The 70,037-nt window shown below is 49.0% G+C and overlaps 2 protein-coding genes across 2 annotated transcripts; one reads left to right on the top strand and one right to left on the bottom strand.

The window, feature by feature from the left end:
* Positions 1-11,498: 11,498 nt before the first annotated feature.
* Positions 11,499-12,587, bottom strand: FAM43A (family with sequence similarity 43 member A). Its single transcript, XM_054386100.1, has one exon. It carries the CDS (start codon positions 12,585-12,587, stop codon positions 11,499-11,501), a length of 1,089 nt encoding a protein of 362 aa, XP_054242075.1.
* A 9,233-nt stretch (positions 12,588-21,820) lies between these two features.
* On the top strand, positions 21,821-34,584 carry LSG1 (large 60S subunit nuclear export GTPase 1). Its single transcript, XM_054385961.1, has 14 exons — positions 21,821-21,901; positions 21,990-22,107; positions 22,438-22,558; positions 23,165-23,251; positions 24,039-24,125; positions 26,575-26,635; positions 27,338-27,514; positions 28,561-28,986; positions 29,307-29,408; positions 30,137-30,280; positions 30,590-30,713; positions 31,426-31,505; positions 32,138-32,311; positions 34,046-34,584. Exons 1-14 carry the CDS (start codon positions 21,821-21,823, stop codon positions 34,223-34,225), a joined length of 1,962 nt encoding a protein of 653 aa, XP_054241936.1. The 3' UTR covers positions 34,226-34,584.
* Positions 34,585-70,037: the final 35,453 nt, after the last annotated feature.

Consider the following 70,037-nt stretch of genomic DNA (forward strand, 5'->3'; position numbering starts at 1 on the left):
ACCTGTTGGCAGCGCTGGGTTGCTCCTGCTGAGCACCAGTGTTTTCCCAGCTGGAGGAGCTGCCAAAACTCAGTCCCCTGCCAGGCCCACGTCTACAAGGAGAAATGGAAACACTATCCTGGCAGCTCTGCATGCTGGGTTTGCTCACAGGGGCAGAGGCCCTGGGGAGACCAGTGTGCCTGCAGCTCATTGTGCTTTGCAGGACCAGAGATGTTTTTCCTCTGTCTCAGCAGAGGAACTGCTCACCTGGCCAGCCAAGAAAAGATCAATGCTCATCAGACATGGGTGCTGCAGGTCCTCAATCCAGGCCCTCGGTGACAGTGAGCTGAGGGGCAGCGCAGAAAGTTGCTGCAGAAAGTCAGCAACATCCATCAGCCTCCTAAGAGCATTGTCTAGCACCAAGTTATTTCTAGGCCAGAGTGGTTATTGGGAAGGCATTACAGGGCTGTGAGTACAGCATGTGTCTCAGCTGGAGATGCACTCATCAGCTTGGGAGCAGCACACACCAGATGTCCTTTGGGGGCTTGCTGGCTTTTCACTTCACTCTGCTTCAAAGCCCGGGCTCCTCGTGTGCTTTTTAGCAACGTTCCCACACTTCAGGTTTCTAGGCCAAGTGAGAGCTTTGATTCCATGCTGCACTCAGCAGCTCTGCGTGAAGGTAGCCTGTGGTTAAGTAAGGTGAGAGGCTGGAAGTGGTTCGATTTTGCAACAACAGCTGAGAACAAAGTACAGGCTTCACCATTTAAAACTGGGACGAAACAGAGCTGGAAGGTTTTTGTGGAGTTATTTTTTATATTTTGTTTTTCATTTTCCTTTTAACACCTAGTAGCTTTTTTTGAGTTGAATTTAATATATGATGTCCGTGGCCTTTACTTCATGCTGGGCTATTTCCATTTGCATCTGAATGTTGCCTCATGCAGGGAAGTGGCACCTGGGGAGGGAAGGAAGCAGTAGAAGGGAAGGAGAGGGACCTCAGTTCGGGCTTGCTTGCCTGGCCAAGGCTGATCCTGGTTTCTACTGACAGCTCCTCTCAGCGCTACCATTTTTTTTCTTCCTTTTCTGTCTTGCCCCTAGCACATCCAACTCACATCTGAGCCTGGAGTACACAGGAGTGACACCAAGAAAAACAGCTCATCCCAACTGATCGGGCCTGGTGGCTTTTATCCTCCTTCCATCCTGAGCTGACCTGAAGAACAGCTCTTCACCTTGCTAAAAAGTATTTTTGTGTTAAATGACTAAAAGTCATAATCACCATAATGGTTCTTATGGCAACCTAGCAGACTGAGCTCTTAAAAGCTCCTTTTGCTTAATGCACCTCTTGTAGGTGGGCTGTTACATTTGACTTACACCTGGGAACATGGGCAAGCCCTCCTCTCTGACCTGCCCCGTCCAAAAATGGGAGAGGAGGGCACCCAGGTAGGAAAGCAAGTGCAGTCACTGCCACCTCAGTCACCCATTCCTGCATTTCTTACGACTGCTACACAGTCCCTAACAGCCTTGGAGTCATTTCCCTGCTTACAGCCTGAATTTAAAATCACCCCACAGCCTCCTCCCGAAAACCTGCCGAGCTGAGGCTGCTGCAGCTCACGTTGTGCAATTTGCTGTTGCAAGACAAAGAAAACAAGTTCTCCTTTTTCACAATTACCAATCCACTTCACCCAGCAATTTCCCTGCCTCTGTGCTTTGGTTTCAGTGAACAGTGTTCCTCAGGGAGGGGAAGCCTAACTGCACCGAATGACTTGCTGCTGGCTCTGCCATTACAGACGATCCTCTGAAGTTGTTTAAGTGCCGTAAGTGCTGGCAGCAGCTCACTAGAGCCAAACAGGGATGAGGCTCACTGGGACTGCAGGCAGGCGCTGGCTGGGGGAGCCTGCACAGTGCCCTCTCAGGCACCAGCTCTGCAGCTTTTGGTTGCCTCTCCCCAGGGCCAAACCCTGTCTTGTCTCAGCATGGCTCTTGCTGAGGGCTCTGCTCTCATACAGGAAGGCTCTGGTCCTGATGACATGGCTGATGATGGGGGTGCCAGCACAACCACAGGTGCTTGGCAGGGCCTTGGCAGCAGCCAAGGAGGGGGAATGTCAATCCTGCCTCATGGCAGAGGGCAGGAAGGAGGCTGTCCCCATGGCACACAACCGTTATGGGGAACCACAAGTCTCTGTATGAAGCAACTGCCTGCAGCAGCTGCTAACAGCCTGGGGCATCCTCCCACTGTGCATGGTGCAGCAGGAGGAGCATAGATCCCCACTGAAGTGGGCACTGATGCCAGTACCAAGCCAGAGGACACTGGTTTCCTCCCTATCACCCCATAGCAGGAGCTGGCACCAGGGCTGTTCAGGTTAGTGGGTGCTCCAGGTGGGCTGCCCCTGCACCAAGAGCAGGCAGGCAGCCCACCCCCACTAGCTTCTAGGACCGACCCATGCTGGGATGTGGGGTCTGTGGCTCTGCTGCTGCCTTTTCCATGATTCAGGGCTGCCCCACTGGTGCTTCCCCAGGGATGAAGGGCAGGACTCCCCATATCAGCTCTTTTGCAGTGTGAGGGTAGCACTTTGTGCAGGTTGGGACCCTGGCTCTTGGCTCTCTGCAGCTCAGCTGCCAGCCCCTTGAAGCCTCAGTGGCTCTAAAGGGTCCATGGGATGCCTGGGCTCCCAGCTGGCTGCAGCTCTGCTCCAACCCCTCCAAGCTTCCTGCATTTGTTTCACTGGAACTGTTTGGGGGAAGCAGGGTGTTGTTATGTCTTCAGCTCAGCATCTATTTAGAGAAGGATAATACCATTGTGGGGGAGGACAATGAGCATATTAAATGCTTAAGATTCTGCCTCCAACTATTTTGACTAATTTTTTTTTTCTTTTTTAATGGGTAATTCCTTGGAAAACTACAGTAAGATCTGATGGGCCTGATGTGAGAGTAGAGCATGATTCAAGCCTGGCAAGATGAGCCCAGACTGATCCCTGCTTTAGAACTACTGCAGATTGCAGGTCTGCCCCTTTAGGGTTGGATCAGAGGAAGACCAGGTTACAAAAGAGAAGGGTTGGCCAGCACAGGAGCAGACCTCCCCAGGAGACCTCGGTGCAGAGGACAGCAGCCACTCTTTCCTGCCACTTTCCCGTGGCTATGTTTAGGTCCTGGACTTCTTAGGGAACCCAGATGAGCACCTGCAATGTCTTAATGTCATTGTCCCCCCAGAGCTGGCATTAGGAGACTTTTTTCTCTTACAGGATATAACTAATTGGTCCTGACATCAGGGAGAGTCGTGTTGGGTCCTGAAATAGCTTCCTGCACAGCATCACTCACAGAGGTGCCACAGGGAAGTGTTAAGTGTCCATGGAGCTGTTTCACAGATGCTAGGATGCTGCATGGCCATGGAGTGCACCTGAGCTCAAGTTATGTTTCAGATCCTGGAGTCTAAACTGAAGAGCAGAACTAATGAGCATCTATGGCCTGGCTGGTGGTCCCTAAGTCTGAGTTAGCCCAGAGGTACAGTAAAGACTCAGTCTTTCTCCCACAGGGCCTTTGCAATAGCCTGTATCTGCAGTGGTCCTTGCCCCTCTGCCTTCTCTCTGATGGAAGCCAGTGTCTGGCTTCCCTGGTGTCTCTTCAGTAGCAGCACTGAAAGCCAGGCAGAGGCAGTGGGTTCAGCTTACTTCAAAGCAGCAGCAATCAAAAGGTGTCTATAGGGTTGGGCTGGGAGTCCAACAAGGGAGAAGGCAGACCTTTCAGTGGCCTTTTCTAGCAATGCTTATGTACCTTCTGTCTGTCAGCTCCAGCAGATCCTGGTGGACCTTAGGGTCTCCTGCACAGCTGTATCATGCTTATGCTCTGCTTGCTTTGGCAGAGATTTTTTGAGCAAAGTCATGTTGGGGGGTAACTGCTGTACCAGTGTGGGGACTAACTGCTGTTCTGGTGCAGGAACTCTCCTCCTTGCTGTGCAGAGCCTTTGCACTACATGACACTCTATATAGCCTGGACATAGCCCAACAAAGTCAAATTAGATCAAAGCAGCACTAAATATAGGCAGCTCAGTTCTCATCCCACAACTGGCTGGAGCAGTGTGGCAGGTGGGAGGCAGGTCGGGACACAGTGTCACCTGCAGGAGCAGTGGCAGACTGCCCTCGGGGATCCCAAGCTCATAGACCTGCCCCAGCCCTGCACTGATCAGAGCTGGATGTGAGGAGGTAATGGTGATTCTGCGAGATGCAAGACATGGACACAGGGTTTTGTCTGAGCCAGAGCAGAGAAGGGCAGGGTCCTATGTGTTGTTCCTGCACTGGACACTCATCCAGGCAGGTCAGGCTACATCCCAGACAAAGGCAGATGGGGGGCCCTGGAAGGAATTCCTATGACCCTGGCTGCTGCTCCTGCTCTGTCTGCAGCTGCATGCTCCCCTTGCTCATCTGCCTCCTGGCTCCAGTGCCAATCACTGTCAAGGCCCTGCAAGTTGCCTTCTGTCTGGGCTCTCCTGGGAATCCCAGAGAAGGTGGTGAGCAGGGCACAGACCCCAGGATCTGCTCTTGCTGCTGAGAAGCCTCTGTTTGCTTCCAGCTAGGCAAAGGCAGTCAGCTGTGGGGTAAACATGGTCCATGCTCAGAATTCATCACTGCTAACATTCAGTTTAATGAGCTATTGCCAATGAATATTCTTGATGTTATCTGCCTGGGGCTAGCTCTCTGCTTGGGTCTCATCTCCTGGGCCACTGTGCACATGGATGGAGATACCCCAAGGGGTCAGCAACCACAGCATACATGGGCAGAGAAAGCCCAGGTCTCTCTGCTCAGAAACAAGTATTTCCAGACTATTCTCCTCTGCTTCCAGAAGATGTTTTTGCAGCCAAGTGAGCGGCTCTCAGACAATCCCATTGCTGATCCTGGAGCTTATGTAAAAATCCCTGTGCCAGGCAGAGAGAAAGAAGTCTTCCCAATGCCCAGAACACAGTGCTGGAGAAATACTGCATCCCCACCTGAAACCCCTGCTGACTGTCTCACTGTCCCTGCAGACATTTCAAGCAGCAGAATGAGAAGTTGGTGGTTGGGAAAGCAGGCAGCTGCATTCACATTTGGCTCTATTGTTTCATGATTATTAGCAGAGAGATAGAAAATGTAATTATGATAATTATGCTAAATTGCAATCTTCCTACAGGAGCTACTGCATTACTTAGATCAACTTTTCATCCTATTTCCCTTAACCATTCCCTGCCCAGAGGAGGAGGAGCCCTTACCCCTCTGGGCTGCCCACACTGTGTGCCAGCACAGGCAATCCTCACCGGCACTTGCTGAAACAGCAGCAAGTGGCAGCTCTTGCTCGGCATGAAACTCACATGAGAAAAGAGCTGTTTGAGAGACACTGTCCCAGAGGACTATGGAGCACTCATGGGCCATAAACCACAGCAAGAGAAGAGAGATGGAGAGGAGCATGCAGGGCTGGGAAAGGCAGTGCCAAGCTGCAGGCAGAGCTGGCTGGAAAGGGCAGAGCAATGCTGAGCAGATGCTCAACAGGAGGAATCTGCCAGGGCTAGATTCGGGCACTGCATCACCTGTCCCTTGGGGCTGAGGGTGTACCTGCCACTGTGATTTTTGGAGCTGGAATGAGCACAGAGCTCGGTGTAGCCAGACTTAAGAGCCATGGCACAGCCAGGCCAGCCTGCTGCAGAGCCTGGCTCTGTGCACAGACCCAGCAGTGGCAGCTTTGGCACTGTTGCTCTGCCAGCTCCCTCCAGGAACACTGTCAGCTCTAATTAATGTCACAGTTTAGCTTGCTCATGCATCTGAGCAGACTGAGTGCAACTTCACGGTGCCGTGGGAAGAGTGATGAATCCCATCCCAGAGCCTTTTGCTTGCATCCCCCAGGGTCTGCAGAGTGCCTGTGCCAGAGCAGCAGGGATTTCCAGATCTGGACATGACATCAAGCACATCACCCCTCTGTGCGAGGTGGCAGCAGGACCAGCTGCAGAAGACGGGATGCCCAGCTGCCCCTCAGTGCAGAGCAGGAGAGCATGGGAAGAACTTTATAGAAACAGCCTTTTGTTGGGGCCAGTTCTCCAGAAGATACCTCATCTCCTTTTCATGGAGCTGAGGACATGTTCTGGGTGTAGGGACAGATGATGTGTACTGTGATGTACCATCACTGGGTCTAAGGCACCTGGGACAGAGATGAAGGACAGTAGCACCAAAGCCTACATGCATGCAGCAAGCAGCCCCTGCCCCCAAGCACTCTTGGGGTATCCTGTCCCAGGCCTCGCCCAAGCTCCTGCCATCAGCAGGGCTCGGTTTAAGCCCACAGATGGGAACTGGTCTCTGGCTTACTGAGGCTGAGCATGCAGAGCATCTTCCTGCTTGGAAAAAAGCACTTTGCAGGCTTTCTCCCTCCTCTACCCCACTGCATCAGGATGGAGTGCAGGGACCAAGCCTGGATCCTGGAGGGTGCTGGACAAACTGGAGCCTGGAGCTCAGCTCCTTGCAGAGCTGCCATGTCAAGCTGAGGGCAGGACTGGGCCTGTGTCCTTCATTATATAACTGTTTCTCTGAGTGTTTTCCTAGCGCTGATTCCTCCTGCTGGGCAGAGACCCCACTGGCAAGGGGGAATGTCTTCTATTTTCCAACACATAGCTTCGATTTCAGGGCGGTTTTAGCAGCAGCCAGTTCCACCTCTCCCCAGCTCACGCACCTTGCAGAGCATTAAACAAAGATGCAGCCCCCTACAAACTACCAGCTAGCAAGAGGGAGGTGTCACCTTGCCTGGGGTGGATGATGGAGCTGCAGCGAGAAGCAGAACCCCAGGGACCAGGTCAGATCAGTTCATGCGGGGGCCTCGAAGAGCCCCACGAATGAACTGACCTGACCTGGCCTCTGGAACCCCATGCTGTCCATGCCCTGCCCTGGCTGCCTGCCCTCACATTCCTGTCCCCACACATCATCTCCCTCCAGCTGCTGGGGACAACAGCCCCTGCTGCTGACAGCGGCTGGGGTGAGGAGGGGGAGCTGCCTTCACGGCACGTGAGCTCTGTGGGAGCTGGGGATGCTGCTGGCTTTGGAAAAGCAGAGCTTTTCCCTCCCAGCTCTAGGAGAGGCAGGAGGTGAGGCACAGCCACCTGGCTCTTGAGCACTGCAGTTTTTTTCCATCACCAGTAGGACTCTGGCCACCACCACCTAAGAAAACCTGGGGCTGTGCAGTGCTGTCACACACACACACAATGGACGGACTGATGGTAGGAGGCCTGCCTTCTGCATCCATTGCAGGCTGAAATCTTGGGGGGGGGGCTTGTGTTCCCCACTAAGTAACAGTGGGGGGAGAGTGTGTTTGGTGTGGTAGCCAAGAACTGGGCAATGGGTCAGTTGTGGTGTCTTGGGTATGACTAGCAGCAGTGGGACAGGTCAGCTGCTCTTCTCCCACACACTGCCGAGGAGGAAATCCTGACGCCTTCCTGCTTCCCCAGGAGCGTTGCAGCGTGTGTGCTGAAGGTGAATCAGAACTGCCTCTGCTGCAGCTGTGCTTGGGGTACTGGCTGTTGCCTGTAGACCCCAAAAGGCACGAGGCTTTCTCCACTAACCTGGTGACATGCACCCAGACCTTGCACCTGTGAGTTCAGCAAGCAGTTCTCACAGCACTGCCCCTGGCCAGGCAAACTGGATATGCCCTCTCCAGGTGCATTTGCAGCTCACCAAACTGAAGGGCAAATAATTCTGGGTGCAAATCAGTACTGCAGTCTGGGCTAAAAGTCATTTTATGACCTTGCTCTCTCCACTTGACTACTGGCTGGTTGTAAATGATATTTTTTTTCCTCTTGTGGATGAGGAAGACCTAAGGACAGGAGAAAGGCATGCTAAGGACAGAGACAAACAAGAAGCTGCACGTGAGATCCTGCAAACACTTCCACATTTGTGTGATCCCCACTCGCTCTGTGCAGGAGCCAGTCTGTAGTTCACCAGCAAATACACAAAGTCAACAAACAGTGTTAGCAACAAGTGCTCTTTTCCCCTTAATCTCTTCACATTCAGCTTTGTTGCCGGGAATAATCACATGCTCTGTTTAGCTGTTAAATGCCCTGGAAATCTCAAGTGTCTGGTGCAGTACCTAAGCATCAGCTCCATGTGCTGGATTTGGACTAGCAGCTGAAGCCTTTGGAGCAGGATCATTGTCTTTCCTGGTGTTGTATCATGTGCTATGGGTATTTTCTGGCCAATCCATCACACGCAGTGCTGCATGAAGCTCAGTGTTCAGTTTTGTGGTACTGGAAACCCCCAAAGGCTGCCCAAGCCCAGGCAGGAGCATGACCTACCAAGCCCCCCCTGATATGTTGGTGAGCAGGGCGGTGATTCACACCAGTGGCAGGTAGCAATGCTGGACTGGTGCTCTTGCAAATATCTCTTTTCATGCTTCTCTCCACACAGTCCAAACCTACCAGCAGAGCTATCAGGCTGCCTTGGCAGGGCCATCCCTGGGAAAGCAGCAATGAAATGGGGCAGCTGCCTGGTGAGGAGCCGTGTTTCAGAAGCAGCACTACTCTTTGCTGATTCACCATCCCCAGCTGCAGAGCTGGGTTAGCACTGATGGATGGAGATCTATCAACAGGAGAATGTGTGTCTCTGATGACAGCCTGAGCAGGGGCTGGACCACACCCAGTAGGACACTGCACCCCATCTGAGGGGAGTAACTCTGGCACAGGGGCTGGCATCAGCCCTGGCACTGAGCAGAGACTACAGAACGGTTTATTCTCTACCAATAGTATCTGGAACAGCTTCACAGCAGTCAATAGAACCTGCATGTCCCACTGAGGCCTTCCCCAAAACTCTGTGCTTCCCCTCGTCAGCAAGCAGTAGGCTTTTCAGCTCAGCAAAGAGCTACTTGTTTCAAAGGAAAGTCATTAGCACCTCAGCCCTTTACTAGACTCTATTTCAGAGAAGCTCTCACTCTCTCCTCCTCTCATTTTCCGAGGGAGATGCTCCTTCAACCTTGCTGTGCAGAAAATACAATGACTTTTTTCTCCTCACATGCACTTGATCTCATTTGCAGGCCCGTGCATGCTGCCACAGGGAGGGCACAACAGTTAAGCACACATGAATAATCTTGCAGACATCTCTGTGAAATCTTTTTTCCAACGGCTCTAGGACCAAAATATCCCAGGCACAAAGAGACTTGGACCCTACACTTAAAACTAATGATCTGTACAAGCCTCTAAGGACACTGCGCAGCAGTCCTGCTAGTGGCTTCAAGGGAAATTCTTCAGGCCCCGGATGCTGCTCAGGGAATTGTACTTTCATCTCGGTATGTGATAAAAATGCCTTTCCTTACTGTTGCAGACATGATAGCTCTTTTGGAGAGGGGAAAGGCATCAACTGAGCTAACGCCATTAACTGCCTTTAAGCACACACATGGGATTGAAAGCAAACACTGCCTGGTCATTCAGCTGAGCTTAGCTCAAACCAGCCTGTGAACTCCTCGGCGTGCCCTGCTCTCGGGCTGCTCCACCCAGCTCTCAGGTGCCTTGTCACTGTCCTGCTCCAAGCACCACCTTCTTCCTCCATCCCTGGAGAGAGCTGACAGAGACAGAGAGCCCCGGGCATAGGCCTGGAGCACTCTTGATCTACAGGGCACTGCAGGTCCCCTGCTACAGGCAAGGCAGCCTCACAAACCCCGCTCTGGGGGAAGCACTACAGGATAAGCTTTCCCTGTTTCCTTTCCCCTCATCACCAGCCCCTTCCTTCCCTGGGACAGGCAAGGGGGGCTCTGCCAGAGAAAAAGCAGGAAGCCACACTTTTTCATTTGCAAGGTGTGTCTCAGCAGTGCCAGCCTGAGTGTGCTCAAATCCAGCAGTGGCCACTGTCACCTGTTGCATCTTGCTGCCCATCACAGGCTGAGTGTGACATGGACAAGGTGCCCATTCCAAGGGGGGCTCCCCCTCTTGCCATTATGCTGACACACGCAATCCACCCTGGTGTGCCTCCCTCCTCGGACTGACTCACACTGAGGCAATGAAAAAAGCTTCTTGCCAATGTGGTGGCAGATTTTGCAATCTGATTTAATAAGGTATTTACAAGTTTGGAGGCTGGGTCCTTGCACAAGGAGTGTGGCCAGCCCCAACAGCTGCTTGGGCTTTTCATTGACATTCCTGCAACTTACCTGATTGCAGCACAGGCACAGAGGAAAACATTTAGACATCAGAAATGCCAGATTAATTATCTCTTAATTGATACCTCCACTTGGGGACAAATCAAACCGGAACATCTCTAACTGCCCTGGGAGCCTGCCACTTACAAACAGATTTACAGCTAAAAATACCATAGCAGTCCCGTGGCTAATCAACTTCACTGCTTACCCTGGGTGGTTATGAAATTATCTTGGGCTAGTACTGTGAGGGACCAGTCACAGCAGCAGTGCCTGAACACAAACCCGGCAAAAGCTGCTCAGGGTTCCCAGCCTCATGAGCAAGCTGCACTGCCAGGGGCAGAGCCCCACGGCAGCCTCGGAGCTGCGCAGTCAGGGTTCCAGCACGTTCCTGCCCATCATTAGAGACTGCTGAGAGAGAAAACCTCCTCCCTGTGTATTATAAAAGACCTAAAGTGCCCAGTGCATTTCCCTGCAGTGTGAGATTTCCACCTGGCTCAGGAATTGCATTCAGTGCTTGCAAGGACTGTTGTGTGCCGTGCCTTCTTGCAGCTACAACACAGCCCAAGGGATCTCTTCCCGCTGCCTCCTGACAAGAACACAGACCAGCCAAACCGCCACAGCAACGCCAGCTTCTTTTAAATTACTGTCATCTTTATTTTCTTCACATATGTGCAAACAGAGGAGATCGCAATGGTGGTGTTCTTAAAAATAACAAAATGTATTTGCATACATTTCCCTATATACAGGTGAACAGCCACAAGTAGAGTCTTCTTTTGCACAGCAAAAGATCTAGAGCATTGAGACCAGGGACAGGACCGGGGCCCAAAAAAAAGGATCTAACTTTAAAATAATAATTAAAAAAAAACCCCAACAGTTCACCACAGTGCAAACCTCTCGGACACGACAGCACGATGGAGTGACTTTAATGGAGAAAACGGCGGGGTGGGGGGCCACTCGGATGTGAGATTTGTCTGTAAACAAGGCGCAACACCTCCCTCCCACCGCCCTCCCCGGGGAAAGCTATTCCAGGAATTTGGCAGATCTTCAAGGGCAGAGCCGGAGGTAAACAGCCCACGGCCGCCTCCCCTCCTCGGGCCACGGAAGGCTGGGGCCCGGCTCCGGCGACGGTCGGCACCGGGAGGGGCTTCCCGGGATGCTGCGGGACGTAGGGGCACCGCAGGGAACCCGGGCGGCCGGAGAGGCCCCGGTGCGCCGCCGGAGGGGTCGTGCTATCCCGAAAGGGTCCCGGGGCTTGCCAGAGGGGCCGTGCAACCTCGGCGGGGCCAGAGGGGGCTTGGTGCGTCCCGGCGGGGCTGTGCACTCCCGGAGGGGGCTCGGTGAACCCCGGCGGGGCCGTGCGCGCCCGGAAGGGACAGCGCAGCCCGGGCACAGCCGAGCGCTCAACCGGTCTCGGGGTCGCCGGGGGGCGGCTGCTCGGCGCCGTTGCAGGGCGGGGCGGCGCCGTCCGGGCCATTGCTCTCCAGGGAGGACTCGCTGCCCGTGCTCTCGCCGGAGAGCAGCCGGCGGACGCGGAGGTCGGCGCGCAGCGAGCGCAGGTCGTTGCCCAGGCTGAGCTCGCCCAGGTCGCGGAGGAGCTGTCCCAGCTCCGGGCTCTCACCGCGGCCGGCGCCGGCGCGCAGCAGCTCGCCCTCGGGTTCGCCCAGCGCCTCCAGAATGTCCTCGCAGTCGCAGTGCATGGCCCTCTCCTCTTGCTCCTCGCCCAGCAGGTCCTCTGTGATGGAGCCCAGCTTGGGCGCGCTGCGGCTCCGCTCCACCGGCGGCTTGTAGCAGCACTGCCCGTTGAGCAGCTTCCGCAGCGGCACCAGCGGGATGCTCTGCTCACCCACCAGCTGTTGCTGCTGGTGCCGCGCGTCGTCCCGCTTCTTCAGCCGGCGGAACTCGGCCAGTGCTGTGGCTGAGGTCTGATAGAGCAGCAGGGCCATGGCTTTCGCCTTCTCGGGCTTGGAGACCAGAACGGCGTGGCAGCGCAGCATCACCGCCTTGTGCTTCAGCTCGTGGCGGTAGATCCAGGCGAAGACGCGCGGCAGGCGCGGGTCGGCCACGCAGTAGGTGACCCGGTGCAGCAGGTAGAGGTGGCCAGGCCGGCGCAGCCCCTTGTCCTCGGCGTGGGCCATGCGGATGCCCTGCGCGCTGATGGTCAGCTTCATCTTGGTGCCTTGCCGGCCCGCCTCGCTCTTGCTCCAGATCTTGCAGACGGCTAGGTCGGTGCAGCCCTCGCCCTTGGACTGGATGGTGGTGGCGTTGCCCAGGTAGAGCACGGTGTACGTGGGGTCCTCGCTGGTGACGCGGAATTTCCGCCGCTTGGAGCGGAACATGCTGCCCACGCGGTGCAGGGCGCTCTCGGGGCAGGCGCGGGCCAGCGAGGTGAGCGCCGAGTAGTGCACACTGACCGCGTACCCCTTGGGCTTGCTCTGCCGCCGCGCCTCTCCCGCCACCAGCTCCACCTTGCTCCGCTTCCAGGGCAGCATCGCCCCGTGGAGCGGCGGCTAGGCGCCGCGCCGACGGCTCCGGGCGCGGGGGGACATGCCACGGCGGCGGCTGGGCTGCCCGCCCGCCTCACATCCTTGCGGGCGCCGGGCCGCCGCGGCCGTAGATATAGGCGGGCGCCGGCGCTCCGCGGGCGCGGAGAGGGAGGCCCCGCGCACCGAGGGCGGAGCGCCCGCTGCCCGCGGCCCGCCGAGCCGGCGGCGCGCTGCTCGCCGCCCGCCCGCCGCCGCCGCTCTGCGCCGCCCGCCGCGGCGCCCCGGCCCCAGCCCCGGCCACGGCCCCGCCGCGCCGTGGGGCGGGCAGGGGGCGGGCACGGGGCGGTTCCAGCCCGGCCGGGCGGCCCCTTCGCTGCAGCGGAGTGCTAGCACCGGTGGAGACGCTGGCTGCTGCCGCCCGGTGCGGGGGAGCGGGGTGCGACAGGGGCTCCGGCTTTCAGGGGTCTCGGGCAGAGCTGTGTCCACGACCAGGCGGGCGGGTGCGTCGGTGCCGCAGCGCCCTCCTGCAGTCTCCGGGAGGAGGGTGGGGAGAGCAGCCGGGGGCGAACTGTCAGCTCAAAGTCTCCACAACAGATACAGATCCCAAGTCCGCTGCGGGACCCCACGCTCTGGCGGTCCCCACGACCGGGAGGGCCCAAACCCCAGCGGCCTTCACGGCCAGGGCGTGCCGTGGAGGATCTTCTCCTTGGTTTGGTTAGTCCGGCTCCGAGAACCGAAGGGCTTGCAGCACATAAAGCTATTACGTGTGAGTAATGCTGTGCGCTTTATTTACACGCAGCAGCCGAGTAACGAGAAGCTGTCTTGAAATTTCTTGCTGTGGGTGCTCGAGTGCAGCCGCCGACGTAATGAGAAAGCTGGTGGCTGTGTCGTTGCCGTAGCTTCACATGTCATGTGTTACAGCCTCTGTCGGAGAGAACAGTGATGCCAGCGTTGCAGAGTATGGCACTGTCAGGATTTGGGTAAACGCTGAGCAAAAGCAGGAGCACTGACTTATGTGCATGTCTGCTTAAATTATTTGAGAATTTCCAGAGTCTGGCTCAACTGAAACAAACTTGTGTATTGTTATCGTTATTATTATTACACTATGCCATCTAGCAGAGGGCTTGGGAAGTACAAGTAACCACAGTGACCGGAATCGAGTTGTTAGAAGCACTTGCACGTTTGCTTGCATGTCAAAAACACACCCTCAGCCGAAGGCAGGGTCGGCAGCGCCTTCCTCCGAGACAGCTGAGCCACATCTGGTACCCGGCGACGCCTGATCACATCTGTGGTTTCCAAGGGCCGGCGGTGCGTGTGGAGCTGCAAGACGCTGCATTTCCTGTCTTCGGTGGCTGTAGTGCAGCAGTTTCACGGGGTTAGGAAGGCTGTTGCTGGCTCTCTGAATGTGTTAATGCTCTCGTTTTCCTTTGGGAAAACTGCAGCTGGGGAGCTGCCTGGGCTGAACACACTCCAGCCAGTGCACGTGAGCTGTTGCACAACTGGGGCAAGCTGTCTAGACCACTTAGCATAAAGCCCAGCACCCAATGGGGTGCCTATTTGGGCTTGGCACTGGGCTGAATCCAGCCTTTTGCCTCTTGGCTGGATGGTCAGACTCAATATCCAGATGGAAACCAGTGACAAGTGGTGTTCTTCAGGGGGTCAGTATTGGGACCAGCAGTGTTTAGCACTTTTGTCAGTGACACGGACAAGTGGGATTGAGTGCACCTGCAGCAAAGTTGCCAACAACACCAAGCTATGTGGTGTGGTCAACATGCTGGAGGGAAAGGATGCCATCCAGAGAGACCTTGACAGGCTTGAGAGTTGGGCCTATGCAAACCTCCTGAAGTTCAACAAGGCCAAGTCCTGCACATGGGTGGGGGCAATTCCAAGCACAAACACAGGCTGGGCAGAGAACAGATTGAGAGCAGCCTTCAGAGAAGCACTTTGAGGGTGTTGGTTGATAAGTTCAACATAACCCATCAAGGTGTGCTCACAGTTCACAAAGCCAACCACATGCTGGGCTGCATTAAAATAAGTGTGGCCAGCAGGTTAAGGAAGGTGATTCTCCCCCTTTGCTCTGGTGAGACCCCACCTGGAGCACTGCTTCTAGGTCTGGATTCCTCAGCACAAGAGAGTCATGGACTGCTTGCACAGGTCTGGAAGACAGCCATGAAAATGATCAGAGTGCTGGTGCACATCCCTTATCATGACAGACTGAGAGAGGTAGGGTTTTTCATCACGGTGAAGAGAAGGCTCTGGGGAGACCTTCTTGTGGCCTTCCAGTACCTAAAGAGGGCCTACAGGAAAGATCAGGAGGGACTTTTTGCAAGGATATGTAGTAATAGGGCACAGGGCTTTAAACTGAAAAAGCGTGGATTTAAATTAGACATAAGGAAGAAGTTTTTCACTATGAGGGCGGTGAGGCACTGGTACAGTTTGCCCAGAGAAGCTGTGAATGCCACCTCCCTGGCAGTGTTCAGGGCCAGGCTGGATTTGGCTTTGAACCACCTGGTCTTGTGGAAGCTGTCCCTACCTGTGGCAGGGGGGATTGAACTGGATGGTCTTTAAGGTCCCTTCCAACCCCCAAACCATTCAATAATTCTGTGGTTCTGTCAAAGTCCTTCTGGAACTTGGCAGGAGGGCTGGTAAGGGGCTAAGATCTGCCTTGGCCAGTGGTGCCCAGTAGCAGCCCCTCTCCCCCTATTCTGGACTGGTGACTCTGCAGGCAGGTGTTTGCTCTAGGTGGGATTGTGCAGGCAAGGAGCACCCTACACCTCCCTGCAGCACTGCCTCCAGAGGAAGGTTAGTGCTGGAGGGGTTGGCACTGGCACATGGACGCTTATGGCAATGACTTCCGCAGTGCTGTTTGCAGAGCCATGCCAGGCTCTGCCATCCTGATCAAAGTGACCATGGTCAGGAATTAAGACCTTAAATTTTCACAGCATGGCTCTCACAGGCTGCTAAGAACTGTGTCTTCCTGACAGTCCTTCGGCATAGCTGTCTGCAAATCCTAGTGGTGTGTTAAGGTGAGGAGGAGCTCTGACCCCCTTACCCTCCTCACCACATACCCATCCACCAATACTTTTGGATTGGCTCCTTGAGGTGGAGGTTTCCTTATTAGCCCCTCAGAGACCAGATATGGGAGTTCCAGATGGTGGCTGGGTAGTAGCAGCACCCCTGGCATAGCTGCCTCTGGGCCAGCTCGAAGGTGTCTTGTGGTTACAGCCCTTCTTGAGGATGGAAACTGTCTCAGCTCAATTCCTTGCCATGCTTGCTCACCAGTTGGTCTGCCAAAGACCACTGCAACCTTGCTTGCTGCATTAGTGGGCCTAGTTAGCTTCTAGACTTTTTCCTGGTATGTGGCAGCTGCTTCAATTCTAGGCAGCAATCGTCACACACCTTGGCAACAGAAGAGCACATTGCAAATCATGATGGAGTGTGATGACAATTCCCAAACCAAATGCTGACCTCTCCTAGTCCTCTGCTGGTCTGAGGAGCTGTACTGCAGTGTTTGGATGAAGTCTGACAGCAGGGAGCAGCCCAGTTAAGATTAGCACACCTGCCCTAGGCGTGGGGCTATTCCTGTGACATTGGATGTCCATATTTCACTGCCAAGAGGAGAAGCTGAGGCACAGTGAGAAGGAAGCTTGCCCTGTGGGGCCAGGGCATGCTGCATGAATCCCAGAGAGCACGAGACTCCCTCCCCACCTGCAAGGCTGGCAGCACCCATGCACACTGGGGGCTTATCTGAACAGCCCTGTAGCCTGGGGGAAGCGTAGCAGTCTGTTCTCTATTTATACAATACCCCAGCAGCTACTCAGCATCACCTGCCTGCATGTGCCTGCCTGGAGAGCTTGTGCGAGGCGTGGGAAAGTCTGCAAGATACCATCTCTCCCCTGCAGTCCAGCCTGCTCTGCTCTGGCAGTGCAGCAAACACTGCACTTGGCCCTTGGAGGATCCCCCTCCCTGCTAAACTCCATCTTCCTTCTTCCCTGGCCACTCTGGTCTGTGCTGGAGCCTGTGGTTGCACCTCACCGTGAGCCCATGGGCTCCAGGGTGCAGCTGCACCACTGAGGTGCAGGCAGGAGGGCATCTGCCCACTGTCTGGGTTGGAGGCAGATGCCAGGCTGCCTGTGCTGGCTGCCCTGCCGTGGCCTTAGGAAAATGCCAGAACCTGCCCAATGGGAGAGGATAAAACCCTGGAGAGCAGCTCTGCTTCGTGGGTAGCTTTCATGCCCAGGAGCTGGAATTGGAGCTGGTGTGGGTCTCTGTCTGGGGAGAGGAATGGGATAAAAGGTGCTGGGAAAGGTTGATAAGACAAGACCAAAGTAATTCATGGGCACATAATTGATTTTGCCTGTGTACGAAAACGTGCCAGGCTTTGTCCTTTCAGATAGCAATGGGGCTGGTTGTACCACAGCAGACAAAGTGATACAAAGTGAAACGTTTCAGTTCGGTGTTTTCCAAAACAGTGTTGCAGAGGCTTTGTAACTTTGTAACATGACGAAGTTTCAACTGTTTGTTCCAAACCAGGACAACGGAAGCGCTGCTGAACTGTCAGGATTTTCCATGAAGTGGAAAGCCCTGGGAGTGGCACCTGGGCCCTGGAGGACGTCAGGGGGGACACAGGAGGGGTGCCACAGCCCCCAGCCCCAGTGCTGTCATCCAAGTGTTACCAGCAGTGGCTGCAGAAGGCTGCCTGCTGCCAGGGGCTGTGGGGTAACCTGAATCGTGTTGGCAAGGCAGGAGCAGTACCTCCTGCTCAGGGAGAAAGGTTCTTAACATCCCTTAATGAATACTTCCTGCCACTCTGGCTGCCCTCCTGCCTCTCCCAATGGGAAGAGCACTTCATCTTGCCTGCTGTCCTGCCTGGCAGGCCTTTGAGAGTCAGGGCTGGGGGCACCTGTAATGCCAGGGTGGTGTGAGGACCATGAGGGGTCCACGTGGTGACAGCCCTGGGTCCTCCTGGGGGCCAGTGTGTGCTGCTTGGCAGAGTCCTGGCAGTGGTGGCACACCTCTGCTGTGGTTGTTTTTCAGTCACAGAGGGCGGCACGCCCTGCTTCCTGCACAGGCAGCCCTGGTGCTTCCTGCACCCTCAGATATAATTAGAAGGGCAGTCATAGACCAGGGGTCAGGGCATCCTCAGGGTGTGCCTTGCCAGGCCAGTGGGACTGTGCTGGGCAGCCAGCTTCCTGCCATGCTGCCAGCTAAGGGGTCCAGAGTTGGTGTCAGGGCAGCATCCCCTGCTTGATGCCTCATCTTGGGGGCTGCCACCATGAAGCCATGCCTGCCCACGTGGAGGGGAAGCTGGTACAGGCAGTGGTGGGAAGTGGGGACAAGCATACCCAGATAGAGCCAGCACCCCAGGAGCTGGAGATAACCCCTGCCAGCTTCCTGCCTGGCGCTTTGCATCTTCAAAGACACAGGAAGCTCTTGCTAATTAATCTTTCCCTCACCCTGCCAGGTGGGGAGGTGATTTTATCTTCATAGGGCTGGTGGAAAAAGCAGAATCTAAAACACTCAGCCCAGTGCCTTCTCAGGGTTCAGTCTTGGCCAGGCAGCCTTGCTTCAGAGCTCCCTGAGGTGCTGCTCTTCACAAGGGGGGGACTGAGAATTTCACTGAAAGAGGGGGGATCTTGCAGAATGGGTTTCCCCTGTTCCTCCTGAGTACAGCTGGAAAGAAGGGGGTTCAAGCAGCTGCAGTTGTGCACAGAGCAAAATTGTCTTGGTGTTCTTGCAGGGGTGCTTTGAGGAGGGTTTCTTAATGGGTCTGCTTGTCAGGCTGAGGCTGGCAGTGCTGCTGAATTGAGCATTGTGAGCCTACATGAATAATGAATAGCTGTCACATGAATATTTTAGAGACACAGTCCTGAGATCTCCCAGTGCTGCCTTAGAGGAAAATGGAGGAAAAGTTGTCCAGAAAGAACAATGTTTCCTTTAGGCAAAAATGCACTGATGTTGGCTTTTGAAAAAGAGCTGTTGCTCCTAAATAATTCTCAGATTTGCATGAAAAACTGGAGCAGTGGTTTAGCTCCAAGGCAGAAGAAGTTGGGCAGAAAGCCAGCCCTTTTGACACAAGTTGATGATTACAGTGGGCTAGAAGGACTGCAGATTTGACTTCATCTATGCAATGGTTTTGCAAGAAATTCCAAAACTGTGGCCACTCTCCAAAGAGCCAGCAGCACTGGACACTCAGTTAATGCACTTCAAAGGAGCAGTGAGAGATGTGGTGATGCAGATCCTGAGAGAGCAGTGCAGTGCTGTTGAAGAGCTGAGTTGCAAAGACAAGGCCCAGCAGCAAAAATTGTCTTCATTTTGAATGCTGTGGAAGCTGCTGCATTGTATGCCAGCAGGCTGAAAACCAATAGGTTCGTTGGACTCTACTCCACATTGTCCTTGGCTGCCTGCAGTCTTGGCATGCACACATAGGTGCCAAGCTGCCCCTGTATGTCTCTTGTGACAGCATCTCTTCCTCAGTGTCTTCTTTCACTGTGTGCAACTAATCCCCAAATAAATGTCATGTAGAAGAAGCAGGCTGTTGTGTTTAGATAAAACCAGAAGAAGCCTGCCTTGCTCAGTTAGGCATTGCAGAGCAACAGGAGTATGATGAGAAACACTGCAATCAAAATAGGCAATTAAAACTCTAGCTGAAACTCTGATGGCTCTTGTCACTCAGATCACCTAACCTGTGTCTCCTTCAACATTGCTTGCCTCAAAGTGATCCTTGCTGTGCTGCTGGCATCAGAAACAATTCATTAGTTTTTATGAAGTGCCCAGAAATGTATCTCTTTCAAGGATGAGGGCAATTTGAGAATTTCTTCAGCAGCTCCCACCTGGGTGGCAAGAAATATCTGCAGTGTCTGTCCCTGGAGCAGTTCGGTCTGGAAATGGGGAATAGTGTGGGAGAGAAAGGATATCGTGTAGGAAAAACACCACAATCAAAATGCACAGATCTTCGTTTTTCAGGTTGCCCTCAAACCTCACTGCCCCTAAGGATTCACAGAGGGTTGCAGGCAGTGAAGCAAGCCTGAGCCTCCCTTTCCCACCACGCCAGAACTTCTGCTGGTCCCTTGAGTTTCCAGGTCATCCCACTGGAAAGGGCCATCGAGCTCTGCACTCCCTACCAGTGGCTGTGTCTCCAGCCAAGGACCCCATTGGTTCCAGGGCCTTGCTGCTGGGGCTGTGCTGCTGGGGTTATTAAAGCATTTTGCCCCAGGTGGGTGGCCTGGGAACGGCGTCGCTCACGCCTCGTCTGTGGGGTTAGATGTGCTGCCAGACCCAAAGCGTGGGGAAAGGCTGGGCTGGCTGGCTGGCTGCTCTGGCTGGTGATTATGCCATGTAGAAGGAAGGTAACTTTTAACTGAAGTACAAAAGAAATACCTTAATGAGCACTTACATAGCTGCCTCGGTGCCCACACAAAGACCTTAGATGGTTTCTTAAAGGTGACTTGATTAAAAATGAATTTACTAATCGCCGCATGCTGTCTGCAGCCCACCAGCCTTCCGCTGAAGTACCTCATGTAAATGAAAAGGCAAATGCTGAGTCCCCTTTCATCTGTCTTACTTGCCTTTAGGAAGCAAAGGAGTGGCTGGGCCAGGCTGGTGGTAGTGGCAGAGCCTGGGATGAGCGTGACAAGGGTTCAGATGTGCTTGGGAAATTTATGCCGTATGGTTGCCGACTTGGAAAAGAAGAAAGGAAGACCTGCATTTTTCTGAGGAGTCTTTATCATGGGGAGGCATCATGTACTGCTGAGTGTGAGAAAAGACGACTCTTGCCCACAGAGTTTTGCACACTGCCATGCTGTTGGCAGCCAGCACCTGAATTTTGGCCTGGCTGTGTTAGTGGTACCTCTGTTTTTCAGGGATCAGCCGGGATGTTATCCAATTACAACTGATACAGAGTTATAGTCAAAAATGTCTGGCCTTAACCCAACACCCATAAAGGAGAAATGGTTCATAAATCAGTTCACTGTGCAAGAACAGGTCAAGTTGTTTATTAATTAAATGTTCTCTTCCATCTTGACCTGGACCGACCGTAACGGCTGCTGCCTCAACCTGCTTGATGGTTCCCTGGCTGGGCAACCTCCTCCACCCTGCAGAGGTGTCCAGACTGGTGAGATTTTGGCAGCACACCTTCTACCATCATATCTGGGATGGCAACATCATTTCTTGTATGTGCTATTTGTTCTGTTGGGATGATGGAGACTGAGGATGGGGGCCTTGCATTGGGCTAGGTGTGTTACAGGGCACAGGGGCAACCGCAGCCTTGGCAGCTTGTGGCTTTCCATGGAGGGATTCACAAAACCCCTGCCCCTGTCACTGTCTGCTGGGACAAGGTTTCACACTCCTTGCTGCTGGTGTTGTTTGGTTCCTGGAAACAGCATCCACAGCAGACCAAATCAGCAAGCAAAAAACAGCCCTCGCAGCTGTCAGCAGTGCACAGACCTGGGGCATTTGGTTTAGATGTGCCCTGCATTTAATTAGTGCCATGTTTTAATGGTGGGGCTGGTGACTGCTGTGGGAGTGAAAGGATTAGAGCTGGGCTTTGTAAAGGGGAATGTCAGGCTGAGAGCCATGGGGAGGGATGGAGGGATGGGAGGAAGGGAGGGAGGGAGGGAGGGAAGGAAGGGAGGGAGGAAGGGAGGGGAGGGAGGGAGGGAGGGAGGGAGGGAGGGAGGGAGGGAGGGAGGAAGGAAGGAAGGAAGGAAGGAAGGAAGGAAGGAAGGAAGGAAGGAAGGAAGGAAGGAAGGAAGGAAGGAAGGAAGGAAGGAAGGAAGGAAGGAAGGAAGGAAGGAAGGAAGGAAGGAAGGAAGGAAGGAAGGAAGGAAGGAAGGAAGGAAGGAAGGAAGGAAGGAAGGGAGGAAGGAAGGAAGGGAGGAAGGAAGGGAGGGAGGGAGGGAGGGAGGGAGGGAGGGAGGGAGGGAGGGAGGGACAGGGCAGTCTGCGGGTAGATAGAGGGCCAGACAGGGTTGCTGGACGGCGGTCCGTGGGTGCCAGGTGCGATGCCGAGGCAGGCCGGGCACGGCGTGGCCCGTCGCGAGGAGCGGTCACTGCTGGGCCGGTCCCGCGGGGGCTACGGGGCCGGGCGCCTCCCGGCGGCAGGCGTGTGACGGGAGGGCAGCCCCGGAACCCCGCGGCCCGGAACGCTGCTCCGCGGGCGGCCGGGCTCGGCGGAGGAACCCGGGCGGCCCGCGGAAGCGAGGCGCCTTCCACCCCGCATTTCCGGCTCCGGCGGCGGCATGGGCAAGAAGAGGGACGCGGGGCTAGGCCGCTCCCTGCAGCGGCAGCGCGGCCTGGGGCACCGCGGCTCCTCCTCATGGGTAAGGTGGGGGATTGGGGCTGCGGCCGCCGGGGTGCGGCGGGAAGTCCGGGGCGGCCCAGGCTGATGGCGGTGTCTTCTCTTGGCAGCGGCACACGAGCGAGGTGGGCGGCGACCGCGGGCCAGACCTGCGGTCGGCGCCCGAGCAGAGCCCGCTGGAAGAGTTCCTGGCCACGGCCGAACTGGCCGGCACCCGTTTTGTGGCTGGTGAGGAGCCGGAGCGGGTCCTGGGCTGCGGCAGGGCCCAGGGACAGCCCTAGTGACCGTCCAGCGGGGTACACCTAGGGGCATGCGGGGGGCATCCAGGGGCTGGGGGAGGGGGCACCTTGGTGCCTTGCGGCGGCATACACGGTTTGGAGAGGGATTTCTGGGGCTCGGGACCTGGGCAGTGGGGGACTGGCAGTAGGTCTGAGGCTGGCAGTGGTCCGGCAGATCGGGGGACATGATTTGGGGTCCTGAGGCAGGGGCAGCAGGGAGGGTGACAAGCAGGGGCGGGATCAGCGGGCTGTCTGGATGATTGTCTCGTTCATCCTGCAGAGCATCTGAACATCCAGATTGTATCTGCCCAGAGCTGCACTGGCCTGCTCACGGCCCAGGAGGCCCGGCATGTCCAACAGCTACATGAGGAGAACCGACAGTTCCTGCGCATCCCACGAAGGTGAGTCCTCAGGGCTGGGCCTGGGCGTCCTTCGTCTGCTGAGTGGGCTCAACGTCTTGGTGGCTGCGAGCCCAGGAACAGTCCTCTGCTTTGTCGGTGCCTTGTCTGGGGGGAAGCCACTACCTGGCCTGCACACGCCTGCAGTTAACCTCGCAGCACAGGTGCCTGCCAGCCCCAGCACATCTGTCTTGATTGGATGCTTTGAGTTTCCTGCTCAGGGCCTGGTACTGCTGGAGCTGGTGCACCCTGGCCTTCTTGTAAGCATTTACAGAACTCTGTGTGTGATGCACAAAGAGAGAAATTCCTCATCTTAAATTAAAATCTAAAAATGAAATAAAGTTTAATCTAGAAAATTAAAACAAAAAACAAAACAAAACAAAGAAAAAAAAAACCCAACCAGCTTCACAAAGGTAATCTGCATACTGCCCTCTCAGTTAGTGGACTTTAGAATAAGGAAAAAAAGGCATGCTTAAAGCTGCTAAAAACAAGTGCATACACGTCTGAACTGCACCTCAGTGTAGCTGACTTTGCAACAACATCCCTAAAGAACAATGTAACTGGTCTGCCTGCTACTTCTGAGCAATCACCAAAATGTGCTTGTTACAGGCCACACTGGGACAGGACAACCAGTGTGGAGGCCTTGAAGCAGGCTGAGAGAGAGAGCTTTCTCGAATGGAGGCGACAGCTTGCCCAGTGAGTATGCCACTTGTGTCTGGGTAAGTAGCAGGTGACATTTGGAGTCACAGGAAACAGTGGGTTGTATTTATCCTTGCTATACCTATAAAATTAACATTTTGTGTAACTCCCTCTACTTGTTCTGGAAGACTGGGCATCCTAGCCACAGTCCAGACACATTTTTGTGGTGAGCTCTGCACAGTTCTCTTGCATGTGCATGTTCTTGTCCTGTTTATAATTAAAATTCTCGAAGGTGGAGTGTGATGTTCCACTCTTGCCTGTGAAGTGGAGGAGTGGTGAATATGTCTTCTAGGAGCAGCAGTGCTGCCAGTCCCTGCACAGCAGCTTGTGCTGGTCTGGTGCTGTGTTGCTGGTCTGGAAAGGTGGATATTCACATCCCGTGAACCTGTGCTTGGCCTGAGTGAAGACGTTCAGGCAGTGATAAAAATTAATCAAGGGCTGTACAGAGCCATTTACAGTACCATCCCCAACTTAGTTATTTTTTCCCGATGGTACCTGAACTGCTGGCATTTGGGATACTTCTCTGTTTTACTATCGTAGCTCTCAAATCTCCCAGGCAGGGAGTTTTTGTTCCTTTCATCATTTACTATTTCTCCATTAGTGTCACCCCTGAACTGGTGCCACTGACACCACTTGACCCTTATGCTTGATCTCTTTGCAAAACAGAGTCTAATTTGATAGCTGTCTCTGAAACTAAAGGCTCTTGGATCAAAGGAAGGGATGGTCACCTGCGTGCTGCCTGAGATGGGCCACATATGATGTCTTTTTTTCTGTTCTTTCTTAGCCTTGAGGAAGAAAAGAAGTTAATTCTAACCCCCTTTGAACGAAACTTGGAATTTTGGCGCCAGCTTTGGAGAGTCATTGAAAGAAGGTAAAGTCTATCACTAGTTGCTTTTTCAAAGTAATGTTTTCCTGAATTGAAGCTTTGGAGTCAAACTTCAAGTGTCTGAACACAGGAAAGGCAATTACAATTAGTGATGTTTTATTATCAGTACAGAAGTGATTTTTGTTTTGAAAATGTGACATGAAGAAGGGCAGCTGCTTAGTGGTGCACACCAGCACTCAGCACTTCTGTAGTTCTCCTTGAGTCTCAGATGCTGCTGCTCTTTGACTCTTCTAGTAATTAGTTCTGTATGGGAGGTCTCTTTTGAGAATGGGTCTTTGAGATCTTTTGCCAAGATTAACCCTTTCCTCTCTTTCTCAACCATACAGCTGTAGCTTGAGGGGTAGGAGGCAGGGGAGATCAAATAAACAGTGTTGGGAAAGAAGGAGCCTCTTGCCTTGGCCTCTTGCCATGCAGTGAAACTGCAGCAGTGGACAAAAGACAACAGGCTGTCATCACAGAGATAGCTTTGTGTGCTCAGTTGAGCTGTAATACAATAGGAGTGCTATCTGCTATGTTAATCTAACTGGGGCATTTAATTTCACTAGTAATTAAGTTTGAAATCATTCCATCTGATTTTCTTAAAATTGAAAAATACCTCAGCAGTGAGGTCATGGTGAGCTGGTTCTTTCACAAGGGTGGCTTTGTGCTGGGTGCTGCTGGGCCTTTGGCTGAGAGAGCGCTGGGTTGGGAGTGTCCACTCTAGGCTATTGTGATGTGCAGTGTGAGCCTGTTGTGTGCTTGAAGTGGCTGGAGTGTGTTATTAATGCCTTTCTGTTCTTTACTGGAGCTTTTGATTTCATGCAGAGTGAGGATGCTGTCTCAGAATCAAATGAGAAAGTCCTCCAGCCCCTTCCCTTACCAATCAATTCTGTCTGTGGTCTGCCTTTTCTTGTGTATGCTTCAAGCTAGCTCTCAGTGATGTGATTTAATAACACATCTGTACCCCATTCCTGTACCCTGGTGGCAGCTTTCTTTTGTATAGATCTTGTAATTTCTGTAACTGTTGAGTACCCATGCAGCTTATTAAATTACTCCCTTTGGGGGGGGGGGGTGGTTAGTGATTTTGGTTTATTTTTCTTTATTTTCATATGTAACCAACTGCCTAGTGAAGCTTGACATTTTCCCATGCAATCTGTGGTGTCCTGAAGCTGTTCTGAGTTAACAGAAATCCCTGCCAGACAAATAGAATCAGCATGTATTCAGACAACCAGTATTTTAAATCACTTGCCTGGAGAAATTCTAGGGCATGAGGCTGTGGTTAAATTTCCCCCCTTTGTGGTAGTTTTAGGCTGTGCCTTTAAAATTTTCCACGGATCTTGAACAGAAAGTAGTAGAATGTAAATAAATTACTATTGGGTATAAAAAGGAAAATAATGGTAAGTTCTAAACAATCCCATTGGACAGATAACAAACATAAGGCTAGTAATGTAAGCTGTCTTTCTCTCTTTTTTGGCTTCCTCACTCTGGGAGACACTAACTTGCTTTTGCTTGACCTTGGCTGTGTTCTTTGTTTTGGCTAAGTACTAAAACCCAATTCTCTGTTTTTTCTCTTGGCCCTTTGTGTCCAGGGGGGTGAGGAGGGGAACAGGGAAGGGAAAGTTATTAGCTCCCCTGTTTTTTGGCCAGGGGGCTTCCTGTGCTGTTTATAAATTGTAAATACTGTATATTTTGTACATCTTTGTTGCATTTCATTGTAGATGGTAGTTTTGCTTGTAAATACAGCTTCATTTGCTTCCAGCTGGGCTGGGCTGGCAATTTAATGTTAGGGGGAATTTTCAACCCACCACACCCTTCTTTTGTGGAAAAAAAAAAGAAACATGAATTCCTCTGTATCTGCAGCCAGCATGTTCAGTTTGCATGTAGGACTGATTGAGTCTTCTTGGTAGATGTGGTGGATTAGTGTTTGGATTTGGAGGCCATTTGTGGGAGACTGTACATCTTGCTCCATGCAAAGGGGACCACAGTGTTCCAGAACACCTTGCTGTGTAGGAAACCCACCTCTTCTTCCTCTCTGTAGCCACTTTACCAGAGTTTGGGGATGAGAATAGACAGAAAATAAGTTTTGTTATCAGAGTTTTCAGTAACATTCTGAAGGATAGAATACCACTACTCTTGATTCTTGCCTGCTGAGCGTTTCCAAGGGTAGATGGATTGGCAGAAGAGTGCTGTGTTCTTTCCCCTTGCTGGCTCTACAGCAGAATGAGCTGAGTGAGGCAGAAATGCTGTACAGCAGCACTGCTGTGTAGCATAAGCACGGCTCCATTGAGGCGTGTGGGATACTGAGCTGCTTTCTCAGTTCAGTAAAGGTGCTTAGTAGGTTAACAGATTTTAAACCATTACAATTCCAACTTGAAAGTAATGTGCTATGCCTTGCTGCTTTCTTTGAGGCAAGGCAAGAAAGAGTACTTCATGTGGCTTTCTTTTATTTTTCCAGTGATATTGTAGTCCAGATAGTAGATGCTAGAAACCCCCTCCTGTTCAGATGCCAAGATCTGGTAAGTAAACCACTTTCTTGGATGTTTGCTTCATTTTATCTGGTAGACTTTATATGCTTTTTTTTTTTTTAATTTAACAGGTTCGGCCATCTTGAAGCTATTCTGCTCTTGTGCCTAACTGGCTGCCTTATTTATGCCATTGTCCTGGCATTAAATTGTTTTTTAAAGTGTTTATTTGGTGTTTCACACAGGGTGTTGTGGATTTAGAGGCAGTTCTGAGATGTATTGCAGCTATTACCTTACTTCTCATCACTCACTAGAAGTGTCCATGCTCAAAGGAACCATTCTGTTTCAAAGCACAGTGGAATAAAAATGGGTGAGGATTACTGTGCTGAAACCTAAGGATCAGGAGTTACTGCATGATAGACTATAGAACGCTGCTCATCAAGAAGAAATTGCTCAAATAGTTGATCTTGGGAGATCCTGCTGTGAGGTCCTGATGAATACCTTGTCATAACTCTAAGCAAACAAAGTGTTTGCACATGTGTCCAGAAAAAACCTGTACTGTGGTAGTTGTGTGCTGCAATTTGTTCTTGTAGCTGCCTGCTAAACACCAGTTGCATCCAGCCCAGGGAGTGGTCAGCTTAGCTAGAGCTGCATGGAGCTGGATGGGGTGGCTTGTCTTGCTGTTCTCATATCCACTTTGTGGGGAGGAGGACTCCAAACCAGGGCACAAATCTGTCTTCCTTTTGTTCTCTTCAGGAAAGTTACGTTAAAGAAGTGAGCAATGACAAGGAGAACATGATCCTGATAAACAAAGCAGATCTGCTGAGTGAAGAGCAGCGGGCTGCTTGGGCAGAGTTCTTTGAGAAGGAGGGCATTAAGGTGGTGTTCTGGTCAGCTTTGGCAGAGTGCAAACGTCTGTCTGGAGAAGTAAAGGTACTGTAGATGACCAGTTGCAGCTGGATGTATGCTGCCTGCCTCTGATAATTTGCTTTGTAGTTTTGCTTGCAATAAACCTGTGCCCTTTTCTGGGAAAGGCACAGTCCTTGTCTCAGGGAATGATTATTCTAAGGGCCTTTGATTCAGAGACAAAAGTGAGAAGAGTGAAATGTGGTGCACTGTTCAGTCACTGTTGATAGTGCTTGCAATTTCTCTTTCATGGTTATGATAAGGACATGATAAATAATGCTAAACTAGAATGTAAATGTGTTCCTTAAGGCTGCCAGGGAGTAGCTACAGAAACAGCTCTTGTGGATCTGTTTGCATACTCTTAACTCACTAACAGAATTGGAATCCTTTCCAAGAAGGATGCTTTGAGGGACATGGTTATCTGCACAGAGGATGTGTCACTCCCAGGGAGAGGAAGTGTTTATTGGAGAACCTAAAGTACCTGGGAGCCTTTCTTTGCCTAGTGGAACAAACTCTGCTACTGCCTGCTCCAAGTTACATGTTCTTGATAGATGTCCCTCTCAGGTTTTACTGTGTTCATCTGTCACAGCTATTGCTATTCAGCTATGGCATATCCCATGCCTCCTTCCAGAAATACCTAGGCTTTTCAGCTGGCTTGCTGTCCTTGGATAAAATGGTTTTGCATATTGATTTAAAAGTGAGACTGAAATGTTATTTCTGGTGGCTTCTTTTGTTTTGTGAAAGAAAGGTCAAAATGCTATTGGGAAAATATCTGTTCTTTTGAATGAGAACTGTTGCAGGGAGGAAGTGTGAAGAGTTGGACTGAAAAAAAAAAAAAGCCAGCTTGAAATTACTGTAATGAAACCTCTCTGGCTTCGCACTAAAGCTAGCAATTCCTGTTGGAATGCTTTGTTGCTCTCCTAAAACAGGCCAGTTATTTCTACGTCCTTCTTAAAACCCTGCGTGATGCGAGCAGTGAATTGTCAGTCCTTGGGGTCTGGCTGATGAAAACACAGCAACAGCAAGACTTAGTTTTGTGTTCTCACTTCACCTGTGAAATGCTGTTCCCACAGGAACTAGGCACTGAAGATGTAGCAGAGGACCCAAGTGGTTCTGAGGAGGAAATCTCCAGTCAAGAGGACAGCGACACAGCACAAGATACCGCAGGAAGCACATCCACAGGCAACACTTTGGAAACTGTAAACCAAGTTCTGGTTAGTGATAGTGACAGTAGTGATGAATATGAAGACTGTGAAGATGATGAAGAGGAAGCCTGGCAAACCTGTTCTGAGGATGAAGGCAGTGACAAAGTAAATGCCATTTCCCCAGAGAGGGTGGAAAGCAGGACTGCTGGTGCTGCAGTGCAGCATGCAGTGCAGGAGCAGAACAGGAGCATCAGGAACTTCAGCCATTTGGTACAGAGAAATGAACTGCTGGAAATATTCAAAACCATGCACAAGGGACCAAGGGTGAAGGATGGAGAAGTCAATGTTGGGTTGGTGAGTTGAACTTTGTGCTTAAATGGAACTTGCTTAATTGAATTTTAATTCCATGTGCCTTCTATGGGGGAAAAAAAGAGTCATCCTGTAGCCTGACTTCCTAGTGGAAAAAAAACAACAAAAAAACCCAAAAAAAAAAAAAACCAACCAGAAAGCACAGATCTCCAAGGGTTTTGTGCAGAGATTAACTGTGAAGGTCCTGGAGCTCAGTGTTCCTGACTGCTTGTCTTAACATTTTTAGGGCATTTTACTCAAGTCCTTTTGTGTGAGAGCTTTGCCATCACCCTGCCTGACACCAGTGTTACTTCTTTGTCATCCAGGTGGGTTATCCTAACGTTGGCAAAAGTTCAACCATCAACACAATCCTTGGAAACAAGAAGGTGTCAGTGTCTGCCACACCAGGTCGTACGAAACACTTTCAGGTATTGCTGACAAAGGCTTCTAATGGTTTCTTTTTCCCTGGTGGAAGAGAGCTTCATTATGAACTAGTTGCAACCACATGGGCTCGCTGAGAACTCTGTCTGTCAACTTGAACTCTGCCCAGCAGAGTAGGTTGGAGAGGGGTGAGCTTGATGCATATAATTTTGGAAATTTAGTTCTTGCTTCCAAACTCCTGCTAGAGTTTGAGAGCTGCTGTGCAGTGGGAGATATTTTCCATCTCCTGATTTTATTTAGGTAGCTTGGACCCTTTTTCAATACCAGTCCTGTAGAGAGAGCCTCTGAAAAGTGAGTCCTCCTCTGGATAGATTAAGGTCAAACTTACAAACCATTCTTCTCATTCACAGTCATTGCTGTGAGTAAGTTGAGTCAGTGCTGCCTTTTTCATACGATCGAGCTCTTAATTTTGAGGTCCAGGACAGTTAAAGGTTTCTGGATTGCTTTCTTCTCTCCCATCAGACTAGAGTGAAGACCTTGCTGCCCCCATCTGGACACCTAATTTATGAATCTTGGAAGTGCTGCTGTCTTCCACTTCACATTTCCTGAGTTTGTTGGCTGAGGCCAGCAGGGCAGATGTCTGTAGAATTTCTGCTTGTTCTCATTGTCACCCATGCTTCACCTGTGCATTTGATTTTTTGTTGATGTTTTTTCCTTTTTCCTCCATGGACACTGACTTGCCTTGGTGAACTCGTTGGTTTTTTTTGCTGTATAGACCCTGTATGTGGAGCCTGGCCTGTGCCTATGTGATTGCCCTGGTCTTGTGATGCCATCTTTCATCTCTACCAAGGCAGAAATGATTTGTTCTGGAATTCTGCCCATAGACCAGATGAGGGACCATGTGCCACCCATTTCTCTAATATCCTTTGCATGAGGTTTGTGAGAATGCCTGCAAGTGTTGAACCTGGAGTGTGCAATGCAGCATGTTACAGCCCTGCTAGGGGCACATCTGTTCCTGTTTTGAGAGGGTGGGGATGCAGACTGGCTAAAGCAGCTCTGCCATGCTGGCCTTTCCCAATCTTGTTTCAGATCTTCTTGTCAGACTTGTGTTGTCTTTCTGGTTTGTGGCAAAACCCAAAAGCCATTCTTAATGTGTGCTCTTGGGGTGACAAGAGCAAGGTTACTTGTGTGGCTGAAAATCACCAGGTGGTTTCCTTCACTAGCTTACGTTTGCCAGCATATCCCACGGAATATTTTGGAAGCAACCTATGGAATAAATATAATAAGGCCAAGGGAAGATGAGGATCCAGATCGAAAGCCAACAGCTGAAGAGCTGCTAACAGCATATGGATGTGAGTGGTGATCCCTTTGAAACCTATCACCTACACTGTGTGCATGGTCCTGAACATAGCCTTAGGAAGACTTCTTAAAGTTAGGCTCAGCTCAGGTTTGCTGTGCTTTGAACCTCCACATTAGGACTCGCCCTGCTGTCAGGAAGGGCCTTTGTTAGCAGCTAGCCTCATGTGTTTGTTGCAGCAGTGCATTGCTAGCTCTGACAGATGCAGTGAGCATGTTGAGCACGTTGGTGAAATGCTTTGCCAGTCTGTGCAGTATGGAGTGATGCTCTCATCGTTTTAGATACCTCCCATCAGCTCTATCTTGATTTAGACTTGGAAGAGTGCAGTGAAGGTTTATCTCACAGGATGTTAGGGGTTGGAAGGGACCTCCGGACATCTTCGAGTCCAACATCCTTGTCTTATTCTCTGATGCATTTAATATCTGGCCTTAAAACAAAAATAAAACCCCATCAAGTTTTCTGGTGGTAGGGAGTTGTCAGCTCTCCTCACTCCATTCAGTCTAGGGTGCTTCTGCAGTACATTTTCAATCAGCAATGTATCTGATTTTTTTTTTTTTTCCCCCCCTTTGCTTTCCCCAGTAGAAGCCTTTTTTGTAAGGGAGGTTGTTTTGTGAGTGAGGATATAAATGTGCAGTTAGGCAGCAGAGAAGAATGTGTGAATTCTCCTGCTGTACTGACACAGAATGTCCTTTGGATTTATCTTCCAGATATGAGAGGCTTTATGACAGCACATGGACAGCCAGACCAGCCAAGATCAGCTCGATATGTGTTAAAAGACTATGTCAATGTAAGTTCTGCTGGCATCTGGGTTCTCTTTCCTGCTAGGAGGTCAATAAAAAGTTTCACTGGAGCATGAATTCACAATAAAGTGAATTCTGTTTCTCTGGATAAAATCACCATATGTTGAAATACTCTTTGAATTGGACTAGGTTTATGATTCAAAAGGATAAATGCAATTTCTCAAGCTGCTTATCTCACAAGGATGATTGCTTAAAAATAAGATGCTAGCTAAATAAATGATCTAAAACAGGCAGCAAACCCAGAAACAAACAGTTGGGCCAATATTTGGCACTAAGGGCTGTAGTTCTAAGTGTTGTCAAACTTCAGGCATCTACAGCACCTCTCAGCAACTTATTGTTGAGTTTTTAACAGAATCTTCCAGGACTCCTGAGAGATTTGCACTGTACTGTTTGCAGCTGGAAATGGTGCTTTGAAGTAGAGATAGAATGATGCTTTAACTCAGTCAAGCCAGTTGTTCCCTGGAAGAAGAAATCAAATGTCTTGCTAGTTAGTCTGTCATTGCGAGCTCCTGGGCTTCTAGAGTTCTTTATAGCTTTGGAGTTGTTTTCTTTCCTCTCTAGGTCTCTCTCTGAGGTGCTGTGAGGTTTTTGTGATGACTATATCCCATCACTTTCACAGGGGAAGCTGCTATATTGCCATCCACCCCCTGGAGTTGACCCAAATGACTTTCAGCACCAACATCAAAGATGCCCAGAGAGCAGAAGCGTGCAGACCACTGGGCAAGTGAAGCCTGAGAAGAATACCAAAGCAAAACAAATTGAAAATGTGGTGGACAAAGCATTTTTCCACCAGGTAAATTCTGGAGGAGATTTTATTCTAGCAGTTTTTAGAGCAGCACTGGTGTGTCATAGTTACTGGGAAAAATAGGTTTGAGGATGGAGGGCTGTTGAGTTAAGGGAGTTGGATGCCTTTGGCACCTGCACATTATTTCTCTGAGGACTTTGGTTTTGTTATCTCATAAATCACTGGGAATGTCCTGGGTGACTAAAAGATAGCTAATGAGGTGCACGTAGTTGGTTTTTAAAAGGGCAGTAGGGTTACCCTTGTCATTATGGGCCTAACGTCAATCCTGAGCAAACAGAGTGGGAAGAAAGAGAAGGAGGGAGAGTGGTGTGGCACAGCCACTGGGCAGGGGCGTGGGTTTGGACTAACAGGTCCTTCAAACTAACTTTTCTTTCTGGAGATGATGTATTTAGGGGACATGATAAGCTTCTTCAGGTTGTCTTGACTCAGAACCTGAAATCAGGTGAAAAGAATGTGGAAACATTTAGAATCTAACAGAAATTTTGATGTGGAAAATGGGAATTTCTCTTCACTTCTCTGCATCTTGTTAGGTCCCACAGGGATCTGTTTTTCCCCCTGTGTAACTCAGAGGCGGGGGGGGAAAAAGAATGACTCATAGTGAAATGTCAGATCCACAACTGATGAAGCTTGCATACCTGACAGGGCTCAGAACAGGATGTTTAGCAGTGAAGAGGATGGGTCATGAGTAGTGTGATCCGTTCTGGTTGGTTAGTTGGGTGTGAAGAGTATTTATTGAAGCAGAGCTAAAGATAATCATGCGTTTTGAAATCAAGAGCTCTGTCTCTGCTCAAAAAAACAGTCAGCTGCTTGGGAAAACTGGGACCTGAAAAGAATTTTTTGGGATTACCAGACTCTTCCTGTGGCTGCCCAAAGCGCTGGCACAAGCTGTGAGCCCCAGCAACGCTACCCACGCTCCGGACTTGAGCGAGTTGTTTTAGGTCTGCCTTTCACAGATGCCAGATTTGTTTGCAAAGACAAATTTGTTGTGTGCAAAGCAGAGACTGTGAGAATGAGTCCTGGTGCCTCAGCTCACGTCTGTCGGGGCAGAGCGTCTCAGCGGTGCTCTGCCTCTGCTCGCAGTGGTAGGCGCTGAGGAGCTGGTGTGAGGATGCAGTGCTGCAGACAGTGCTGGCAGGCTTTGACTCAGCTGTGTGGCCACAGCTCTGGAGCTGGGGGATGTCAGGTTTTGATGGATTTCATACAATCACAGAATTGTTAGGGTTGGAAGGGACCTCAAGGATCATCCAGTTCCAACCCCCCTGCCGTGGGCAGGGACACCTTCCACTAGATGAGGTTGCCCAGAGTAACATCTAGCCTGGTCTTAAAAACCTCCAGGGATGAGGCTTCTACCACCTCCCTGGGCAACCTCTTCTAGTGCCTCACCACCCTCATGGTGAAAAACTTCTTCCTAATATCCAATCTGAATCTCTATTTTTGTTCTATTCCCCTTAGTCCTGTCGCTCCCTGACACCCTCCAAAGTCCCTCCCCAGCTTTCTTGTAACCCCCTTCAGATATTGAAAGGCCACAAGAAGGTCTCCTGGGAGCCTTCTCTTCTCCAGACTGAATATCCCCAACTCTCTCAGTCTGTCCTCATAGGAGAGGTGCTCCAGGCCTCTGATCACCCTCCCTTGAGCTCGCCTTTGTCTGATTTTATGAATGTATCACAGTTCCTTGTGGTTGGGTATCTTCTGGTCCATCACGGGTGATTGCCTCTCTTCCAGGAGAACGTTCGTGCCCTGGTGAAAGGGGTCCGAGCTGCCATGGGATACCGGCCTGGCAGCGGCCTCCTGCCCACGGCTACACCCAGTCCTGGCAGCGTGGTAGGAAAGCCCTGGAAAAAACACGGCAACAGGAACAAGAAGGAGAAAATTCGCAGGATCACTAAGCACTTGGAAGCTTAGCTCTGGCACTGGTATCAGGCCTTGCCAGGTCAAGGACTCTACTGTTCTGCAGGCCTGAACTGGGGGGAAAAAAACAAAAAAGGATAAATGGGCAATGCCAGCTCACCTGGGAGCTCTGTGCTGTGGATTCACCTGGGGAGGGGGCAAGAGTGGGCTCTGATGGTTGCAGCTCATCCATCCCTTCTGAGAGCAAAAGAGACCTGGCAGTTGGTGTTACCTGGAAGCCAGCCCAGACGTTTGAGTGCTGCTGAAACATCCTTTCAATGGGAGCAGATGGAGCAATGCAGGAGTGTTTTTTCCTTCCATAAAGGATGTGTTTTATAGCTGTTAGGATCAAAGCAAGCCCTGTAAAACTGTCTGAAAGCTTTAAAACAGTTGAATTGCAATGAGGGATGTCTGGGTGTTTATTACATTGTGAGAAACTCACTCTTTGTTTTTTTGAAGCTTGCTTGTTGATTTGACAGAACACTTCATTGTGTTGAAAAATGAGGTAAAAGGACTTTTATTGCCCTCCTCTTCCTCTGCTATACCAGCTCTGTTCTGTGGAATCCAGCACTGAAACCACTCCCTATTTCCCAGTTTAAGGCAGAGCAGAGCATGGCACACTGTGCTTTTATGCCCTTCACACTGAGCTGGTATCAGTTGTTTTTCTGAGTGACTTCCCACTGGTATTTTAAAACATCATCTCCATGTGACTGGCCAAACACCTGGTGCTAATTTTTCCTTAAATATATTTGAGATTTTTATTTCCTGTATGGCCTCATGTTCTGTTTAACTGACCTGTCAGGCATTGACCTTGTCACAATGTGTCATAATAGCAGATTTTAATGAGTATTTAATGCTCAAAAGGCTGTACTTGGGATCAGAGAGAAGTGAGATTTACTCCTTGGTTGTCCTGCCAAGAAAGTATTTGTGCACTTGGTCAGTGTTCTTCATTCCTAGTCCAGGGCAGGGAGTAATGATAGGACTGGAACGACTTGCAAAGACAAGTTGTGAAGCAAAGTGGCAGCTGACACTGGTCTCTGATACTAAAAAAAGGAATTGCTACCCTGGAATTTTGTGATTTCCGGGCCTTAAGTGTGGATGGAGAGATGAAAGCAGCTGCTGAGCAAAGCCACAGCAGATGTGGGCCATGCAACCAAACTGGTTTTGGCTTTGTGGCTCTATGTGTGCTTGTCCTGTAGAACTCATTTGCACTGTGTATGCACAGGATCCCCTGACAGCAGAGCTCTCACCTCAGCTCCTGCTTCCCCTGGAGTCCCTGCTCTCAAGTTCTTAATTACATCACTGGAGGGAAGATATTTCCCTGCCACCTGTAAAATCAAAGCATAATTCTACCAAATGAATATGGTCAGTGGTATTTGAAGTCAGTGTACCCTAGCAGAAAGTAGATGCTCAGGAGAGATTGTTAATCTTGTTCTCCCAGAGAAGATGATTTTTGCCACTGCTTCTTGAAGACGTTGTCTCCTAGCCAAATGAGTCTCTGATCTGACTTCACCACCCTCCTTAGAGAGGGATGATTTCAACTTTTGTCCCTTATAATGCTTCAGGGACCTGATTGCTCAGAAACACCCATTTCTTTTTGTCCTGCTTGTGTGAAACAATTACCTGTTAAACTGAAGCTGGAATATCCTCTGCCTTAGCTGCAAGACCTGCTGAGCTGCTTGCTGTTTGCCTGAGTGAAGGGAGGATAAAGTAAACACAACTGAGCAAGTTATGTTTGCTCAGGTGTGTTAAGTGCCAGCTGCTCCATGTTGTGCTAAAGGACTCTTGCTTTGATAGAAGAAGGATCATAAACAAGGACTTGTGGCTATAAAGGCTTGGTAATGCTTTATGCTGCTATTAAGCAGTGGGCAAACTGGGTCATAGGCAAGGACCTATGATTCTGTTCTATGACCTCATCAGATTTAATGCTTTTGAGCACAAGCCCTATGAGGAGAGGCTGAGGGAGCTGGGAGTGTTCTGTCTGGAGAAGAGGCTCAGGGGAGACCTTATTGCTCTCTACAACTATGCAAAAGGAGGTTGTAGCCAGGTGGGGATTGTTCTCTTCTCCCAGGCAACCAGTGACAGAACAAGAGGACACAATCTCAAGCTGCACCATGGGAGGTTTAGGCTGATGTTAGGAAAAAATTCTTCACAGAAAGAGAGATTGGCCATTTGAATGGGTCCTTGGAGGTGTTCAGAAAGAGATTGGATGTGGCACTTGTAGCCATGGTTTAGTTGTCAGGAGGTGTTAGGTATTAGGTTGGACTTGATATCTGAGGTCTCTTCCAACCTGGTTGATTCTGTGGTTCTGTGGTGGTTTAGTCTGTTGCAGAGCTGCATTGGCCCTGCCCTGGCTCGGGATTGTGGGCTGGGCTGTGCTGGCAGCTCAATATGGAGCACTGCAGCAGCTGGCAGGTGTCAGGCACTGTGGGCACTGCTCTGTTGTCAGCAGCCTGCACAAAGGAGACTTTGTGCTTTGCCCTGGCCACCTGCTGAATCAGCCTCTCTGGGCTGCTCTGGATGCTTGCTGCAGAAGGAAAAGTTTCCAATTTTGAGTGCTGTTTTCTTCACATGCCTTGTGCATCTAGAGGGAGCAGGCAGGCTGCAGCCAGCTCCAGTCTGTTCTTTGGGATCCACAGCACTTTCAGCACCCCAAGGGAGAGCCTCCCCTTTTAATACTGCAAATACTTCATTTTCCTGACTCATGTCATTACATGCAGCACTGATGGCTACAGCAGAAACACAGAGCTGGTTTGGGAATATGGTTTGAAGCAGAACTGCCCTCCTATGGTATCTTGTGCTTGCATCATGAACTACAATTCTCCCTGCAGGGAAGGAGCTGGAGCTGCCATTCCCTTCAGGTCTCTTCTGCCCAGTTTTGGGAGCCTGCTGGCACCTGGACCCTGGGCCTTCTGGGAGGGCACAAGTGAGCCCAGCAGAGACTGTTCGGGGCAGGGTTCAAGGTCAGCTGCCACCTCTTGGTTCTTCCAGGGCTGAGTGGGCAGCTGGCAGAGCCTGGGCAAGCACAGGCTGATGCTGAGCACCAGTGGGTTGGGTTTGGTTGCATTTTCCCCTCTAGCACCCCTGATGCTGCCCAAGTTGGTGTCTCTGGGATTTTGTGTCCCTGGATTGCCAAAGGCTGGTACAGGAACACTCTTTGGTCCTCCAGGACCCATGCCAGCCCCTGCACCCTATGGATGGGGGCTGGCAGGGGCAGCCTCTGCACACTGTGGCACTTGTGGTCTGGCAGGAGGAAGGTGAAGTCCTTGGGATCATTGGTCTGGAGCATCTGGGACACTTGGTGGGAATGGGGCTTCTGCTGGAAGGTATGTGTTGGGTTCTTTCTAGATGCCTTCTCTGTGGCCTTCAGAGGTGTTCCCCTGCCTCTCCTGTGTCTTCTCCCTCAGGACAACAGGGAAGCACTGGACTTTGTCCTGGAACTGCTCTCTGCCCTTGTTGCCCTCACAGCCATAATTCCCTGCACTCTCCCGAGCAGTGTCTGCCTGGCATGGCTGCCCTTATGCCCCACAGTCTCAGACAGGGCTCCCCAGCCATTGTGATGACTCCTGCATCCCATTGCAAAAATCTTGGGGGGATGTGAGGTGTCCATGTCCCCTGCAGAGCACCTCTTGTCTGTGCAGTCTTCGGGGCAGCAGCAGGGTTTGGCACAGCTTCCCAGCAGGGTGCAGAGTCCCCATGTAGGAGGTGATGCAGGAGGCTCCCCTCCGCTTGGCCGAGCCAGCGCTGCACAGAAAGCCCTTTGCCTGTCACCTGACTGCGGACAGCACCGTGTGGCGGCCGGGGTCAGCTGCCTCTCAGCTTCCGACAGCTCAAGGATGTGTGGGGGGATGATTTGGCGTCCGGCAGTCCCGCAGCCACTGCCTGCTCCAAACCCGCTCCGTCCCTGCTCCGCAGGAGGCTGAAATCCTTCTCCTGCCTTTAGGGGCCGACCTTGCCCAGGCAGAGGGAGAGCAGCAGAGGGAGGGCAGCACCGGGCTGCAGGCGGGCGGCCCCAGCGCAGCAGTGGGGGGATCGGTGGGTCCCCTACCAGTTAGGGATCCCAGCAGAGATGTAGGTCCCCAGGGACTGCCGCCACACACACCCCTGCAGAGTGCCACACGAACCAGCTGTTTCCAGCCTGCCTGTGCAAGAGGGTGGTTGAGGGTACCATGGTGGGAAAAGTGCCTTTTGCCCTGGGAAGTGAGGGGCTGGGTCCAGGGCCTCTCAGGCTGTTTCTACCGAAGTTGAGAGCTCTTTCCTGGTTGCCCTGAAACACCGTTGCTTTAAAGTAAGAAGCAGCTTCTTTTTTTTTTCTTTTCTTTTTTTTTGTCTTTTCTTTTCCTCCCTCCCCACTGCTCACAGCTCCTTCCCTGCTCCCATGAACTTTGTGCCATTGCCTAGTCCAAGCAGGTTCCTCTGTCCCATGTGAGGAGCAGCAGTGTTATGCTCTGTCTCCCCCTCTTGTGTAATGGATCTAGTCCAGCTTTTTTTTCCCTGAGGCTTTTCCTTCTTTGCCTGTCACTGGTCTTCTGGGAGAGAGTGGCAGGGAGCAACTCCCCAGGGCACTTCAGAGTATAAATTCTCAGGGTTAAATGCCTGAAGTACCCGAGACATCCTGGGACTGGAGAGGTCATGGTGAGGACAAGAGGAAAAGAAACTGCTCCTGAGTCAAAGGAACTGTGCCCCAGGGTCTTTCCTTGCTGCAGTTGTGGGAAAAGGGTCTGTCCCATGGGTGGTGTCAGGGCAGGAGGGTTGCACTTGCTGGGTGGAGCAGACTTGTTTGCCCTCTTGGAAATGTCCCAGCTCTGATCCTCAGCCCCTTGTCACTTGGGAGTCAAAGCAGTTGAGGCAAAGAAGCAGAAGCATTGTCGTGTCCTTGGCAGGAAGTTCCTGCAGTCCAGCTAAGATTTTGCTGCCTGCACAGAGCAAAGGGAAGCTGGAGGCCTCTGCAGAGCCTCTCGGTGTTGGCTGTTGTTGGTCAACTAGCCTGGGCTTTATCTGGGCTAAGAGTTGTCTCTGCTTGGTGGCTTGCTCCCTGAAGTGGCTGTGCTCACAGCATTGCTGGGTGCTCAGGAACCATTTCTGTGGGGGTCTTGGGGAAAAGGGATTCTCCCTCTCCTGACAAATGCCATGTTTTGCTCAGGCATCACCCCAAGTGCTCCAGAGCCCTCTCCTCGTATTGCCTGGGTGAGGAGGGAAGCACATGAGAGAAATGGAAACCAGCATTGTTCTGCTTTGAGCCTTGTTTGCATTGTTGTGGAGAAAGGGAGAACCAAATACTTTCTAGTTCCAAAGACAGCCAGTTCCTCTTTCTGGAAAAAGGTGACCCAGGCCCTGTGCTGCCCCTGGGGAGCAAAGCAGAGCTTCCTGGGGAACAGAGCTACCTGGGGCTTGCTCAAAACTGGCTGTGGCACCACCTGCTCCTTTCCCTTCAAAGTGGAACTGGGAAGAAATGGTGGAGCTAGCTTGGGCCTGCTGCTTAGCCTTGCTCCGTGCTCTGCTCAGGCAAGTTTGGGCAAGCTGCAGCCCCTCTGAGATGTCCTGAGCACCTGGCCTCCCTGGATGAGCAAGCTTAGCTCTTCGTTCTAAGGTGAGTGGTGATGGCAGCTCCTAGAAGGACCACATCAGGGAAGGTGCCTTTGCTATAGCCTTGGCCTGACAGTGTTTCCCATAGTCCTTTCCAAGGTGCTGGTGGCTTGTAGTTGTTCCTCTTTCCCAAGGGCATGGATCTGGCCCTGGCCTCCAGGCTCTTCTCCAACTATATAAATTGGAAGGAAGAAAGAAAGGTGAGACCATGGTGTTTCAGTGCTGTGGTCAAATCTCATCAAAGCATGCTGCCTGGCACTGCCATCCCTCAGGTAAAGAGCTGAGCTGGCCCCTGCTTTAGGCACTGGAAAATTATTCAATGGCATGGCTCATTAACAAGGTGAAGCTTCGCAGGCTGAGGATGGGAGCCTGGAGTGGGCAGACCCTGCCTGATTTGCCTGCAGGAGCAAAAGAAGCCTTTGCAGAGCTGCTTCTGATGAGGGGTGCCTGCACTGGTGTCTCCAAAGGCCCGAGTGAATTGCTGAGTGGTGAGGCTGAGCGATCCAGACGCCAGACAATGGAGAGGCTGGAAACATAAAGGAAAGGAAATTCTTCTGCTGTATTGCCTTTCCTATGGCGATAAGATAACCCAGAGTGAAACAAAAGCCTCGGCTGCAGACGGTGGGGCGGGCACCTCAGCTGCTTTCTAAAGCACAGGAGGATGCCTGCCTGAGCCGGGACCTCTGAACTGGTCGAGTGTAGACTCTGTGAATGCCTTTGTGGAGCTTTGCTACGAGCCTCGAAGCAAGAGCTCACCTGGCCTGTTTCTGCTGCACCCCATGGGACCATCTGTGTCCTTTCTTTATGCACTGACAATAGAAAACTTACTTTAAATGCTCTGGAAGAGCTGAGAAAAGCAAGGCTGCAACCTGTAGTAGTCATACAGAATTCTTTTGTCTATGGGCACCCCCAAAGCTAGTGGCAGAATGTGTTGAAAGGGTCTAGCCCCTTCAGATCCTGTATTCAATCCACCTGTTGTTTTCCCCTTTGGTTTGACACAGAGGGCCCAGCTCTGGGAAGCAGAGGCCTGAGCTGTAGGCATAGTGAGATATACAGGAATCAGGACAGCAGCAGGTTTGGTTGGACAGGTGTGATGCTTGCAGCACCTGGCATTCTGTCCCTTTGGCCTGCCTGGGTAAGCAAGACCTGGCAGCAGAGCACAAAAAGGCACTGGGCAGATGCTGCACAGCCAGGCAGGGCAGTTTGCTGTAACCTCTTTGCCCACTCCCTGTGGCACTCAGTGGCTGCTTCTTCTTGGGTGTTTGGGAAGCTACCGCTGGCACCAACACCTCTGATGGAGATCACCTCACCAACAACCAGTCATGCCTGGAGGGATGAAGAGCAACTTCCCATGCAAAGTGCACGGGAGCTTTCCCAGCACTGCTGGCTGGCCAGGCCTGCTGCAGCCATGCATTGCACAAGCACTTGCACAATGAGGTTGCCTGCACATACCCAGTGTGACCCCTGTGCTGTGACCCCTCCCAGGTAGGTGAACTGACCATGCCAGGCAGTGTGTCCCCTGGGCCATCACTGCAGGCTTGTGCTGGCAGTCCCAGTGGCCATCACAGTTGCCTTTCAGGTCTTTTCCAGCCCTGTGGCTTGCAGCAGAGATGACCTGAGCACTCACAGCACCTTGCTCTGCTAGGGGATTTGGTTTGTGTGGTATCTGGACAGGTCAAGAGGTTCTTCCAGTCCTGCTGGGGAGGGTCCCCAGGTGGTCTTGCACCAGTGAGGAGTGGAGAGATGCCAGAAGTGACCTGCTTTCCCTGTGGGGATGCTCTGCAGGGGGAGGTGGGCTCATGGGCTGCTCTTGGGCTAGTGCCTCCTCTTGCAACTGGTGTTCCAAGGACCAGGTTGTCCCTGGGGTCAGGCTGAATGTCCTGGGGCAGGATGGCCACTGGCCACGCTGGGTGCCCTGTGCCATGGCAGCGTGAAGCTGAGTGCCTTTAAAGTGGCCTGCACTGCTCTCTGCCCTGCCGTTGGGCAGGATCTGAGCAGCCATTGTGCAAAGCAAAACAAACCCTTCCTATCGTGTCAGAGGCTCAGAGGGTGGCTCTGCTTCCAGCTGGAGAGTGAGCACAGTCCTGCCAGAGCCCACTGATAACCATCTCCCCTTGCAAAAGAGTTCAAGTCCCTGCTCCAGCGGGTGATGTCACCTTATCAGCACTTGAAGGCTCCCGATAAAGGCATCAGCCTAACTCCAACTGCATCCCCACCTGCAAACACAATGTGTGGGGTGCAGCTGCAGTGAGGGGGTCAGGGCTCCACGTGCTCTTTCATCTTCAGCAGGGTTGTGGCTGCCTGGACCCTGCGTGGCACAGGAACAATGGTGGCTGTGGCCGGAGTGGGTGATTACCAAAAATCATGTGGGGTGATTACCACAAATCATGTGCTTACCCTGGCTGTGACAGAGGCAATTTGTCAAAGTCCCATTTTCCTTTCCCTGATAAGATAGGGCTCGTGGAGTACAATAATGCCTTCCTGAGATACAATTGTAGCTCTTCTACCCAGCACACAGACAGAGGAGGCTAATTTTGGCTTTGCTGGGTTGGCAGGGGGTGAGAGGAGGCCTCTGTCTCTGCCATGGCCACAGTCCAAGGGGTAGAGCCAGCTCCCTGAGCCCTGGGGACTGGGGCGGTCCTGGGACAGCAGGATTATGCTGGCTCCTGTGGGCTGGCATGCTCCCTGCTGGCACGCCTGGAAGGAGCTGGTACCTCTCACTTGATGAAATAGTCAATGCAGCACAGTCCCTCAGTGCTGCCAACACCTGGCAAACCCTGCCTGAGGCTGCCAGGATCACCAGTGCTCTCCTTTACCCTTGCAGGCACCCAGTGTGTGTAGCTGCATCCTCACAAACTCTTCCCTCGCGTTTAGGGCAGAATGTTACCCTGTCCTCAAGGCAGCACTGTGATGTGAGGCCAGTGTTGATGCTCTGGCTAAGGGAAGCTGACTGTTTCCAGCTGCCTGCACCAGGGCTTGTTGGCCAGGCACAGGCACGAAGGTGATCTTGGCTGTATGATACAAAGCTGGTCCCTCCACAGGCACCACAGCCTCAAGAAGAAAGCAGTAAGCAAACAGCCAGACCTTACGAGGATGATCAGAGGGCTGGAGCACCTCTCCTATGAAGACAGACTGAAAGAGTTGGGGCTATACAGTCTGGAGAAGAGAAGGCTCTGAGGAGACCTTATTGTGGCCTTCCAGTATCTGAAGAGGACCTACAAGAAAGCTGGGGAGGGACTTTTAAGGGAGTCAGGTGATGATAGGACTAGGGGGGATAGAACAAAAATAGAAATGAGTAGATTCTGATTGGATGTTAGGAAGAAATTCTTCCCCATGAGGGTGGTGAGATACTGGAACAGATTGCCCAGGGAGGTGGTGGAAGCCTCATCCCTGGAGGTTTTTAAGGCCAGGCTGGATGTGGCTCTGGCCAGCCTGATCTAGTGTGAGGTGCCCCTGCCCATGGCAGGGGGCTTGGAACTGGATGATCCTTGAGGTCCCTTCCAACCTTAACAATTCTATGATTCTTTAAATCCCCAACCTCCTTGGGCCCCCAACCTTTTAAATCAAATATATAATATTTGTAGGTGCTGGATCTGGCCTTTCTCAGGAGGGTAATGAGCAGCACACCCCTCCAGCAGAGCCAGTGTTTCCATTTTGGCATATTGCTTGGGATGCACTTTCTGCACAGTTTGAAATCTGAGCATAATGCTATCTTCATGAACCACATTCACCAGTCTGATAATGTGACCCGACGAAAGGTCAGTGGAAAAGTTAATATAATTTATTGGCTGGTTTAAAAAAAAAAAAAAAAATCTAATCATCTGTTTTTCCTTTTTCCTGATTCCCCCTCCCCGCTCTCCTCCTCCCCCCCCACAGCCCGCACCCAGCGCCCTGCTGACATTTTCCAGCCATTCCCAAAACAATGGCCAGGGTGGGAATGCTCTGAGCTGGCACAGCTTCGAAGGAGGCTTTTCCTTAGGGGCTGCAGCCACATCTGTCTGCACTCCTCCCAGAGTGGTGTGCAGGGGATGCTGTTGCTCCTGGTTCCCAGCTTGGCCAGGGATGGAGTTGGCACCAGGTCACATTTGCTTAGTGTCCTCTGCTCCACTGAGGGAGGAGATCTTACCTGCTTTGGGCTCGAAGGAGGGACATTGAGCTCTGATGGTTGTACCTGAAGCCAGAAGGGCAGAAGGGTCCACCCTGAGGCCCTGGTTTTCAGACACAGCTGCTGCAGCAGTGTGGCCAGATGTCTTAGATAAGCCCTTAAGGGCCCCAAGAGCATCCTCTCTATGGACACAGCCCTTTGCAGAGGCCTCCATCACCATCTGCTGTGCTGCAGGAAGCACCAATGTGGTGCACAGCCTTGTGCACAGGGATGCATCCCTTTGCACCACTCTGTGAGTGGGTGGGACGTGCCGTCATGCAAGCACCCCTCTGCCTGGCACAGCCCTCCCGTTGGGTCTCCTAGCCGCCAAGAACATGCTGCTGCTTGCTCAGCCCAGGGCAGGGGGTTGAAAGCAGCTTTGCACCATAGCTTCTCGGCAGCCACTTGTCTCCTCCTGCTGTGGTGCCTGCCCTGTCTGCAGAGCCCCGAGAGGTGTCTGGAGCGATCAAGCAGCCAGATGTTTGCCAAGGCATGACCCGTCCTGAGAAGGCACATCAGCTTGCTTCATGAGGGTGGGGCTGCACAAGTAATTAGTAATTTATTATGCTAATGTCTCACTGAATCAAAAGAAAGGACCCCAGAGGGCAAGAGATGGTGGAAAAGGTCCAGTAGCTTCTCTTTCAGCTTTAACTGCTGCTAAGAATTGATGGCTTTGGAGCTGCCACACTGCTTCATTGTGGGAGGGAGAGCAGGGACACCATCTTCTAGCATGGGCTGAAGGAAGGGGAAAGCCCAGAACTGAGCATTTCTGTTAGGCTGCAGCACTGCTGAGCTGCCACAGTGCTACCATAGCCTGCCATGGGAAACCCTGGCTACTGTGAACAAGTGACTGTCCTCCCTGACTTCTTCATAGCACTGTCTCCAAGCCTTACTGTTGCTGAGGAAAAGCTGAAGAGATGGAGATCTCTCCTGCTTCCCTTGGGGAGCTCAGGAAGGGAGGAGAGCTCAGGCAGAATCCCCAGGCCTAAGCTCCATGGCAGCTAGCCCTGGGTTTCTCCAAGCCTTTTGTAAGCAGGAGCCTCTCAATGCTGCTGTGCCCAAGAGCCCAGCATGCAGGTACCCCTCGCCAAGGCTGCCAGCAGGCATCCCCTGTGTAGAGCTGCCTGTGTCTCGTCACTCTGCAGTTACTGCACTGTGCTGCTTGTGTTCCCAAGGCTTTCTGCCCACCCTAGAAACTGCTTTTCAGTGTCTTGTGGCTGCATTGATCTCCTCTGGCCCCTGCACAAGATGTTCTTTGCCCATCAGCACATTTAGCTCCTGCTGTGTTCCAGCTGGTGCTGGGCCACGGGAGGCTGGGCACAGCAGCCCTGCCAGCAGCAGTGCTGCCAGTCTGCAGGGCAGACAGGGAGCCACCGTGGCGGCAGAGGGCATTGCAGAAGCCCAGCTTCTCAGACCAGAATAAACCTGTGGATTTCACCCATTTAGCTGAAATAACAGAGATTAAAAAGTTATTACTGAGGATGACTGATGAGGGGCCAAATGACCAGACAGCATAACCTGCCTACCCCTCTTCTCCAAGTTGCTGTGCCAAGGAGATAGAAGAGATGTGCAGAGGCTCTGGCTCCCTGTTCTCTTTGAAAGCAGACATGGCCCAGCCTTACTCTGGAGAGCACGAAGCAGAAAGGCTTCACAGCTCTCTGCTTTGTTGTAACTGCACCCAGCTCGTCTGCTGGATGCTTTCCCAGGAAACACTGTGAGAACAAGGTTGCATAAGTTGCTTCAGTAAATCTGCTTGCTCTGCCCTGGGCCATGCTGTTAAAATTGTGTTGTGTCCCCTGGCACAAGGGGCAAGGGTTAGGAGTTGCTCCTTAGTCTCCCAGTTTTGGGTTCACCAGTTCAAGAAAGACAGGGATCTACTGCAAAGGGTCCAACAAAGGACGATTAAGGGACTTGAACATCTCTGCTGTGGAGAAAGGCTGAGAGTACTGGGAGTGTTTAGCCTGGAGAAGACAAGGCTGAGAGGGGATCTTATTAATGTCTATAAATACCTGAGGGGTGGGTGTCAAGAGGAAGGGACCAGGCTCTTTCCGGTGGCATCCAGTAGCAGGACAAGGAATAACAAACATAAGCTAGAAGATAGGATGTTCCACCCCGACATGAGGAGAAACTTTACTGTGAGGGTGCTAGAGCACTGGAACAGGCTGCAGGTTGTGGAGTCTCCTTCTCTGCAGACTTTCAAAGCCAACCTGGACATGTTCCTGTGTGGCCTGCCCTAGGTGATCCTGCTCTGGCAGCAAGGTTGGACGTGATGGTCTCTGGAGGTCCCTTCAAACCTCTAACATTCTGTAACAACAAGGGCATCTTGGTTTAACATCTGTGATGACCCCTTGGAGAAGCATTGCATGGCAAATGCCCCCCATGCTGCAGCCCTGGCAGTAAAGGGAGTTTGATTCCCTGATGGGAGGGTACACAAGCTGTCTCCTCACCCTGGGTGTCAGTGAACTTCCACTCTGTACTGTATGCTTGTGTGCTCTGGGCCAGCTCCCATCAGAAATACCTGGGAAGGTGGTCTACATGGACCTTCACCCTGCTCCAGGATGGCTGCAAGAGCTGCTGCTTCTCTGCAGCTAATGTCAAAGGACAGAAGGTGAAAGCAAGCATTGCATATGCTATCAAAATCACATCCAGGTGTTTGGTTTTGGTTTTGATTTTTTTTTTTGTTTTGTGTGGGGTTTTTTGTTTGTTTTGTTTATTAGAGGAACTTTGCTATGATAAATACATCTTGGAATCTGGGAACTCAAGTAGCAGTAGTTCAAAGATGCTTTTCTGGTGCTGCACATCTGAAGCTGCTCAGCACAGGCCTTCCTGGGCTCAGGGTGACAGGGATGGCCTCCTTCCTTCCCACCAAGTGCATAAAAGCAAGGCACTAATCCACAGATCTCGAAGAATGTGCCAGTGGTATTTCAGCAGCTCTAATGCCCTGCAGCCTGTGAAGGCTGCACAGTAACTGAAAGGAAATATCTTTGTTTTTATTCACTTGGCCTTATTCCTAATTCTCTCTTTGATGCCATCAGCCTGGGATAATACATTTGCAGAGATATGCTTGAAATTAAGGAAATGAGTCTGATTAAGTCTTTTAAACATTCTTTGAGAGAAAAATGTACAACAATAGAGGTATTAAAGGCCTCATTTTCAAGCAGTTCTAATGTGAAATCAAAACATCGTGCTGCTAGATGGTGAGGTCCATTAGCAGCGTGTGTGTATTCTTCAGCTGGAGAGGATATCTCCTTCTCCAGCTAGGAGAGCTGCCAGAGAACTTGAATCTGTCCTCTGTGCTGGGTGGGCAGTGAGAGACAGATTCATTTCACAGTCCCTTTACTTGCAGCCAAATAACAAATGCACAAGCGCTTGTCCTTTGCCAGTTGTACTCTGCTAGGTAGAAGCAATGGCTTCTCTCTGGAGTCTTGTGTTCAAGGTTTGCCTGCGTATTTTTTTTAGGCTCTGATTAGACAGTTGCTTTATTTTTCCTAGCTCTGCTGGGGTGGTTTGTCTGTAAATAGGTTACCTGGTATTGCATTTATGCTCTCCATTGGTGTGGGTGGAGCTCTCCCTATTTACTGGAATACTTCCCAGTGAAGTCAGTAGCTTTGCAGGTACCTGCTGTGTCCCCTTCACAATTTTTCCCTCTGGTTGGGACAGTTTAATCCTCCTTCATAGTATGGAAGCTTTTGCTCTGCTGTTAACCATTATCAGCGCTGATGTGGTGCCCAAGGATTTCAGCTCAGCCCCGGGGGGATCAGGTGGAAATGAGCTTTTGGGTGAATGCTGCATGGAAGCCATTTAGGAATAATACAGTGGAGGCATGAAAGCAAGTAAAGGCACTCAGATCCCACTTTTCTTTAGGTATGATACAGGCTAGGCAAAGTCTGACAGTCCTACTGACTGAAAGATTTCTACATTATTGAAAATAAACAGGAGAGGGGGGAAAGGGACAAGCACCAACAAAAAGAACGTGACAAATAGCTGCACAGTGATTCGCTCACAGCTTTGTGGAAGCAGGGAGACAGGAGACAAGAGGGGATGGAAAATTTTGGGGAGGGAATACCCTTCAAAGGGTCTGAGAAGCAACCTGGAGGCAGGCATGATCTCCTTTACTGCTTCCCATGGCAGTTGTGGAGGTAGGGAGAGGAATGGGAAAGCTTAGAATTATTTATTCCAGCTACTACAAGAAGTGACTAAGGTCTCGTTGGAGTAAATGGAGCAATGAATTCTTCTTTCACTCTGGCTGCTGCTGAAGGCTTGTGACTTATTAGATATGCTGCTCTTGTAATGGAAATAACTAGCCAGGCTATTTTAAACCAAGAAGAAATGAATGTCTGGGGAGAGGGGGGGAAATGGATGAGTGGGCACAAGAGAAAAGAGAGGTTTCATCTGTGACAATCTTGGGCACCATACAGTTTGCTCTTTAAGCTGTTTCACAAGCTTTGCTGGCAAAGAGGTGATAATAAATTGTTTAAAAACTTTGGCTTGCCAAAGCAGTTTAAAGACCTTTCAAAGGAGACTTTTACCGGCTTCTGGCTTTCAGCTGCATGCAAATTGTCTTCTTGAAGAGTCAAACTCTAACTGCAGATTGCTAAGCACCGTTTAATGGCTCACCATACACTTGGCTGTGCATTCACTCAGTTCAAGAGTCTGATGTTCCCATGCAGACCCCATGCCCATGTCTGAGAGCCCAGCACAGCAGCCATGCCACTGCGGTTGCCAACCTCCTGAACTCAACAAATCAAAGCTGGCAGAGCCTGCAAACAACTGAGGTCAGGGAAAACAAATAACGGTAGGAGGAGAAGGTCGTGTCCACCCACAGCCAATTCCTTCCCCTCTGTGAAAGCATGGAGCCTTATCCACTCTCAGACCCTTTTCTTAGGAGGCTCTTTTTATTTGCTTAAGGATGTATGGGGATTAAAGGAGTGGATCAGGGTGATTTCATCCCCACAGCATAACACCCTTGCTGGAAAAGTCAAACAAACAGGACCAGAGGTGTCCCACTGGAGGCCCCATGGCTGTCCCTGGGAGGTCTTGGTGGCACAGGGCTAGCAGAGGTGTGCCCGCAGCATCCTGGGCAGCAGATGTGGCCAGCTGGGTGCCTGTGCACTGCAGAGGTACATCCCATAACCTCCTCTGAGCTAAGGCAGATATTTATACAGCCCTACCAGAAAAGGCAGGGTGGAACGCGCTAATACATACACATTAAAGGGACTGAATAAATAAACAGTAGGTTTTGATTTATTTTCATTGCTACTTGGGTATCTTAGTTTTGGCACAAGATCCATTCCATACACAAACATGATCTTCAGATAGGTTCTTGTCCTTGCTGATTTAGAGAATATGTGCAAAGGAGAAAAAATTTGCCAGTGTTCTTAAAGTAAAATTACATTCAGGCTGCTTACTGCTAAAACGTGTAAAATCCTTGGCTCCTGTCAGCTAGGTAATATACAACAGGTAACAAAGCCAGTCTTTGCCCTGAAGGATTTACAGTCTCAGATGAGAGATAACAGTGGATACAGTCAGACTGGGGAAGCACATAAAATGTGATTAGTCACCCTGAGACTCACTACATGCCATACACTTAATGAGCATTGTTCTGTACATCTGTGCCTCACAGATGGGAGAATGCAGGGCTTGGTGGGGTGCAGCCAGACATGGAAAACAGGGTACACCCTGGACACTGGGGAAAAGGTGCTGGGAGGGAGCAATGGAGAAATCTCATGTGTGGAAAATGTTCTAGTCACAAAAAGCTGTAAAGTTCTGTTGTGGGATCTGTACCTGGTTCAGGTTCATGTGGAAAATATGTAACTATGAAATCAAAAGTCACAGGAAGCCCGTTAAGAAAGGCTGCACGACTTACTGCTCTCCCTGACCTCAAGCTCCAGGCTGCTTGCCTGCTCCCACATTACTGAGCAAAGTCTCAGGGAGTTAGAGTGGCTGTGAATGGCTGTGGCATTTCCAGAAGTGATGACAGTGCTGGATTGTGTACTCTGGCTCATTTCTCCTCGTTAACCAGCCTCGCTAAGATGAACTGAACAGACAAAAACTATTGTTTCTCTTGTCATATTTTTTCCCTCCTTGTTTCTACTAGGTTAACCTGATGCTTTAAAAGCACTGAACACCATGATTTCTGGTGTCCACACAGGAGTAATTCATGATGCCTGGTGATCCATCCCTTCCCTAGGGAAGCTGCAGTAGAGTGGAGGCTGCCAGGCACTTCCAGCGGTACAAACCAGAGCGACGCCAGGAGAGCTGGAAAGCAGCTGAGAAACAGCTTAAGGAGATGGGCGGAGGGAGGGAACGTGCCAACCACAAAATTAATCACTGAATTAATAAAAGCCTGCATGGTTTGAGGTTTGTGAAGCAATAAACGAGCTCAAATTTGCCAGTGACTGAAAAAAAGAAAAGCAATTAGGTGTTAAAGGAAACCTTCTAATGGGGATAAAGTTAACACGACAGAAAGAGGCAATGAGTTGAAAAATGTGATGAGAAATTAATCTTGAATTGAAACTTACTAAAGGAATTTTGATGTATCAAAGCCAATCTTTTTGTTCTTATTACTAATAGTGAATGACAGAATAATAGCTTGTGTTTAGTAGCACTAATAACTTCATAATATTTTCCCTTTGAGTCAGATGCTAACTCTCTTTATCAGTCAACACCTAGTCAAAAGAAAAAATCTCCTTGTTGGCTTCTTCCCATCACAGCCATGTATGGCTGTATGCTACTTCTGCTTGAGTGTTTTTTACCTGTTTTTCCACCAATATGCAGGCAGAACAGTGCCCTTTTCTATCTCCCCACCTTCCTATGACTCTGTTTGGGACACTGCTGCCACATTGCAAGACTAAAAGCAGTTACAAGCAAAAACGAGCCCGAGGAAATACCACAGCGAGACAAATGGAAACTGGGGGAGTTCTTCACCAAAGTATTATTAGACAACTCAACTGCTCACTAAAGGAGGCTTTTCTTGTTTTAAAATGAAACAAAGCATCTTGCTGGAAAAAAGGAGATACAGGAAAGAAGAAAAAAATGGTTATAGGTGGAAATTTGGCAAGCTGATAGCAGTGGGTAGATGAATTAGAAACAGGGCTAATGAATTGGGAAAATGCAGTGAAAATATATCTGGCAGATATGCCTGAACACCACTCAGTGGTGTTTCCTCAGGGTACAAAGCAAATCCTAGCAATGATTTAGGTTGGATGTTAAACAAAAACACAAGTCAGTGAAAATAAGCTGAAGTCATGAAGTGTTTTGGGTTTTTTTTTTTCTGTTTGGAAAAGGGAGAGAACGATGCCCCCATAGCTAATGGAAGTATTTTTGTCTTCCACATGTAGCCAGAGTGAATGAAAAAACCACTGGGTAATATCCACCTTTAAAACTTGCATGTAAAATTGTTTTTAAAATTGCCTGAGGAGATCACCAAGCGCTTAGTGCTGATTTCTCAGCAACTACTGCACCACTGAATTTCTGGAGAAAGAAGGGAAGCAATGGTTGAGTCACAATATAAAAACCAACCAACGTGTCTCAGGTAAGCAGGAATGAAAGCTTGGCTAGGCTGATGCCAACCTTTGACAAAAGCTGTAAGGAGGTTGCTGAAGCATGCAGCCAATGCATAATTAAGCTGTGATGGTGCCAGAGTTAACACGTTAACAGAAAATAGATGGTTTTCATGCTTTTTTTGAGTAGAGGAAGGTAACTATTCTGATTTGAGTCAGGATTATGCCAAATCTGTGTGGGGGTGACTGCCAAAAGGGACAGTTTTGTTTCTGCTTTTCTTTTCCTCTTATTCCCTTAAATAGTAGTCACATGCCTGCCCAGTGAATCAGTTCAGCTCACTTGGGCTACAGAAAACTCTGCCTTTTATTTTTTTTTCTTTTTTTAATGTTTTATTTTATTATCAGCAGAGGTGTCCCCTGTTCTGGGCTGAGTCACCCTAGGGCTGTGGGGTCAGTGGAGCTGGCATGGGAAACTGAGAGCACTGCAGGGGTGCTCTGCCAGATGGATGTAGCTCCTGCTCAGTGACTGCTGGGGTTGCATGCAGTGGGATGTAACAGTCAATGTCTCCCTAAGTCTGCAATGGAGAAGTAGTACTGGAAGAAAAATAACACTGTGAAAATACAGATAGACAGATCCCCTAAATGTGCTCCTTTAGTGAGCATGTGAATTGTCTAACAAGACATTGGAGAAGAACTCCTCCAGTTTCCATTTGTCTCACTTCTGCTTGTAACTGCTTTTAGTCTTGCAATTTAGCAGCAGTGTGTGCTCACCCAAACCTTTAACTGATATATCTGAAAACTCAACCTGACATCCACCTCAGGGGCTGTTTAGTGAAGGCAAACAAATGCCCACTTTTTGGCCTTACAACGTTGAGCATATGCTATCTGGAATTAGTAAAAGTAATTTTCAGTATAGTGTAAATCTGTGGGACAGTAATTTAAGAGCAGGCCATCAGGCACTTCACCCCAGCTGGCTTTCTTGGCTGGGCATATGTGAGCAATGTTAATTGTACAAAATGGAATGCTGACTTCTAGGCACTGAGGAGTAGAGCACATCCAAGTCCCAGCTGAGCACATCACGGAGAACAGCGACATGGAGAGGGCTGCCCATGAGGGAAGCAATAAGCACCTGAGCACTAGGCATGCTCCTTGGACACCATCACAACTGCAGATAAGCATTGTCATTAGCTGATGGCAAGTGCAGGTGACAGATGGGTTATTAAAAGCAGGTGGGTGTGGAAAGACTCCACAGCACTCCTGTTGAGCTGAGGGAAGAGGAGCAGAGTGACCTGCTAGGTTTTCTTAAACTGAGGGCACTGAGTCATTTGGTGCCCTTGCTGGGTTATCCCAGGGCACTGGAGAAGTTTCCCTGGACTGTTCCCTCTCCTTGCTCACCACTATGTAACATATGTAGTGGTCATATATAATCATGCAGCACCCTGCTCTCCTGGGTGCCTGCCACGGTGTGAAGGTCTGCCCTGGACAATTCCAACAGGGCCTTAAGTGGGCTTAGCCCAGTATCCCTGTGGAGTGCCACTCCCCATCACCACAGCACCCGAGGACTGAAGGTAGCTTGGAAGGGTATCTCAAGGATCTGGCCCACAGGAACCTCTGCCTCATGGCTTTAAGGGACATCTAGCCCCCAGCACCTGCAGGACACCCCACAGCCAACACCTGCAGCCTAGGGGACCCATAGGAGCCTCTGCTCCTGCCTTGGAGGGAGGTCCTGCAGCCCTCTGCCCACTGACACTTTCAGACCCCTGGCACTGCCCCACACCTGTGGGTTCCCAGAGTGCCCCAGGCCTGCTCCTGCAGGGTCTTCCACCCCTGGCCAGAGCACCTCCGTGAGCGTCACTGTCCAAGGGACTCCCGCCCGACCTCTCTTATTCTTGTTCCCATAGCCATGAGGAGGCTGAGGGGAGACCTCACTGCTCTCTACAGCTACCTGAAAGGAGGTTGTGATGAGGGGAGGGTTGGTCTCTTCTCCCAAGTAACAAGAAATAGGACAAGAAGAAATGGCCTAAACTTGCACTAGGAGAAGTTTAGGTTGGACGTTATGAAAAAATTCTTTACTGAGTGGTCAGACATTGAAATATGCTGCCCAGGGAGGTGGTGGGAGTCATCATCCCCTGAGGTGTTCAAAAAACGTGACACTGCACCTCAGGACATGCTTTAGCGGCGCTGCTGGTGCTGAGTTGATGGTCGGACTGTATGGTCTTAGAGGGCTTTTCCAACCGAAATGTTTCTATTCTATTTCGCCCCGGAGCTGCCCCCTTACATCCATGTGCCCCACAACCACATCCCCTCATAGCCACATGCCCCCATGGCGACGACCCCACTCCCTCGCCCCAGCCGCACCCCCCCGCCTCTCACCCCGGAGGCGCGCGCGCCCGTCTTCCGGCGCGGATGGGGTGCTAGGGGCGTGGCGCGGAGACGTCACTTCCGCGCCCCTCCCTGCCCCGCTCAGCGCGGCCGGCGCGTGGAGCCGGTTAGCGGCGGATCCGGTCGCGCCTTACGAGGCAGCGGCGGGCGGGGTGGGGCGGGGGAGAACCGGTCCCGCTCCGGTCCCGCGCCCGCCCCGCCGGCATGGGGCTCAGCTGAGGGCGCCGCCGGTGAGTGGGGCCGGCCTGGCCCGGCAGGTGAGGGAGGGTCCGCGGGCCGCGCCGGGCAGGGCCTCCATTGGCGCCCCGCCTCTCAGTCCCCGCCGCCTCTGGCTTCGCACGGCCACCCCCCGGTCCGTAGCGTCCTTCAGCTGTGCCGGCCTCCCTTCTGCCTGCTGCAGCCCCGCGGGGCGGCTCGGGTCGGCTCGGGTGCGGAGGTGGTGGCGGGGCCGCTGCCGTGAATGGGGGCCCCGCGGCGGGGGCAGCCTCCGCGCCCGGAGAAGGGCGGGCGTGTGGCCCATAACGTGTGCGCGGCTGCCCGCGGTCTGCCGGCCGCTGGCCTCCGCACACGTGCAGCGCCTTCCCTGCGGCCCGGGAGTTCCCCCGCCCCTCCTGCTGCCCTCTGGCAGCGTCGGGCCGCCCTCGCGTCTGCCCCGGGCTCTTCGTGGCACCTTCAGCAGCTGGGGCAGGAGTCTCACTGCGCTGCTTCCGCCTGCAATGCCCAGCGTTCGGTTCTGCCTGCTGGTGCTGGTTACCGAACATTGGCGCATAAACCGTTCCGCTGCATGGGCACGCGTCAGCGTCTTCGGTAGCGGCGGGGTCCCTGGGAAGTGTTAGTGCTGATATGCCAGGGGAAAATTTGCCCGGCAGACTACAAGATAAGGACTCGGTGCATCCCATCATCCATTTTCCAGCAGATGAGTCAGTGCGTTGTACTGCTGTTGACAAAGGTTATGGAGTGCTTTGCTATCAGCTGAGCTGTGGAGGTGGTGATCTCACGCTACAAGCACCTCTGACAACCACCGCTTCATCCCAAAGAGGGGGCCTCTTTGTGCTTGTTAGGGATCCACAGCTGCTAGGTGAACTGAACCCTGAGAGCTGAAACGGAATTGACCAGGCAGTTTTAAAAACTATACTGATAGTCAACAACTTCTTCCTCCCTTTAAGTGCCTGCAGTATTGGCTCTAAAAGCTTGCTGCTGCCACTGGTGCTCTGGCTCTTCTGCTAGGGTCTGTGTGTCCCTGCAGATGCTGTGGTTGGAGGATGCTTTTGGAGCCCTTGAAGAAGCAGGTGCCTCCCTCAGCTGAGTTAGTGTAGCCTCCAGCAATGGGAGATGGTTGACTAAACTGTTCTAACATGAGTGCTGATGGTTGTCTGGCCACACTGACTGACTTCTTCCTCTTCATCTGAGCTTGCTGGGAATTTTGTTCCAGCTTTAGAATTTGTTAATGTGTTTTCTTTGCTGTGTGCACTCACTAGAACCATACAATATTTTCTTAGCTAGGGCAATTAAGGTTAACTTTCATTTAGCCTATTAATTCCTCTGACTGTATTATTATTTTTTTAATTATAGGTGACTCAGCTGTTGTATGTATGAGATTTGTCCACACACTGGCTCTTCAGACAGGTTAGCTGTATTTTTCTGCCATCATATCTGAAATTAGAGTTGCTACTTTGGCCTTTTTATTAAAGTAAAGCTGACTTTTTTTTGTGCAACAGTATTATCTCCTGTAGGTTATTGATTTTGAACGTGGGGAGAAACATTTTTTTTTTTTGTAGGGCTGTTACTCAAATACATTGCATGATATGAGTCAGGCCCCCAATAAGCTTAGTGTCCATGCAGCTGTGTCATGGATCAACACCAATAGCTTTGACTACCTATACACTGCTGAAGTGTTTTTCTTGGTGTGTAGGGTGACAGTAAGTGCCACAGTTTCATAAACTGCTTTTTCTCATTGGCTGATTACAAATACAGCTTTACAAAGTTTAAAGAAGATGGACAATGTAAGCTTTGAACAGTATAATTGACTTTGAAATTTAGTGGTCATAATTGAGGTTTTCTGACTTCTAAGTGTGTCGTTAAGATGGCTTGGTGAACTAGAAATGTCATATTGGTGTTGTCACTTGTCTGGAAGAACAGAGGAGAGAAGAAAGCTCCAAGGAGACCTTTTTGTGGCCTTCCAGTATCTGAAGGGGGCCTACAAAAAAGCTGGTGAGGGACTTTTTAGGATGTCAGATAGTAATATGACTGGGGGGAATGGAGCAAAACTAGACATGGGTAGATTCAGATTGGATGTCAGGAAGAAGTTCTTCCCCATGAGGGTGGTGAGAGACTGGAACAGATTGCCCAGGAAGGTGGTAGAAGCCTCATCCCTGAAGGTTTTTAAGGCCAGGCTGGATGTTGCTCTAGGCAACCTGATCTAGTATGAGGTGTCCCTAGATGATTCTTGAGGTCCTTTCCAACCCTGACAATTCTATGATCCTAACAGTGGCTTCTGGCATCATGGAGCATTCCAGTGTGAGCACCTAGGCCACCTACGGAAAACTGATGTGCTCTGTAGTACTTAGCTTTTAAAGTGTTTTGGAATCTTTCTTATTAACTTTGGTTTTGGCCAAAGCTTACTGTCCATGGTGTGGGGAGAACAAAGTAGTGAAAAGTGATCTGAGCAATGCTGCAGATGCTTGTCTGCAGCAAAGCGGCTGGACAGCAGCTGCTGCCTTCCTGAATCCATCCTGGGAGCCAGGATTTGGTTCTAGGTGCTCTGCTTGGTTTCTTCTATTAGTGCTTTCTAGACTTTAAACTCATGATGCTGTCACCCCTTATTTTTTTTTGGGGGGGAGTTATTTGTCTTCTGGAATCAAGTGTCTGTTCTTGTATTTCTTTTTCGTTTAGTCCTTTTCTCTAGGGAGCGTTTCATGACTCGGGCAGGCATCCCTGACCTGAAGAAAGGGATGCAAGGCCTTTTCTGCCTGGTCTGGCAGCTTGCAGGAAGTTGCATCATGATTGCTGAGTAAGAATAAGAAATTTTGTGATTCAGACCTTTTCTACTAGTGCTCCATGTGACAGGTGTAGTGCATCAGACAAGCTGGTTTGCTCCTGTCCTAATAAATTATTTTTTTAAAGAAATAAAAAAAAAAATCTGTTTTGACATAGAGCCCTCAGATTAATTTTTATCATTTACTACAAGGAAGTGATATCCTCACTGTCTTCTGTGTGGAGTAGAAAGCAGTCAACAAGATAGATTTTTATTTTTTTTTCCAGTGATATGGAGACAAATTCCCTTCATTCTGTGGGATTAAAATACCCAAGTCCAAGCCCACGTCCTGGGGGAAATCTGTAATAGAACTAGGACCTGATATGGAAAGATCAAGTTTTCATCAAACATTGCACCCTTGTTCCTTTTCCTGGAAACCTTCGGATTCTGTTTGCTTTATTTCTGTAAAGTACTAGTAGATTGCTTTGATTTAGCTTGTCCAAGGTCTGTTGTAGGAATTATTACTTCTGGTGTGAAAAACGTCTGCGTTGAGTAGCACACTTGTGAGCACTTTTAACAGCAGGTCAGGGAGAGCTGTTCTAACACTTAACTTGTTAAATGTCTGTCTGGTATGAACTTGATGGTAGCTGGAATGGAGGGGAGAGGTTTTGTTCGTTTAATACCTTGTGAAATTAAGCCCTTTAATTCTTCTGAAAATCCCATGTTTTGCAAACTAGAAAAAGAGCTTCCTTTGATTTCATTCTCTCAATGTTCAAACAGCATCAGTGTTAATGTAAAAATGTCTGCTTCTGCTGTGTCCTTTAATGGCTTGAAGACTTGTACTAGGGAACTGAGTGTGTATGTCTGTGCTTTTTTTGACCATTACTGGTCTCCACAGCATGGCACCTAGTGTGGCCAAACCTACTTCAGGTCTGTGGGCAGGTTGTTTTGTGCTTTCAGTGGCAAAAATACACCAGCTTTCTGTCTAGTGCTTGGACCTGGTTATGTTTAGCATGAGGGAGTTTGTACAGAACAAATCTTAGGTCAAAACCCCTGATTTCACAATTAGACATTAAGAAAAAATAAGAATATTTTAAATAATAGTAATGCTAAAGTGTTTCCCTTTAGCTCTGACACAATGAGCCAAAAATATTCATTCATAAAAAAAGCTACTTCCTTTGTTAAATAATCTGCTTAGTAAAGAACAAAAGTTCAGTCTGTAGTAAACTGTAGTTGTATGATAGCCTGGTTGAGACAAGACTGTACACTTAAAAGGCAGACATAAAAGAGAGACTTGAATAAAAAAGGATGGGTTATTCTCAGTTACTGTTTAAGAATTCTGTACAAAGCGATCTACACAGACATCTAAACTGCTGTATGTTGCTGCTCCTTTTCTAAAAAACCTAGCTTCAGCACCATCTGCATGGGGTGCTGTGCATGAGTTGGTGTTGGGAAGAGGAGTCGTCAGCCATGAGGTCCAACTGCTTGCTCTGAAGCAGTGCAGTGCCAGTGGTGTTTGTAATGCTATCAGTCCTACCAGAATTAGCTATGTTTTCCATTCATTCTGCGTTTTCATTGTGTACTTTTTCAAATGAAAGAACTTAGCCCTTTTTTTTTTTTTTGTAAATTTGATTAATTAGAATTGTGGCATTGCATTGTTCATCCTAAAGCAGCTCTTTAGAAGAAGACCAAGTGCTGGAAATGGTAGCAAGTCCATTACTTCTTTGGTGGATTGAGATTTTATGTGATATTTAAGACCAAAAGACCATCCTTCAAAATCAAAATATCTTTCTTTTTTTGACCTTTATCAAAGTTAGGTGTTGGTGACATTTTCAGTTTAGAAGGTGCATACAACAACAAAAGTGGCAACATTTTATTCTAGTTAGAGGATGTTGGAGTGAAAGGTGATAAATGGCAATGGCTATGGAATCAGAGCTCATGATCCTTAAAAAGGGTAGGAGACAGAACAAGAAGATGGGAAGGTTTAGGAGGGATAAGAGAAAGCAGTAAGACCAACTGATGAGCATTCACTGACTTTGGATGTAAGCCTGCCCAGGGGGGTTGTGGAATCTCCCTCCCTGGAGATATTCAAGAGCTGCCTGGATTCGTTCCTGTGTGATCTACTTCAGGTCATCCTGCTCTGGCAAGGGGGTTGGACTGGGTGATCTTTTGAGGTCCCTTCTAGCCCCTAACATTCTGTGATTCTGTGGAAAAAAAAATGTGAAGATATGTTGCATTATGAAGAGCATGTATAAAAGAATAGTAGAGGCAGATTTTGGGAAGGCCAACGTGCAGCTTTAGAATTGCAGCTTGCAGGAAACATAAAAGCTACCAAAGTTCCTGTAGAAGTACTCATAGAATTCATAGAATACCAGGTTGGAAGGGACCTCAAGGATCATCCAGTCCAACCTTTCAGGGTAAGAATATATTTTAAATGAGATGGCCTAACACCCTGTCAAGCTGGACTTTGAGTATAATAATCACTTTCTAGATTAAGTGGAGAATTTATATCTGCAGAAGGCACAGAACATTTAAAGTGCTCAGTGCATGTTCTGTTTGTCTTCTCTAACAGTGTCATGTGGTGCTTAATCTTATTAATACTTCTGACCAGGTAGAATTTTATACTAGAGTGTACTTAAACTAGATGTTCCTGCCTCAGCTGGTGCTGCTAAACTTCACTGTATGAGTCTCAGAACAGCTCAAAAACTGAAAAAATATTTTCTAGAAATACTCAGCATTACTAAAATCTGACACAGGCTGAGTCTTCAAAGATTCATCGTGGAAGAGAGCCAAGGAAGAGTAGTTGAAGTCTGGCAGTTTGCTTTATTGCAGTCTTTTTCATCAGTTGAGATTAATAAGCAAACATTCTATGTTCAAGTGCTTGGGAGATAGTTTTCCCACAAATCAGTTCATGCTGTTATTCTTCTCTTAGCTGTGTCCAAAGTCCAATCCCTTTTTACAGTAGAGCAGAAGCAGAGGTCTTGTTTCCTGATTGATTGATTTATTTAGTAGGATTTTCCATGTTTTAACAGCCTCATAAGTAAACGGGGACATGATCTGGGGGGGAGTAGCCTAGCTAACCTGCAGAGTTGGGTAGATGATCCTATTTGGTGAAGAGTAATTAATGATTCAGTGTTGAAATGAGAGGTTACGTTGAAGGGCTCTGCCCAGGGTGTGCTTGCTGCTAATGAAAGCATCAGTCAACTGGCTGATCAAATGTGCTTATTAAATTTTCAGGGAATGTGTGTTGGAGAACACAATGAGACTTCAAAATGACCTGAAAAATGGGATGACATTCAACAGGGACAAATGCAGAGTAAGGCACTTAAGCAGGATTTATCAGCTGTGCAAATACAGGGTGAGGAATAACTGATTAGGTACTAGAAAAAGGACCTGAGGGTGTACAGGATCACAAGCTGAACATGAGTCAGTGTCATGCTGTTTGCACAAAAAGCAAATATCTTGCTGAGATGTTTAAATGGCAGTATTGTCTGTGTTGGATTTATTTGCTGTTGGTCTCAGGGTGTAGACAGCATCTGTTTTGGGTGACAAAAATCCAAGGATAATTTGCACCACTTGGAAAGAGTTCAGAGGAGAGAAATGCAAATGATCAGCGTCTGAGGAAACAGCTTCCTAAAGATGGAAGAAATTCTCAGTTATTTTGGTACAGGATGAGGATGTGAAGGGGAATGGAAGGATTTGAAACATTTACAAGATTTGTCAGAAGTGTTGTTTTCTATGACTGTGATGGGCAGGTTGAAATGGGATTGAGTTTCATCAAGGAAAACACCAATTAAGCTTTTAACTTTCCCACAGTAAAAATGGTACTTACTTACTGGTGGTTGTTAAGAACGAGTCTGGAGGGGGATGTACACAGGGTTCTTTTTGTCCACTGCTTGATCATATCATGTCGTGTGAGTTTAGACCTTGCACAGGTTCACATGGCTAGGTGGTGGTGCTTGTATTGGTTTGTCAGCAGTGTTCTGGATGTTACTCTCCTCAGGGGGATGCTTCCTCTTGCAGATTTTTGTGCTGGTTTTCTTCAAGTTTTCTTGTGCTGCCAGGATGTTCTAAGCCTCCATGGTGGAGGTACTACAAGACTACAGCAAGGGGGGTGTGTGTGTGTGTGTGCAATGTAAATCCAGCAGAGCACTGAAGAATTTTCAGTCATTTTGGTAGTCTTAGTAGCTTCTGATTACTGGTTTAGACTCAGGTGGTAATCCTAATGTTTCTGATCCACACTTAGAAAGGTTCACCTTTGGCTTGGAAGATCTTTTTGAAGGAGACATACTTCAGTATATCCAGCAGTACAGGGGAGCCTAAGTGAGGATGGACAGATTTCCAAGTGGAAATCCAACTGTGAGTATAGCTGTGCTGGTTTATGTATAATTATTTTCATGTATTCATGTAATTGTCATGGTAGATTGCATGAGAAAATAAAGACTTCAACTATTCTTTCCATTTCAGTGGTTGCTTTGCAGGATAACTGGAAGGTGTGGAAACTTTTAAATTAATCCTGTACATTTTGCTGTCATCCCACATCTCCAAATGAATGAAGAAAAGTACAGTTACCCTCGTGGACTCTGGCCTTTAGATCTGCCACAGCATTTAACATCCACAATAGCAAGAGCTTATCTTCTGCAGTCTATGTTCAATGCAGTAGTAGATAGCAGGAGCTGAAAGTTCAGTGATGTAGGTAAGGGTTGGCTTCCAATGTGGAGATTGTATGATACATGTGTTGGCAGTTAAGTTGCATTACCTGTCTTGACTTTACCTTCACCCTGTAATAGTTTTTATTGACCTATATATCTTTTGGATACAGAGGAATTTCCTGAAGAGCCCTATTAGGGTTTGAATTGCTCAGGACTTTCCTCTCTGAGCAGAGGGATAGTTTTTCTTACCTCTGGTTCTCAAAGGGGCACTGTTTATATCTTAGAGGAGTGGAGGAATTTTATCATACCTGCCATTGTCACTAACTTGTGAAGGCTTGATCCAAAGCCCAGGGAATTCAAAAGGTTGTTCCATTGGCATGGGCAGGCTTTGGCTGGGGGTGCTGCTGTCTGAAAGTGGTGCTTCTGTCACTATAGCAGTACTGACATCCCAGCAAAATGTTCTTTTCAGACAAACTGGTAATTCAAACAGGGACTTAAAGGGCTGTCAGATGTGCAGTCTTGCAGAGGGCATTCTTTGGATTAATCTTCTCTTCAGTTGGACCACAAAAACATTAAGTTGTCTTTCAAGAGCGGGTCTTGACTTCCTTTATCATAGCCATGAGGCAATGGACTGAGCCTTTATATTGGCATTACTGAAGACATATGGTGTGAAAAGGAGTTGCTGGTTTTGCCTCCAGCTTGGACAGCCAGGCTTCAAATACCCACAGTGTGTGGATGAAACACAGTTTCTGCCTGTTTGTTGTGTTGTGACAGGTATCTAGTGCTTGGGTGAGATCAACCCATGGTGAAGGGTATGTCTGGAGCAGAGGGACATGCAAAGTGTCTGGGTGAACAGAAGCACTTGGAAAGCCACTGTTGTGCAGTCTCTGTTGGCTGAAAGTGTATTTGGGCTCCTGACTTTGTTTCATCAGTTAATCTAAGAATTTTACTTTTTGTGTGCCATGTAAATTCCATTTTCTTATGACCATGTCTGGTTCCAGCAGAAATAACTTTGCTGTAGTAACAAACAGGCAGGAATGTAGAACACACATGATGTTTTCACCACACAGATTGTATGGCTTTTGGGGGAGAGCACAATGAACAAAAATTTATGGTCTTTTTAGCTCCACAGAATCCTTGCTCTATAGCATGCAAAGGCTGGTATCCTTGTGCTCTTCCATGTGGCACCCTTTCCTTTGTCCAGCAACATCCCTTTGCCAGAAAGACAGCTTTGTCACTAGTGAGACTGTTGGCATAATTGCATTCTCAGCATGCATTATGAAGGACTTCTGTGCCTCAAGCTGCCACTGGTGTGCTAGTAGCATTTTAAACACCAGTTCTTAGCCTGTGGCCATTTCATTAGTGATTATCTGGTCTGTTAAATTGCTGCTGTCTTTTTGGTGGAGATTGCTGGTCCACATAACTCCAATGGTAGAAAGGATCATAGGAATGTTCTGCTCAGGCTTCAGTGCAAAGTATTTTGAATTTGCATAGTTACGTACTGCATTTTGAAACAACAAAAAAAAATAGAGTGCCTTGGCTTCTTCTGTTTGCTCTTGTCCTCCAATAAGATGTATGTCTTGGAAGCAATAGGATGTTAAATGTCATAATTCTTTGTCCAGCTGAAGTCAGGTAACATTTGTTATGCATTATACTGATGGATGTGGTAGAAGAACTTAGACTGTAGTCAGACAGTAACTGTGCTGGTTGATTAGCTGCTGTCGACAGAAGCTCTGTCAGGTTGAGAATATTTTGGTGTGTACCCTGAGAAAAATGCTTTCTGGTGACATTGCTAAATTGAGGTAGTTGTATAAAGCTTATTGTCCTTAGAGACTGTAATTTTTGATATTGTGGACATTGAGCTGTACCTAGGCAGCTGAGTTTGCTAAATTGAGGAGGGGCAGCATTTTGTAGTGTATGATCTGCTCAGTGTTTTACTGTATCTTCCCATCTTCTCTTTGCTAGATTCCTCAAGTGTATGTGTTTGTTATATCTTGTGCTTTCCTCCATCAGGGAATGTTCTCATTCCTTAGATGCTAATTTTGATTTTTAGGTAAGTTAATATTTCTTAATTTAAAAAGTGTGGCAGTTTATCTATCAACTTGAAAGACAGTAAAAATACAGTTACTTGTGGCTGAATCAGTTCTTAATGTTCCACAGAAATAGGTAATGGTCAGAGCTGCACATTTTTTTCTGTACCTTCATTTCGATCAAGTAGTTGCTTGTGAATTTCCATTGCTGAGAGCTGTGGCTAAGGAGAAGCCAAAATGCATATGCATGGTGAGCTGTGATAATAAATTGGATCTTTCCTAAGTTATTTTTCTTCTACCTTGCTAAATGAAGGCATTTGTAAAAACTCTGTGAGGGGGTTGATTATGCTTGCAGGTAAGACAGGAGTTAAGCTGGTGCCTGTCAGAAAGCTGCATGTGTGGATTTCTAACTGTATTAATCACATTGGTTGGCAAGGTATCTTGCCAGGTTTGCCAGACAAAGCCTACTGCATCTGGAATCAGGTTAGTCTGCTGCAGTTTCTGTAAGGAGCATACAAATTTGAGGACTCTGCAGAGCCTTGTAGAATGCTATGGCTTGGAAGAGACCTCTGGAGATCATCTAGTCCACCCTCCCTGCTAATGCAGGTACACCTAGATCAGGTTGCATGGAAATGCTTCCAGGTGGGTTTTGAAAGTCTTCAGAGAAGGAAACTTCACCACCTTTCTGGGCAGCCTGTTCCAGTGGCTTATCTTCAAAGTAAGTTTCTCCTTAAATTCAGGTGAAACCTCCTGTGTTCTAGTTTGTACCCACTGCCGCTTGTCCTATCACTGGCAACCACTGATAAGAACCCAGCCCCATCCTCATGGCTTCCACCGTTTAGATAGTTATATGCATATAGAAGATTCCTTCTCAGTCTTCTCTTTTCCAGACTAAAGAGCCCCAGGCCTCTCAGCTTCTCCATGTAAGAGAGACACTACAGTCCCCTAAGCCCTCTGTTGCACTCTCTCCAATAGTTCCCTGTCTCTCTTGAATTGGGGAGCCCAGAACTGGACATAGTACTCCAAGTGTGGCCTCACCACGGCAGAGTAGAGGGGGAGGAGAACTTCCCTTCATTTGCTGGCCACCAACTTAATTCACCCCAGAATATCATTGGCCCTCTTGACCATGAAGGCATATTGCTAGCTCATGGTGAACTTCTTGTCCACCAGCACTCCCAGGTCCTTCTCCACAGAGATGCTTTCCATCAGGTCCATCTAATCACCTGTAGTGATGCATGGGGGTATTCCTCCCAGGTGCAGAACTCCACACTTGGCAGGTGGTTCTAGGAAATGTGTGACTTCTCTTCCACTTACCTGTAAAGCCTGAGTATGTATGAGAGGAAACACAGACTTCTGCTCTTGAAAAAATGTTTTGAACTGATTTTACTTAGCTGCTTGTCTACTACTTTCTAATTTATTTGTGGCATGAGTGTGTTAGATACATAGCAGAGCTGTGAAGGATGCTGTGGAAGTATGGAATGAGCTCTGTAAGGGAAGCTGTTACTCATTTTTTATGTGGAGAGGAGAGGACTAAATGGTGTGGAATAAAACAATTTATAAAAGTCATAGGTGGCAGGGAGGGAGTAAATAAGGCATGACTTCACTGCCCCTTCAAATATAAGAAGTAGGAAGCTTCAGCTGAAACTAGTAGATGGAGATTCAAAATAAAGAAGAAGCTGCTTCCCCATGAACTCAGGAGTTGTTTCCAGGATGTTGGCAAGCTTAAGATTTGCCCCAAAATAATTTAAAAAAAAATGAAGAAAAATCTACTTGGTATTAAATAAAAGGTAAGGGATTTGGCTCATGAAGCTCTTGAGCTGCAAGTCACTGGACTTAGAGTCTACTGTGAAGTAGCATTATATGACTCTACCTGTGATGTCTCCTTGTCTGCTGCTCTTCAGGATGCTGGACTAAGTGCACAGCTAATCTGACCTTTCAGGGACTGTTACTTTGTTGCTTGAGCCAGGTTTTTCTTCCAAGGGTATAGAGCAAAAGCTACTTACACATTTCATGTGTGTCTGAAAGATCCTGGTAGTCCTTCTGGGCGCTTCAGAAACCTGATTTCTGTTTCCACCTAACATGAAAAAAACGCTGCTGATGGAGTAGATCCAAAGACATCTGGACCAAAGGTATCCAAAAAGAGGCTGCTTATGAATTTAGTGGTCATGTTTCTGTTAGTGAAGTCAAAGCCTGAGAAAAGAGTTTCAGTCTTGTTTTTAACAAAACTAATTTTCTCCTTATATCAGAGGAGATGGATACAGTTATATCTCTTAGTAATGTTAAAAAAGTTTCTAAGATTGGAAAAAAATAAACCTCTCAAAAGGTAGCTCAAATATGGATGTAAATAGACATGGTATGATAAAGGAGAATTTCTCCTTTTAGGTATGTGTGCAGGATAAAAGTGAACTATAAATGGAGTGATAACCAAAAGCCATTGATTGCTGGGAGAAGGAAGCCTGAAGACCTTTCATAACTGTCATCTGTGCTGAGAAGATGGCAGCATTTGAAGGGGGCTCACATGTCAGATTTTTGCAGTCTGTTTCCTTTATACAGAAGATGTCTCCCACTGCTGATGCTGTGGAAATCATTCTCAAGAGGTACACAAGCAGTGCGAAGTATCATTTAGACTGAGCTATTTAAGGCAATGATGAAATGTATCGTAGGAGGCTGCTCTGACTTCATTTAATTTCATGGGTTGTAGAAGTCCTTTAAGGGATAACTGTTTACTGAATTTCCAAAGCTTTTCTTGGTTTGTGGGACTGTTCTGAATGAGAGGGACATAGTATCTGGATGGACATGGGTCAGAGTTTGTTAGAAGCATGGAGGCATTGAGTTAAGTGTTACTTCAGGAGTGAAACTTTCCCCGTGGTTTTCTCATCTTACCTCATATGGGAGTTCTAAGAGTTATTTAATAATTTTCAGGAGCTAAGCTGTCAGGTTGTATAAATTCCTGTGCATAAGATCATCTACAGCAGTCCAATCTCTGAGTAGAACTTGCTGGCAAATTTTTCTGCTATGTATTTCCATTATTAGAATTTGATCAAGGCAAATAAATTGTTTGGTTTGACATCTTAAATTGTGTGGAAGTCTTTTATACAACATTTTAACCTTACTTTTTTAATGGGGTTATATAATATTTAGAGCTTTAGCAATTTGTCATGCATAGTAGTTTTGCTCTGTGGTTTGGTTGCGCACGAGAAGAGAAACACTTCAAGGAATGTGCCACATACTTAAGGTTTTTATATCAATTTGTTATGACTGTTTAAAATTTTACTTCCATAAACATAGTAAAATCTAGGTTTAAGTGCTGAAGTTTAATTTATTTAACTAGAGAAGAGGGGATTTAGATTGGATGTTAGGAACAAGCTCTTTACCATGAGGGTGGTGCAACACCGGAACAGGTTCCCCAGGGAGGTGGTTGAAGCTCCGTCCCTGGAGAATATTCATGGGGAGACTCGACTGGGCTCTGGGCAGCCTGATCTAGTGGAGGGTGTCCCTACTTACTGCACAGGGGTTTGGAGTAGATGACCTTTGGAGGTCTATTTCAACCCAAACCATTCTATGATTCTATGGTTTTCATGTATGTATCTTGTTACAGAATACGTGTTTAGAAGCAAGCACAATTTGTGCTATTTCTGTTGATCTGGGAGGTACTCTGTGTGCATTTAGCAGTAACATAGTTGAACTTTAAGAGTCTTTAAGTTTGAAGAAATATTGCTTCTTTGCCTCAGAATGCTCTGCTGAGATCAATGAAAGGTACTAAGTTGAACCTACAATGGGAAAGAAAAAGATGCTAAAGCAGTTTGCTTGTGGGGCATTCTTGATCTGTGCTGCAGTCATAGCTGTGTGTCAACTGTATCTGCTTTTGAGGAGACAAAAGTTAAATGTCTGACTTCAGAGGAAAGTTCATCTTGTGATTACTCTGCTTGTGCTTGGTGATCTCCTTGTAGGCAGATAGCAATTTGATTCAAATGTGATGATCTCCTTTGAGGCAAATAGAAATTTGATTCAAACGTGATCATCTCCTTTGAGGCAAATGGAAATTTGACTCCAATGTTCTTATGTTAACCTCAGAAATATTTTTCCAAGAATTTAGAGGAAGAGGAAAAAAAAGTCATTGCCTTCTTTTACTGAACATCCATACCACAAAAGCAAATATATCCCAGGAAGCAGATACTCTACATTGCACAATAAGGCGGCAGCCACACAGGAAAGGTTGGGCTCTTGGCACAGCCCCTGAGGGGAAATGCTTCCTTGAAAGGACCCATTGTTGTTGGATCTGGGTCTTCAGACTCCCAGTTCTCTGCTAGAGTACTTGTGGTTCTCTTGGTGCTGGGATGGGGCATCTTTGCCACCTCCATTATCTAACCATAATAGTCCTGGTTATTTAATCAAATAGAAGGGCTGAGTGAAGTTCAGGCCCCATGTGAGAAAGGAACGTCTTTTTGGAAAGGGCTTCAGTGCTGGGCTATTGAAAGCTCACGCTGGGTGTAATGGCACCATGCCTTACCCAAAGTATTTAAAACAGTTTGACTTTCTCTTCCAAGAATAAATAAAACATTTCATTGTCCCCATTGTCAAAGTCTGTGAGTTCTAACCCGAACGCCTTCCAAAAGAGGAAAGAAACAATAAGCATCTCAAACAAATGTATGCTTTATTGGATTCCCTGACTGTGGGACAGGTTGTCTTTTCCTCATAGCAGTCAGGTAGAAGATCCAGAAATCTAAAAAGAAAACAAGGGAAGACTTTATTTTGGGTGTGCCTGTGAGTGGGAACAGAACTTGGGGCAATTTTGACTTTCAGTGATTAATTTATCAGTTGAAAATTTTTATTAATGTGAACAGATGCAGCTGGGAGTGAGATAAATGAGATGGCTGGGAAGGTTAGGTGGTGAAGTGCTCAACTGGCTGTCCTTGATGTGACTGACTTGCTTTCCTAAATCCTCTTGTTAATGTGTCTTCACCTTATGGGAGTGCTTTTATGTTAATAAAGTGGTCTGAAAAAACCTGCAGGCCAGTTAGGGAGTAAGTCTTGAGTATAGTATTGGCTATAGTGCTTCATCGTGAGCTACGATGTGGAGTTTATTGTTAGATGTTGAATTATCTTTCCTCAATGTAGCACGTATTCCACTATAAACATTGCAATTGCTATTCCAGCCTGCAAGAAGTATACTTTACAAAGAATACACTCTACAAATGTAAATACAATTTTGGTTTGGTGATTGTTGGATACAATGGTCTTCCTTAAGCCTAAACACAGAAACAAAAGCTTGTATTATAACAGAAAACCCAAGATGGGAAGTGATAAAATAGGTATTGAGTGGAGGGCTTTGTTAAAATTTAGCTGGTATACTTGTAAAATTTCCATGTATTCATTAAACTATTATGTCATTCTTATTGTTAGAGCTTGGTTAGTTGACTAAAGTGTTAAGCTTTGTTTGGAGTACAAATTATAACCTTAACTCCTTTCAAAATGTAACTGGAGGATTTTTGATCTTCCATAGTTCTCTTAGCTTGGATGTCTTACCCAATCATTTATTGTACATTATGTGGATAACTTTGTATGTAAGGGTTCAGCCACAAGATACTGGAGAACTGTAAATTGCATCAGCATCCATTCATGTAAGGTCCAAATCTCAGACTGAAAGCCCCTCTCAAGGAGAGTATCTTTTGTGTTTGCAGTCTGGACTGCAAACTTCTCTAAATATTGGCATGTTAAAATAATACTGAAAGCTTTACAGATAAATTAAAGTTAGATGTATAAGCTGCTCAAAGTGCATGTTGGAGTGCACATTTGATCTTTGTTTCTTATGGTCACGCAATCATTTGGCCAAAAGTCTGGGGATCAGGTGTGAAGTGAGCAGTTTCAGTTTTGAAGTGGCCTTTGAGTGCCATAACTTAGTTGTGGAGGCAGGCAAAGACAGGCTCTCTCACAGTGCTGTCAGGCTTGCCAGGTGGTGTTGATAAGCCTCTAATGTTATACTGCAGCTCAGCTATGTGGAGTCATCCAAGTGCAGGGTGTAGGGTAATCCCTTCAGCCCTAAATCACTGCTTATGGTCCCAGATGCTACGTCGAAGTTGTCACTGATGGTGGGGCAACAGTGGTGCAGAGAAGAGGTGCAGAACTGCCTCACAAAGGCACTCCAGTGTTGAGGTCCTTGGAGATTGTAAGAAAAGATAAAAAAGAACTTTGGAAGATACTTGGAGGAGATACTTGGGCTAAGGAGAGGAGGGTTGGATGAATCAGATTAGCAGACTGTTTGGAGACAAGATGGTATATCGTGGATTTTAACAGAGCATTCTTACAGGCTTTAAAATCAACTCCTAACATTTGTTACCGCACAGCTGTTTAAAAATAGCCTTTTAAAAAAGTATTTTCAGTAACTGCAGGTTCTGCCAACCTTTTCAAAGGCAGCCAGTGGAGAAATTTGTAGGAAATAGTACCTTATTTTCATAGATGGTGAAATAGGACCACTTATGTAAAGGAAGACTGGAAAATAAATGTGAGACTTATATCCATGGCACTATGAGCAGAAGCTTTGGTTTCAGCTCTTGAAA

The sequence above is a fragment of the Indicator indicator genome, chromosome 13 (genome assembly GCF_027791375.1).
Source record: "Indicator indicator isolate 239-I01 chromosome 13, UM_Iind_1.1, whole genome shotgun sequence".
Lineage (NCBI taxonomy): Eukaryota > Metazoa > Chordata > Aves > Piciformes > Indicatoridae > Indicator > Indicator indicator.

Excerpts from the sequence above, each read along its gene's own strand:
- FAM43A (XM_054386100.1), bottom strand. The coding sequence starts at position 12,587 with ATGCTGCCCTGGAAGCGGAGCAAGGTGGAGCTGGTGGCGGGAGAGGCG.
- LSG1 (XM_054385961.1), top strand. The coding sequence starts at position 21,821 with ATGGGCAAGAAGAGGGACGCGGGGCTAGGCCGCTCCCTGCAGCGGCAG. Across the intron at positions 24,126-26,574 it reads TGGAGAGTCATTGAAAGAAG|TGATATTGTAGTCCAGATAG; the intron begins GTAAAGTCTATC and ends TTATTTTTCCAG. Across the intron at positions 29,409-30,136 it reads GTCGTACGAAACACTTTCAG|ACCCTGTATGTGGAGCCTGG; the intron begins GTATTGCTGACA and ends TTTGCTGTATAG.